The sequence below is a fragment of the Rana temporaria genome, chromosome 1 (genome assembly GCF_905171775.1).
Source record: "Rana temporaria chromosome 1, aRanTem1.1, whole genome shotgun sequence".
Lineage (NCBI taxonomy): Eukaryota > Metazoa > Chordata > Amphibia > Anura > Ranidae > Rana > Rana temporaria.
The window spans coordinates 175818839-175890927 of NC_053489.1; the positions used below are offsets into that span (position 1 = coordinate 175818839).

Sequence of the window (72089 nt, forward strand, 5' to 3'; positions counted from 1 at the left end):
AAATATAACACAGTGATTATGGGACTCAAAACCTGTAGTTACTTTAAACTTATCCAGGATCCCTCTTTGGGATCTATATATATTAAAACCTATATCAACTATATTCCAACCCACAAATCCCAGTAGTCCCAATCCCATGTATTTGAAAAAAGATATATAGTTTCATTCAGATGTGGGTGGCACAGTCCATCATATCTCATCTCCAGAGAATGTTTTTGAAGGAACCTCTTAATCATCACCCAGGGAATATCGGTAATTATCAGTACCTACATCAGAAATGCGAGGAAAAACTTGTACACGGATATTAGTTAATTATTTTTCAAGAGCGGTCACATAATTTCTCAAAGTATTAGACTGTAATTGCAACTATCATAGCTTATAACAACCTAATCTAGAGACTGTCTCAAGCAAGACTTCAAAAGGGGATAATAAATTCCCTTGGGGAATACCGTACACTATGCCTGAGGGTGGTATGGTATGGTATGTGAAAAAAAAACGTTTAAATGTGATATGTAAAATGTTCTAATGTGGTACCCAGAACCCTCATCCTTCATTTTTATCTCTAGCAGTGAATGCAAGGACTTACTCACTCTCTACCACCTCAGCTACCCCATGGAGCCATCAACATACAAGGTGAGTTGAGGCTCTGGGATCGGGGCATCCAGGACAGCAAATGAGCGGAATCTACCTCCAGGTAGGTCTGCCACTCTCTTCCTTCCATGCTTGTCCAATGAAATGGCATGACATGATACCCCCCTTGGAAAAGCGGAAGAAGAGAAGAAGGGCCGGTGGCCCGCAGAGCACAGAATCCAGTATGGGCAATGGGCAGCGGGCAGGAGAGGACACCATCTGCGTTCACAGTGCAATACTGAGCACATGGGGTAGGGGCAGGACAGGGCAAGTTGAAGCAAGGCCTCCAGCAGAGAACAGCATTTGGGCGGGGCCCATGTCTCCACCAGCCGGGGCACCGTGGGCAGAACATGAGGGAAATGAAGGGGCAAGGCCCTGGGCACTACATTACAAAAGCTAAACTGGCAACATGCCCTTTATGTATCAGGTCATGAATCACACACCATTGTCAGGATAAGTAGGCAAGGCTGGCTCAGCTAAGGTGGCAGGGAACCCAGTGAGAAAAATAGACATGTCCCCACAGATCACACAATCTAACCGATAAAACGATAAGAAACATAGGGCCAGATCCACAAAGAGCCGGCGTAACGTAAAATTTCCCATTTAAGTTACACTGCCTTAAAATTTCTACCTAAGTGCCCGATCCACAAAGCACTTACCTAGAAATTTTCGGGTGTGTAACTTAAATTCCGCCGGCGCAAGGCGTTCCTCTTCAAATGGGGGTGATTCCCATTTAAATTAGGCGCGCTCCCGCGCCGCCCGTACTGCGCATGCTCGTGACGTCATTTTCCCGACGTGCATAGCGCAAAATTACGTTACGTCGAGCTTTGTGGATCGCGCCGGGTCAATAAAGTTGCGTCGGGAAAAAAAAAAGATACGGCGGGAGAAAAAAAATTGTAAAACAAAAAAAAAACGCGTCGCTGGACAGAAGGGTCTGCTTTTACAAGGTGTAAACAGTTTACACTTTGTAAAATCAGCCCTAATTTTACACATGCAACTCAGTGGCGTCTCCAGCTTTCATATTTAGGAGGGGCACATGGGGGGACAGGGAAAAAAGTAGGGGGGCCAACTATAAAATGCAATTTTATATATATACAGTATATATATATATATATATATATATATATATATATATATAAAATCTCCTGGGGCCCTTTACTATGATCCCACAACGGGTCCTTTTACATGTTCTGTCGTGAGCTCCCTTCCTACTATACTGGGGCCCCCCAGGGTGGCAGAAAACAATAGATAAATGTCACCAGCACACCAAGAAAATATAAGGGTCCAAAGCAGTGGGAGCACTTTCAGGGTTGCAAAGGTTGTCTTGCCACCGGGGCCTGGTGTTCTGCCACTGTGGGGTTCCCCAGCTGTCCTGTCCCTGCTATTGACAGCGCTGGTCTGGCGTCTGTCTCCTTGGCAGGGGCAGCAGTCTATTAGGACCTAGTGCTGGTGACATTATGGGTGCATGCAGGGGAAGGCTGGCACTATTGGTTATAGAGAGCTGAGCCCCCAGCTGGTCACCTAGCAGCAGTAATGCTGTATAACCTTCTCTGTTGACATGCTGATCGTGATGTGATCCAGGTGATGCACCCAGTCAGATCTAATAAACACAATATTTATTAGCATCAAGAGTACAACCACATATATATATATATGTAATCAAACGTATGTTCCGCAGCCATGTGGGCTCTATGCCTGTAAAGTGTGGGCTTTGATCAATAAAATCTCTGATATTTAACACTAGGATTTGACTAAGAGCATCACCTGGATTGGATCACGATCAGCATGTCAGAGAAGCGCCACTGCTGCTAAGCAACCTGCAGGGAGCTCAACTGTCTACAACCAATAGAGATGGGCTCGGGTGTGTTTGAAATCCCACATGCCCGATCCCGCCAGGAAGCCGACACTCCACAGCGCTAATCACAGGCAGTGAGACATTTCCTGATCTGTGCAGCTTCAGACAAGGAAATGTCTCACTGCCTGTGATTAGCGCTGTGCAGTGTGGGCTTCCTGGCAGGCTCTGGCATGTGGAATTTTGAACATGCCCAGCCCATCTCTAACAACAAATTGTGCTGGCCCTCCTGTACATTAGCCCCATAAAGTAACCAGCTCTGGGTTCCAATGTCCTGCCGCCGCTGCCATGGAGACAGAGACCAGCGCTGTGAATAGCCGGGACAGGACAGTAACTCTCGTTGTTCCAGCACTGGTCCACACTGGGGAGATTCCCCCATCCACCTATAATGTGTAGGTGGGGGAATTGGATCATTTCTTTTTTTTTTTTATTCAACCTAATAGTTGAATGAAAAAAAGTGATCAATGTATGGGCTGCCTAAGAGCTAAGACCAGCCATAGACAGTTTAAATCTCAGCTGGTTCAGCAGGAACTAGCTGAGATTTGAACCATTAATGAGCAGATTCTCTTATGATTATCACCAGTGGTTACTGTATAGAATACAATTGCTGGGCAGGAGGGATATTCCCGTCAGCACTGTTTGTGTTGATGGGGGAATCATGCAAGTTTCTTTCCTGCAATCTGTGGATGTAGGAAAAAAATTTGCATTGTATATTACCTGCCTAACTGAAAGTGAAAGTGTAACAGAATGGCCCGTGACACCCAGAGACTTTTGAAGGATGGGGTTTACTCCTGTGCCAGCGTCACTATGCCCTTTTGGGCATAGGGTGACTGAGAAATGATAATTATAAATTACATGAGATGGGACATTACTGATAATTCATGTATTGCAGGATATCTTGAAATATTACAAGTTGTTAAAGTCTGACTCCGACAGGTCAATAGAGTGTTTTCATTCAATGGGGGGACAAATGCTTTTGAGGTGTTAATTGAGTCTGCTCCTAGACATTCCTTTGTGTGATGCTAATACTGTTTTGTGTCCATTGTGCTAATTAGGTCTCCTAAGACATGTTCATTGTGTATGCTAATGACACTGTTAAGATGTGGAATGTGACTTGTCAAGCTGTAGTAACTAACCCCTCTAAATGCGGAGCCAGACCGTCTGGGTAATAAGTAGTAATTAACTCATCGGAATGTTATTATCTAAAAGAATGTGTATGAAGCCCCCCCATTGTGTGATGTGTGGGTGGAGTGTGTCTTTGTCCCTGTGATTAACTGTAACATGCTTGTACTGTATATAACAAAGCTAAGTTACCATTAAAGGATTCATTCATTCATTTTGGAGCCAGTACCAGAGCTTGTTTTGTCTCGTTTATTCTGGGAAATGAAATGGGTCGTGTCTGATGTCTGTCGGACTGTCGGATAACCTGTCGTGGGGCGATGGATTTGAATATCGTAAACGGTGGTGACCATTACAGAAAGTAAATTGTGAATGTCTTGAAAGAACAGGAGAGGGGGAGGGAGACAGATGGGGGAGAGAAGGGATAGAGATAATGCAGTTCAGTGATTACAGTGTACTGCAGTCTGCAGTGCACACACATACCCACGGTCCAGGCTAGAATCTCAGGCATCATTCACACACATGCTGCTGATTTTCATATTTCCTGAACACACATCCCCTCTCTTCAGATACAGCACACCAAGATAGTGTGGGCGGGACTGAAAGGAGAAGGAGGAGGAGCTTTATTCCTCCCTGCTCGTATGTGAGGAGAGTGGGGGGGGTGGCTAGACTCGCTGGGCTGAAAAAGAGTGTCATAGACTGACACTTGGCTCAGCTTGCAGTCACCACTCTCGGAATTTACAGGCTGGTTCTCCTGTCCTAAGGACGGGAGAAATCAGTCTGTTTTTTCAGTAACTGAGATGAAGGCTTGGGCCCCCCTCCCCCACAGTGCTCATGGAGTCCTTTCTGCAACTCGCTCTTCTCCGTGCCAATGAGGATGCAGGGGAAGGAGCAGATCGGGCGGCTGTGGTTGTGTGAACGCTCGCATTATGCAGTGTCAGCGAGCAGAGGGAGGGGGGAGGAATGCCCCGCAGAGCTGACTGGGGACGCTCTCCCTCTCAGGAGAGACTGTTACTCCAGCGGCGGCCCGAAAAAAAAAAAAAAAAAAAAGCAAAAAAAAAAAAAAAATTTTTTTTTTTTTGGGGGGGCACATGGTGGGGCACAGCATAATGTTGGGGGGGTCAGGGCCCCCTCTGCCCCCCCCCCTAGAGACGCCTCTGATGCAACTTAATACTTACGGAGAAAAAACGAAGCTGAAAAGCTTTGTGGATCTCCGTAAGTGCTAATTTGCATACCGGAGGCAGCATTTCGACGCAAAATGCCCCCAGCGGCGGATGCGGTACTGCATCCTAAGATCCGGCAGTGTAAGTCCCTTACACATGTCGGATCTTCTGTCTATCTCTTGGAAACTGATTCTGTGGATCAGTTCCAAAGATAGAAACAGGGATACGACGGCGTATCAGTAGATACGCCGGCGTATCCCTTTTGAGGATCAGGCCCATAGTCCCCATTTATATATATCTAAATCAAGCTCAGCGGAAGGAAATAAGCTACAAAGGTAAGCACAGTGAGTTACTAAAAATCCTTCTCATATATTAATATTTCCGTCAGTCGCTATAAACATGTAACATGCAAAACTCACATACACATTTATCTATCAAAGAAACAGTTGTAATACAGCCGTCTGTCTTTTAAAAACTTTCTCAGAGGCTTTTTTTTTTTTTTTCCTCGTAACAGCTAACACATGTGGGGGGAGGAAGCCTGCACATAAACTCCATGCAGTCTGACTGCTTGCATTACCCATACAAAAATGCATGTTTAAAAAAAAAAATGCATGGCAGTTTATGACAATAAAACAATACACAAAATACACCGAATATACAGAATACGAATTTTTCAGCGATATGGAACACAAAGCTGATAAGGCAACTGTGACTATTTCACCCTCTTAAATCACTCTGTGCTCCTTTCGTCTGTATGGAGGTAAATATTATACACACAAGCATGCATCGCTTACATATTTGCATGTACAATATTTTGCGCACCTTCTATAAATCTGGGTGTGTATAATATTTATTTATATTTCCTTTTTTTTTCTTCCACACGCAGAGAGGCAAGGCAACTGTGAGTCTCACGGCTCACCCTCTATAAACCTTTCCGCCACCAGATAAGGGACCTGTGCCACCCCCTTACCATACAGATAATCGCTGAAACAGCCCCATTTAAAGTATCATAAAACGTAAAACGTCAAACAGAAAACATAGACATCAAACATAAAACAAAGACATCAGCCTGGCAGAAAGGGACAATGGGTTCAAAAAGACTTTGCTCAAGAACTTTCCCATCTTTAATTAGGAAAGCGCAGGACGCCTGCACGGAAGTGGACCGCAGCAACGCCTGTCTCCATCTGCACAGACGCGCTGCATCTCCCCAATAAAGCAAAGTACACACGCTGGGCGCCAAAATTGTAATAGCGGTACTCTGGCCCAATTCCAGAGAATAACCCCATGTCTGCCGGTTGACCCAAATCAATATGGTGAAATGTGCAGACAAAAAATCTACATCTCTCTCACCTTTTTCAGCGTCTCAGCCAGCACAGAGGCCCCAGATGGGACTGCACATCTCTTTTATTTCCAAATGACATCACAAAACATAAGCATTTAATTGGTTAGCTTATACATTCACTCCCACTTACCCACCCACTCACCCACCCCCTTATGATGTTTGTCCTTTGCACAGGCTCATATTTCCAAAGCACATGTAATGCATGTGTAAAATCCTTTGTTCAATGTTCATACACAGGGGTCCTCGGTCAGTTCATATAAGGATGGTTTCTTCTTACAAGTCCATATTTGGGCATGCACACACACACACCCTTCTTGTCATGTGGTATAAAAGTCCCCTCGTGTCTTTCATTCGGACTCATTTGCCATCTTACATAAAATTCCTTTGGTGAGGTGAAGAGAAGGGGGAGGCAAGGTTGAAGTGGATGACACATCTGCTTTCACTTAATCACACCCTGAAGGGTTGGTTAACTCTATAATGTCTCTTAAGGAAAATAATTTTCTAATACACTCACATACATATGTATTATACCTTATATCGATCAAGAAATAAAGGACTAAAAAAACAATATATAAGAATATAAGAAAGGCAACATTTGGCAACATTTAAGTGATTTTAACACTAAGTAACATAGAATAAAATATTCATTTTGTTTTTACTTCCACCACACACCCAAGTCTCAACTCTGCTCCTGCCACCCGTCGCCCTGGGGTGGGATAGCACCCCAGCAACGACAGAATGAGCCCACAGCACAGCCAAGCTGAAACAGAAACCCTATTTGAACATTGTAATTTGGATCAGAGTCATTAGTACTTTGATCACCCTCTAAATTTCGATAGCACCGGTACTTGGAAGTAACCAGGTGCTACATGTGCATCGGAATTGCATACAGACGATCGGAAATTTCCGACAAGAACTTTCTTGTCGTAAAAATAGAGAACCAGCTCTCAAATTTTTGCTGTCAAAAATGTTGACAGAAAAGGTCAGATGGGGCCGAAACACGGTTGGAATTTTCGACCAAAAGCTCACATCGAAATTTTCTTGTCGGAAATTCTGACCGCGTGTATGCGCCATTAGGCTTCAGTTCACACTGTGCAGGCTGATTGCGGGTGCAGTAATCACATCTGTTCCCACAACCACCTACGGCTAAATTGTGCTGCTCTTATGAGATGTGTGGGGTGCCACCCCTACACATCTCAGCCCATACTGTGTTTGCTGAAACCACAAGAAACTCACATGGTCAAAACAACCATGCTTTTCCCTGCCACTGCGTTTTTAAAAAGGTGCAGGCACCTTTTTTGAGAAAAATGCAGGCACAGCAGCCCATTTAAAATAATGGGCTACCCTGCCGGCACAAGTGTGAACCAGAGCTAAAGAAGGACTATGGTAAAAGCTAATTTGGCTGTACCTCTCCTATGGATCACAGGTGGGCAGTTTGTTCTGCACTACTATGACCCAGGTTCAGCCAACGGCGGGCTGAAGTGCGCTGTCGGCTGATATCACAGAGCTGGTACAGATTCTAGGAAGGTTAAAGTCAGGATCCATACAGATGCCTGACCAGCAGCTGGCTCAGCCTCTCAGAGTTCCACAAAGAACCTGAGCTCCCAGCCCCTCCACAGCCCAGCACTCCAGTGAGCATTGGAGGGGCAGAGTAGAGAGCGACTGGCAGTCACAGTTCTCTGCTCATAGCAAAGGGGAGAACAGAGTGATCAGTAGTGTTTGATCACTCGGGTTCTCAGTGTGGAGCCAGTGGGAGACAGATGCAGTATCAGAGTTATGCGGCATTCACCTAAATAGGTATGATTTTATTTTGAATTCCTGAATTCTTTTTTTTTAATCCAAATCCTCAACCACTTGTTGGGTATTTGTATTTTTAAAATATCAGTCTTTCATTCCCTAACACTGCACCCTCTCTCCTATCGGGCGCAACGTGAACATTTTAGTTTGCCTAACCTGCCATCACATAACAGGCAGGTGGCAGAAGGAGGGCGCGGGGCCAGATCTAGCCTGTCTGATGTTGGGGTGCAGTAACAATTGTGAGAGGGCAAAGGATGGGAGATCAGCAGGGGAGTGTGCAGAGGGTCAGCAGGGCAGAGGATACGGTTAGCAGTTTGCATGGCAGTGTATAGGCTCACACACTGTAATTTTTTTTAAAAAAAGAACATTGCTGTACGGGGCTCCAATCACATAGCTGCATCATTTATATGCAGATTCCTGTGTGAATGAATAAACCTCAAGTACCATCTTGCACCGTATTGCAGGGGTGCTGATTAGCACTCCCATAGTCCATTGACATGTATTCCGGCTTTCAATCAGTGGTATGGGCTGAAAGCCAGGGGACATGTCACAAGAGCCCCCATTGCATGTGTAGCACTACCCTCCGGAGGAGTTGCTGGTTGTTTGGGTGGCACATTTACCTTGTGGCTCTTCCGAATTCCTAGGGGTGCATGGTACATTTAGTAGAAGTAAAGGAATGTCCACAACAGGTGCTCTTTGCTGTGCTCTTTATTACCCAGCTGGGTAAAAACAATAAAACTTGTGGTGAGGAAAGTAAAGTTGAAGGAAGAAATGAGAATAGCAAATTCAGGAGTAGTGATAGGGAAACAGTCCTGCTCCCAAACGTAACACTTCTCTGCGCCACTCCTGCTTGAGTGGAATTAGTGTACCCGGACATGCCTCTCTCACTGAACTGGCAGCCGGAGTATCACTCAAACCTTTGTAGGATAAAGTCTCTGCCACAGACCCTCCTTAGAATGAACCTCAGGGAGACACCTCTGTCACAGGCCCTCTCTGACTGCAGTTATGGAAGCAAAACTCCTTAGGTGAATTACGCCTGGATCTTCTTCTTAATGTCGCCCAGGTACCGACTGACAGGTGATCAATCCTTCAGTGTCCGGCTACCTTGATCCCCGGTGGTTTGTCAAGGCCCTTTTGGATCGCTAGCCTCTCAATGGCGCTCCTCAGCGGACTCCCCACCGAACAGCAACACCACTTGGGATCCTCAAAGGTGGGAACCCAGTCACTCACTGGGTCCCCGTTGCTGCTCAGATGTTCCAGGCCAACATGGCCCCCGGAACCAGGAACACCGCGTGGCATGCACGCCCCGGCCAGGTAGGCCATAGCGCCGGGCGCCGTGATGTGGCCACCCTAAAGGTGGGTGCCACACTGGACGAAGGAGAACCCAGAACCAATGGCGTCTGCCCCATAAATACACGGACCTTGCAGCCAGAGTATCACTCGGGACCTTGAGGGAAAAGGTTTCTGCCACAGACCTTCCCTAGAACTTAGATCATGGAGACAATCCTCCTCGGTAGAATCTGTGTTAGAATCGCCTTCAGGTAGTATTTTTCACTCAGGTTACCGACTGACAGGTTGCTGACATCCAACCTCTCAGTGTCCGGTTACCTTGATCCCCAATGGATTGTCTAGGCCCTGTTGGATCGCCAGCCTCTCTTGGCTCTCCTCAGGCGGACTCCCCACCGAACAGCTATCTTGCTTGGGATCTTCTCAGAACTGGGGACCCAGTCGAATACTGGGGCCCTGCCACAGCTTTAAATATTCCAGGCCGACATGGTCCCGGAACCAGGAACACCTCGTGGCACGCGCACCCCGGCCTGGTAGGCCATCTCGCCAGGGAGCCATGATGTTTGGTCACCCTGAAGGTGGGTGCCACACCAGGAACAAGACCCCGCCTCAATGGCGTCTGCTCCAGAAGTACCCTCCCCCAGCATGCCCCGCAAGGAAAAACTCTCCTGATTGGCTGCTGGCAAGAGGCACCCTAGCCTGAACTCCACTGGCGCCACCTGTCGCTCCGGGGTGGTATGACACCCCAGCAACCACAGAATGAGCCCACAGCAAAGCCCAGCTAAAGCAGAGACCCATTTTGAACAAATCAACTGGATGAGAGCTAACTAACTCTCTCATCCCCCTTAAATTTAGAATAGCACCGGTACTGGAAAGTACACAGGTGCTACACCAGTATATAGAGGAAATAACAAATCAAGTAAAACAAGTACCATGCAACTAAAAAAATCTCACAACGTATAACGTATATGTCATAAATCATTACATAAACACGTAAAAATAAAAAATAAATATGTCCGCGGATTTAATTTTAAAAATCTGGTCACCTTATATTAAGGTGTACCTGATATCTTATGGAAGTGACATCTTACATCTTGTGCCCGTAGGTGCACTTGCTGATAGGAACTAATGAAATAATTGAGACAGTACTGACACAGGGAACATATACATACAGCCTCCAAAGCTAATAGTACTTGTGTTGATTTTTTCTGTCCATTCTTCCACATTGTTTAGATGGTAGAGCTGAACATGAAATACTTCTGCTATTTAAATATTAATTGGATTTGTGTTGGTGAGCTTGGCAAAGCAATAATGTCCGCATTATTTATTTTTTCTTTAGAAATGTAATTTTCTATACATGCTACTAGGGTTGTCCCGATACCACTTTTTTAGGACCGAGTACAAGTACCGATACTTTTTAAATGTCATGTGACAGTTTTCAAACCACAATACAGACTAAGGATATTTTCTTTAGAATTATGAAGAACTCTAACTCAAGACATTATAAAAGAATAAAAATGAGTAAAAATGAATAAAAATGTTTTATTTGCTTGTCACGCAGTAGTAAAAAACTCAAAGAATTTTCATAGAACATGTTGATAAATACAAAAAAGTATTCTATTTAGGTATCGGGAGCATTTGCGCGAGTACGAATACTCCCGCAAATACTCGGTATCGGTCCCGATACCGATACTAGTATCGGTATCTGGACAACCCTACATGCTACAGATGCGCTACTTTACAGGCGGACTAAGGGGACCCCCAGGCACTATATTTATTGTTGCACTTTAAAGCGGTTGTATAACCCGCTTGCAAATTTTTACCCACAGGTAAGCCTATAATAAAGCTTTCCTGCAGGTAAAATTAGCCTGTACGGTTTAAGAGATATTCACCTTGCATGCAGCCGCTGACATCAGCAGCGCTTTCGCTCTGAAGGTCCGGCGGATGATGCAAGGAAATTCAGAGCTCCTTTCCGGAATGGGGACTCCTGCGCACATGCGTGGGAGTGACGTTATCATGGCTCCGGCTACTCACAGCACTGGAGCCGCGAACCCAGAAGAAACGCTGAGGAAACATGTCAGCTCCCTCAGCGTTGACCAGGAGGCGGTGCGGGTTCTTCGTTCTAAGATAAGTATTTCATAATGAGCTAGTATGTGCATACTAGCTCATTATACCTTTGCCTTACAGTTTTTTTTTTCTTTTGGTTCGGGAGATCTGGTGTGAGCCAAACAGGGGGGGGGGGGGGGTGTTCAGGCCATCTTTATTCCTGACTAGTATCCCAATGGTTCTCTCCCTCACTCTGCTAATGTGCCCCCAAGTGCTGATGGAGAGGGACAGGGGAGGGGCAAACAAGGATGCTGTGCAGGCACCCGACATCCACCTTATAAGCTGATGATGCCATTGGTTGTTAGGACACGCCTGGCTGGAAGGTTGTAATAGTGCACAATGAAAACCTGTGGCTTTGTATGACTAAAAGGAAAGCTTGATACACCAACTGGCTTGTATACATTTTTTGGGCAATTTGTAGGTATTTTGCTTTTGATAATACCTGAAGACTCCCCACAGTGCCTGGGCACCCTGGTTGAAAAAGACTGGTTTAGCCAATGATTTCCTCTATATTTATTTGATCTTTGTGGTCCGTGTAATAGGAGCTGTGACAGCGATGTGTCCTTTGCCTATATATTGTGTGCTCTTTATCATTTCAGAAAGTTTGGAGGTATGAGCAGGTGAGGGGATAGGAATCAATAGGCTCCTGCAGCTTTTTGTCAGGTACTGGAAAGGTGGGAGTGGGGGTATGGCTTGGCAGGTGCCCCCTTTATGAGCAGCTAGCTAAAGGCCTCAGCAAAATAGGGGGGGGGGGGGCTGAAGGGGCACAGCCCTAAAACTGGTCGAAAAGAAAAAAAGAGACACATTTTTATAGAAGCAGACTATACTCAATTGGAAAATAGGGTGCTTACTGGGCCAATTCTGACACCTCTCTCATATATGTAAAAATCTGTGTTATTTTCCTAGAAAATTACTTAAAACCCCCAAACATTATATATATATATATTTTAGCAGAGTCCCTGGAGAATAAAATAGAGGTCATTACAATTTTTTATGTCACATGGTATTTGAGCAGCGATTTTTCAAGCACAATTTTATGAATTAAAAAGAGCAAAATGCAATATATAACCCAATGTTTTTTTGTAAAATATGAAAGATGATGTTATGCTGAGTAAATAGAAACCCACAATTTTAATGCTTTAAAATTGCGCACAATTGTGGAATGGCGCCATACTAGAGTACTTAAAAATCTCCATAGGCGATGCTTTCATATCTTCTACAGGTTACCAGTTTAGAGTTACAGAGGAGATCTAATACTAAAATGATTGCTCTCACTCTGATGTTTGCAGTGATACCTCACATGTGTAGTTTGAACACTGTTTACATATGTAGGCGTGAATTACCTGTGCGTTCACCACTGCACGCAAACATGGGTGGATGGGGGCGTTTTTTTTTTCTACCATTTTTTTTATTATTATTATTCTGTTTCATTACACTACCCCTATTAAAAATGTTTTTGATCACTTTTATTCCTATCACAAGGAATGTAAACATTCCTTGTGGATAGAAATAAGCAGTGACAATCCTCTTTATGGCGAGATTCAGAGTCAATAAGTCCCTACATCTCTCCTCTACAATGTAAAGCATTAGATCGAAAAAAACAAACAAACATTGATCTAATTCTTTAAAAAAAAAGTCACTTTTCACATTGGGCCAGAACCGGCCGTGACGTCATGACTTTGCTCTGGTCCTCCTAGACCATAGAGATGAGCGGAGGCCATCTATTCTATGCTCATCTCTGTGACCAGCAGCCACAACCACCGGTTTTTGGGCTTCCCAATCCGCATGGTAAGCCTGAAAACCACCGGGAAGCGGCAGGAGGGGGCGACCTTTCCTGTTGCTTCTAAAAATGATCCAGTGGCGAATCTGCCACTCAGACCACTTTTATCAGTTAGAGAATTTCTGGCTGAAAAAAAACAATACCGTGGTTGTGGCATATTGCTGCAGCCATGACCTTGGTATTCCACCTCTTACCGAGGATGTCTTTTGACTATGGCCCAGAAAGGAAGTGGTTGAAATGACTTTAACCGCTTCAGTAACGGACACTTTCACCCCCTTCCTGCCCAGGCCAATTTTCAGCTTTCAGCGGTCAGTCACGTGTTGAATGACAGTTGCGTGGTCATGCAACAATGTGCCCAAATTAAATTGTTATCACTTTGTTCACACAAATAGAGCTTTCGTTTGCTGGTATTTGCTGGGTTTAAAAAAAAAATTGATTAAAAAAAAAAATTTGTACAAAAAATATTTTCTTTGAATTTTTTTTACCCTTTACTGATATGCACTGATGAGGTGGCACTAATGGTCACTGATGAGGTGGCAATGATTAGGTGGCACTGATGAGGTGGCACTAATATGCCGCACTGATGAGCACTGATAGCCAGCACTGATGGGCACTGATAGGTGGCACATATGGGCAATGATAGGCAACACAGATAGGTGGCACTGATGGGCAGCACTGATGAGCAGGCACTGAAAGACAGCACTGACTGACATTACTGATGAGCACTGATTGGTGTCACTGATGGGCACTGTTGTGGCTGTACTGTAATCAGGGCCCTGATGATCAGTGCCCTGATTACCTGTACAGGTCTCCCATGCAAAAAGATGCTGCTGATCGGCTCTCCTCGTCTCACTGTCAGTGTAAGGCGAGGATAGCTAATAAACAGCACTTCCGTGTTTACATGTGACCAAGTGTGATTGGAAACAACCGATCACATGTGTAAACTAAGAGCTGCATCATCACTCTTTGCCAAGATCGGGGTTGCGCTGTGTCCTAGGAACACGGCGCGACCACGGTGAGACTGGGCTACCTCATATGTATAGTAAACAGATGGCAGGTGGGAGGTGGTTAACCACAAATTATGTAACAACACCAAAAACAGAGACAAAAAGCTCTGAGGGGCTTTTAGGCAGCAAAAAATACAAAATAAGTCAATTGGATATATAAAAAAATATATTTTATTGATACAAAATGACATAAAGTTTAAAAAAAAAGTGCAATTATAAAAATATGAGCTCTGGTATATGTACCCTTTATACTACACAGGATGTCCTAATGGCATGGATAAACATTATATGCATCGAAAAAAGTTTAAACTTGATATACTATTCAAAAACTCCAACGTGTTTCGATTTATGCTATTTCAAATGTTCCTTGGGGGATGAGGACATCTTTAATGGAGAGGTTACAGGTGACCAGAGCATACTAAAAAACACCCAAGCAGGTGGGTTTCAGAACAGTCGCCCAGCAAGGAGACACAGCAGGGCCCAAATTTAGCCTACGAGAGATCACATCTGCCGAGTGTGAGGAAAGTGAGACGGGGGCCCACACATGCACCTTTATTCAATGAAAGATTGTATGTCAGCTCTTTATGTGTTTTACAATTGGAGTTCCCTTATGTATATATAATTATGGATTCTTAGATATGGACAGTTCAAGAGTTTCATTTATATGATCAGAGTGATAAGACAGGGTAATAAAGGCAAGACGCTGTATAGCAAAAAATCCTCACACAGAATGATATGGTGTGTTGGCTCCCAACCACAAATTATGTAAGGCCTCGTACACACGACCGGATCTATCCGCTGGAATTGATCCGCGGATCAGTTCCAGTGGACAAATCCGGTCGTCTGTACGGCCTAGCGGATATTTATCCGCGGAGATTCCTCGGCCCGATCCATTTCAAGCGGATAGAAATTTTTTAGCATGCTAAGAAATTTATCCGCTTGAATCGGGTCCAGCGGATTGATCCGGTGGTCTGTACAGACTCACCGGATCAATCCGTCCGCTCCCCTCCCTCGCATGCGTCGTAATGATTCGACGCATTCGTGGAAGTACTTACCTTCCAGCGTCGCGCACGTCGCCGCGTCATCATCGCGGCGACGGCGCGACACGTCACCAGCGGATGAATTCCGCGCGGATTTTGATCCGATGGTGAGTACAAGCCATCGGATCCAAATCCGGAGGAGGAATCTCCGCTGGAAACGGTCCGGCGGACTGTTTCCAGCGGAGATCCCCTCGTGTGTACGGGGCCTTAGACTAGGCCTGGGGATGCACTGATTTCAGTTTTTTAAGACTGAATACGAGTACCAAAACCAATTACCAATACCTATATTTAGTGTCCCGTGACAGTTTGTTTTAGGGCCTGCTCACACCCTACATGCATAAATACCATACATGAAATCTGATGGGAAAATTGCACACATTTCACTTGCAGAGACATCAGTTTCACAACAGTTTTTTATGTGTGTTATTACAGCCTGTTTGCAGTGCGATTTGAAAAATAGTCCTGTGAAATTTCAGTCCGGTTCAGGTGCGATTTCCAATCTCATACATTACAATTTCCATTGGAATTGCACCTGAAATTGCACTGCAAACCAGCCCTGTATCACATCAGTGCAACTTGTCATGCGACTTGACAGTTCAATGTTGCGGCAATGGAACTGTTCAAATTGCTGCAACTCAAGTCAAAGTAACTTTGAAAAAGTTTTCTGCGCTATTTCTGTGCAATTTCAGTGGGACTCGCATTGACATCTGTTAAATTAAGTTACACAGATGTCCCCAAGCTGCATATGAATTTGCATTTTAGTCAGCTTTGAAGTCGCACTGGAGTAGCGACTTGCAAAGTCGTGCTGGTGTGAACCAGGGCTTAAGACCCCTTTCACGCGTAGGTGGTTTTCAGGCATTTTAGCTCTAGAAATAATTCCCAAAACCCTGCCTCCCATTCATTTCAGTGTGACTTGCAGGTTGCGCTTGCAGGTGGCTAGGAACAGTCCTGCAAGCAGCATCTTTGGGGCAGTGTAGGAGCGTTGTATACACCGCTTCTGCCCCTTGAAATTAATTGGCAGCGCTTCCAAAGCGCCTGAAAAGTACTTCGGAACTGCCGCAACACAGCCGCTTTTAACACCTTCTTTGGCCACTAGCGGGGTTCAAAGCGTTGCTAAATCGAGCAGCGCTTCACCTCTAACGCGCGGGCAGCCCAAGTGTGAAAGGGATCTAAGGTATCAGTCTTAGTGGAAGGGATCACCGCTCCAGGTGTATGTGTGGACTCTCCTCAAGGTGGAAGCAACAGGTGCAGGCTAAGCATATAGCACATAGCAGTTAGCTATGACTAAGCACTGTTGAGAGTGTGAAACGCGTCAGCTTTTTTATCCTGTACCCTGCTGTGGTTTGTACTTTTGTTATTTTGCAGAATAAAGGTGTTTTTATTGGAGTATCGGTCTTAGGCCCCATACACACGAGAGGATTTATCCGCAGATACGGTCCAGCGGACCGTTTCCACGGATAAATCCTCTCAAAGATATCCGTTGATTTCGATGGGATGGAGTGTACACACCATCCCATTGAAATCCGCGCGGAAATCCTCTGCCGATGACGTGTCGCGCCGTCGCCGCGATTATGACGCGGCGACGGGCGCGACGCTGTCATATAAGGAATTCCACGCATGCGTCAAATCATTACGACGCGTGCGGGGAATCCCTTTGGACGAATGGATCCGGTAAGTCTGTACAGACGAGCGGATCCATCCGTTGGAATGGATTCCAGCAGATGGATATGTTGTGCAGCACAACAAATATTCGATCTGCTGGAATCCATCCCAGAGGAGATTTCTCCGCGGAAACAGATCCGCTGGCGTGTACACACCATAGGATCTATCCGCAGAAACCCATTTGCTGGGATTTATCTGCGGATGGATTCTATCGTGTGTACGGGGCCTTAGTATCGTAGCATTTGCACAAGTACATGTACTCGTACAAACGCTTAGTATTGGCACTAATACCGGTATCAATGCAACCCAACCTAGGACATACTCTTACCAAGCCAGAATTGTGACAAACATGAAAATTCAAAAAAATCCCAAAAATGTAATTAAAGGGGTTGTAAAGGTACATATTTTATTTATATTCTATGCATTAAGGTGAAAAAAAAATCTGACAATTCTGCATTACTTAAACACTGTACTAACCCCCCCCCCCCACCTGTTTACTTACCTGAGCCCTGGAAAGTCCTGTGTCGCGAATGTGCTCGATCGTTGCCCGGGCTTCTCGGCTCTTCATTGGATAGATTGATAGCAACATAGCCATTGGCTTGCGCTGCTGTCAATCAAATCCAAAGACGCAGTGTGTTGGGGGGCGGGGCTGAGTCATACACTCAGTGGCTATGGCCGCCGACTGTATCACACCCACAAGGTAACCCCCTCGGGAGAGAGCCTCCCAGAGGGGGTTAGCTCTTGCGGGGAGGAGCCGCGATAGCCGCCGAGGGACTCCAGAAGAGGACAGTCGCGGCCAATTTGTGCAAGACGAAGTGCACAGTGGAGGTAAGTACAATTTGTTTGTTATCTTTTTTTTTTTTAAACACAAAGCTTTAGTACCACTTGTTCTTTTCCCCACTACTTTTCATTGCTGTTGTTACTTCTTTTTTATATATATATATCTATATATAAATATAGATATCTATATCTATCTATCTATCTATCTATCTATCTATCTATCTATCTATCTATCTATCTATATGTGTGTGTATGTGTTTGTAGTATAAAGAAGCAGTTTATTACTGTAGTCCAATATTCCCTCATAAGAAGCTCTTCCGCGCTCTCTATTTACACCAATTAAGTAGTGCGCGCCGCCTACACCAGCTCAGCGAACTCTTCGCGCAGGAATACTCAACGTGCGGCGTGCTATGACCAGGACGTGCTCTGATTTCAGCATTAAAAAGTCCCTATATGAGAAGAGAGATTCGTGCGCGGCCCGGCAGAGGAGGAGGTGGTGGTGTCGCCATTTTGTTGTGCGCTCGGAGCCCGTAACGGAAGCAGGGGTGAAGGCTTTGCCCGACAGCTCCGAGCCCGGCAACCCTTCTCCTTCTTCTCTGTGTCTTCTTTTTACGCTTTCATTCCTGTCCGCCGCTTTATCCCCGTCCTCTCCGCGTTCACCGTTACACTTTGGAGGTCATGGCAGATGTCGACAAACTGAACATCGACAGCATCATCCAGCGGCTGCTAGAAGGTGAGGAGGCTTCCTGGGAAGGCCTGGCTCCGCACTAGGGACGGCCCGCAGGCCTCGCTGAGGGGATACGTGTTACTGACGGGGGACGCGTGCATTCCCGCCTGGTCTATGACTGAAGCTAATGACAGGCGCACATTGCTGCCCGCCTTCATCTACATGACGGGCCGGTGCCTGGCTTGCCACTATACCCCTTCCTCATCACTGGGGCACCACCTCACATCTATACTATTCTACTTCTCATTAGATTTTCCTCTAGTCATGGTAGCCGCCTATTAACTTGGTGTTCCTTTAAACCTTTCCAGGCATTGCATGATCCTTGGCACAATTCTTATTATAAACACAAAGGTCCCATAATACCACTCACCGGACCTTACATTTGTTTTTTCACCCCGCTAACGTATTAGGACCCAAAAGTGAACATTTATTGCAGTTTGCTAATTCGTATGTGGTGGCTGCATAACGTAAGGGGGGGGGGGGGTATTTATTTATTTATTTTTTACCTTATTTTGGTTTGTCCATCAAACCTGTTTTCCAACTCGGGCTACCCTACAGATGTAGCAGTTGGAGGATTGAGACAAAACATTTTGCAATGAACAGACTATGTAAAACTCCCCCCCCCCCCCCCCCCCCAAAAGAAACTGCTTATAAAGCAGGCATTTGACTTTATTTAGCTTTTCCAAACCTGCTAGTACATCTAAAACAGCCCTAAAATGCTTCTGTCTAAAAGGTGCTCCAGAGTGATATGACTCTATACTGGAGATGTTACTGGTCAGATAAAAATACAGCCACTGCATCTAATGGTTGGTAAGCTGCAATAGATTAGTTTGGTTGTAAACCTTGTTACGCCACTTACAGGTAAGTCTGTGACTTACCTGTAGGTACTTTGAATATCTCTCAAACTTGCACAGTTTAGGGAAGATTGCCTGTATCCACTGATGTGATCGGCACATGCTTGCTGAAGAATTGGCCCGCTGGTGCCACTTCTTTGGGATCCGTCCCGCGACCGGCATGCGCACGAGTGATCTCTGACCAATCGGTGTCGGAGCCTGCGAACTCGGCAATAACTCCAGGAGACATGTCGCCAGTCACAGCAGTGTGCGGGGACCGCTGCAACAGCTTGGATATAAGGTAAGTATTTCAGAATAAGCTAGTATGCAATGCTCATGCTTTTGTCTTGCAGTGGTTTTTGGAGTTTACAGCCACGTTAACCCCTTCATGCTTAGGGATAACAACACATCTAACTGCCTAAGCACTGTTTTGCAACTTTGACATGTGTTTGTAAAACTGTACATATCATCCTAACCACTTTGTGCATCCAGGACTATACGTTTATTTTTTTTTATTTTTTTTTTATTTTATCTACTACCTAAAACACTAATGGCATTTTTAAAGAAAATTGTGTCCAAAGAAATACTGACCTTGCCACTGGCCTAGATCAATGGTCATCAACCCTGTCCTCAGGGCCCACTAACAGGCCAGGTTTGCAAGATAACTAAAATACATGACAGGTGATATCATTTGCTGCTCAGTGATTGCAGTATTCTAGTCTGCATTTCCCCAAGGTAATATATAAAACCTGGCCTGTTGGTGGGCCATGAGGACAGGGTTTATGACCACTAGCCTACATCAAACCTTAATGTAGGTATTTTACATTGCATTGTTAGTACAGCAGCTCCTCCTGAGCTGTCAGTTTTTAGTTCAACCCCACAGGCTGAACGAAAAGAAAAGCAGTGCGTACCAGGCTTTAAAGCCTGGTACATGCTATAAGTTTTATTTTTTTTCAACCCAGCAGGCTAAACAAAAACTGAAATCCCTGAGCTGTTGTGTTCTGACAGGTGGGGGGTGCCACCATCCCCCTAATCATCCTGTCAAAACTCCCGGTCAGCCATTGGCTGCAAGCACTTATCGGATGCTGGTTTTCCACTATGTCTGAGATTTGCTTCTGTTACACACAGGCAGGCCAAATGTCATCTGGTTGTGGCCTGTGTACCTGGCTTAACTATCACTTTGCTGGACAATCTGTTGAATTGAAAAATAAGACTAGCTGGCCAGATTACAAGGGGGGGGGGGGGGGGGAGGAGAATAAACAGTCGCCAAATCTAAGAATTGGTAAGCTGCAATATCATTTTTGGATTTGACACAGCTATAAGAGTATTCAGAGTCCCGGTGCTCAACCTGTGGTTTGGAAGTTGAATGTGGGTCTTTGATGCTTATTGTGTGGCCCTCGGTCTCTGCACAGTGGTCTGTATTTTTGATTCCTGACTTTGATTCCTGTTCAGTGAAAAATCTATTCCGTCTAGATTCTAGTATTTTAAATGGCTTGGTTTATTTTTAATACTACTTTCTCTGCCGTTCATTGCAAGGTTTTTTTATTTTTTTCTGCTTTTAAAAATACCAAGTGTGGTACAAGATATTAAAGCGGTGGTTCCCCTAAAAATAAAATGTTGACATCGCATTTAGCAAATAAATTACAGTTAGAATCGGGTTGTTTTATTTAAAAAATACCTCCGTACGTATCGTTTCCATTATTCGGTCCCACCGCCACTTCCGGGTACGATGCAGGCGGTGGGCGTTCCTAATTGATTGACAGGCATCCATCGCGTCACGAGATGCCGGAAAAAGCCGAACGTCGGTGCGCATGCGCCGTATAGAGCCGCACCGACGTTCGGCTTTTTTCGGCATCTCGTGACGCGATGGATGCGTCGTTCGGATGCCTGTCAATCAATTAGGAACGCCCACAGCCCGCATCGTACCCGGAAGTGGCGGTGGGACCGAATAATGGAAACGATACGTACGGAGGTATTTTTTAAATAAAACAACCCGATTCTAACTGTAATTTATTTGCTAAATGCGATGTCAACATTTTATTTTTAGGGGAACCACCGCTTTAAGCTGCATTGATTTATAAATGGGTAGTAATGGCAGTCATCGCTAGCAATCTCGTAATGTCTATTGGAGCCTGCTCCCACACTCCCCTCTAGTGCACTGGCAGTTGCTGACATCTCCTGTTGCATATATGCAGCATACTGTTGTATTATGTGTGGCCATTTGGCAGTCAGGGGCTGCACATTGCACACCCCAATATGAAGGAAGTTGATGCCCCACCTGATCAAAGTCTATTTTGTTTGGGTTTTTCTTTTTTTCTTCCTCTCTGCAGGGAAGATTTACTCTGTGCTTGACCTGGTGTCATAAACACTGCTCTGGTTGGTTCCTGACCAGCTTACCACTGCAAGGTCTGTACAACGGTGACTGCACACTGGGTAAAGCCAGCTTTTTTATATTTATGTAAAGGCATAGAGACAGATGCTTTTTTTTTTTTTTTTTTTTTTTTTTTGTCATGTTATGATTGCTGTGTCTTCACATTGATGGACTAAATGAGTTATATTGGTTCCAGTGTCCTGTCATTGTAATATTGGTGGGGGGAGACTAAACTGTTCCCACAGTTTAGCTTGAGATGTAATCTAAAATGGGAGGTTTATTTAAGGCCTAAGTCACATGAGCATTCTGGTTTGTACACCTGTGAAGGGCTATCCCACATGGGATACAAGGGTGTGTTGTCTAGGCAGCCTTTTAAAATCAATGACAGGCAGTTGGCTGAACTGTTTAAGTGTATCCTGCAGTACACATTTATGACCTGTGCAGCTGACTGTCATTTATTTGGATAGGTTGCCTCCAAAGAACATTTGCATTTTTGTGCTATGAACAAGTGCCCCCCAGATCCGATTGAAGAGATCACGTATAATTTTTGAGCTGAAAGGCTGGTTCTGCCACAGTATATGTACGTGGGGAGGGGGTGAAGCACATTTGGGATTTTATTGGCCCCAGTTCTCCATAAAGACCTGTCGTGCTGTATGGCTATCGCAAGGGATGTTTAAAGAGGAACTGCAGTCTGCTCACATAATTTGTAATGACATCTTTGCCATTCTGAAGCTTTCCTCTATCCACTTTGCATATTTTATATACTGTGATTCGTACTTGCCAAATATGCTGTTGAAATCTCTCTCCATTGAGTCTGGCTGCATCAGTTTTGACTGTGGGCAGCTGAAGCGGCTGCCTGTTCACTTCCTGGATATACAGACAGAGGTGTACCTCCGGCTCTGCAGCTCTCATTGGCCTCTTATGACTCATCCCCCCTCCCTTCTCAGCAAACTCATGCGAGAGCTGTGCATGCCATAAGTTTATTTTTATTTTTTACCAAACAGGAAGTGGGCTGTATGAGGTAATTACTGGCAGAACAAAAACTTTCTAGCCGAAGGGAACTAGGGCAGAAGATTTAATAGATGGAAAGTTGAGAAAAATGACTGAAGGTCCGCTTTAAAGCATCCCCACGTACAGTGGTTAACACATGTAGGTCATGCCCACATGTAAATGCTGTTTAAACCACGTATCGCTACAAATGTCAGCGCTAGAGTAAAAATGCTAGCACTAGACCACCTCTAATGCCACATACACACAATCGGAAATTCCGACAAGAATTGTGGATTTTTTTTTTCGACCTGAATTCTGGCTCAAACTTGTGTTGCATACAGTCACACAAATGGTGTCTGAAATTCTGAACGTCAAGAACTTGGTGATGGACAACACATACGACGAGCCAAGAAAAAAAGTTCAATAGGCACTGTGGCTCTTTTGCTTGATTGTGTCATAATTTCCGACAAGAACTTTTTTTACTGGATGCCTTAACTTCAAAACACAAAAAATGCATATAAAAGCAAAGGCCTTCAAGGCTGAGGGATCATCGGCATTCAGACTTTACAAAGAATGCAACAAGAAATGGAGGAATTGGTATATAAGCGGTAAAAAAATGGACGAAAGACTTTATTTGCCTCATAAAGAATGAGGAAGGAAATCTGGTTAGAGGATTGGGAAATGGCGAAGGTATTGAATTTATTCTTGGTCTTCACGAGGAGATTGGGGGGCCTTCAGTAACCAAAACGGCAGTGTTTATCTTCATGACACATCTCAGGAAGCACCCTCATGGAAAACTTGACATTAAGTCCCTGGGACCAGATGGCTTGCACCCAAGGGTACTTGGGGAATTCAGTCAAGTAATTTCCAGATCATTGTTTTCAACTTTTGCTGACTAGAGTACCAATCTATTAACCTACTATGAGATGAGCTGCCATCTAAAGGAAGGCTGTGTAGACGATAGGGGTGCCGAAATGCATCGCGATTCGGGTGTCCCCGATGTGGCATCGATGCATGTGACCAGGAAAATCGATTACCAGCATGATGCCTGCAGCTGCAGGCGTCAACCCGGTACCGTTTTTAGAGCAGGCGGTCTGCTGGCTTTCCACAACTGATTGGACAACTGAACCGGTTGTTATCCCGGAGGAGTGGGAGGGGACATCCTTCCACTGGGAGACCCAATCCACGAGCTGCTACTTCTGACGGCTGGAGACAGACTGGAATGAAGTGTCGGCTTCATTCCAGTCTGTAAACATGGAAGTGACGTCGCTTCCTGTTTACTCTGCTGCCAATGGCGCCAGTTTAAAAATACAGTATTCAGGATTGCCGTTTTTGGGGATCTGAATACTTTGAAGTGCAAAGGAGAGGAATTTAGGGTCTTAGACCCCAGATCCCTTTATAAAGAGTACCCGTCACCACCTATTGCTGTCACAAGGGATGTTTACATTCCTTGTGACAGCAATAAACGTGGTCAAACATTAAAAAAAAAAACTTTGTTTTTGAAGTGTCCCTGCAAACTTGCACAGCAAAGACCTGCAAGTCGGGCTCACATATGTAAACGGTGTCCAAATCACACGTGGAGTATCGCCACGATTGTTGGAGCGAGAGAAAATTCTAGATCTCTAACTCTAACCTGTTAACCTTTAATTTTTTTTAAAGCGTCGCCTATGGATATTTTTAGGTGCCATAGTTTGTTTCCATTCCACGAGTGTTCAAAGACACTCCTGTCCCATAATCCAGCGACATGACCACCTGAACCCTCCATCTTCTCCCCTGCCTGTCCACTGTGCTGGCAATGCTACTGTAGGTATCCGGCTGTGACAGCTTGCAGCTTCACAGCTGGGTGCACATATCTCACTGCACTGTCCTGCATAGCCGGGCAATCTTCTGGGACCTGTAATGTGTCCCAGAAGATTGAAGGGAGGAAGGGCCCAAGTGGAAGTGAAGCTTGTCAGTAATCGTGATGCGTCGCATCGTTGACCAGATAATCTTTACCTTGTTGAGAATTCTACATTGTGCTTGTGGGCATCATCTTTGCTGGGTGCCCACTTGAAGGAAGAATAGTCGCAGTACTAAACTGTCTCCAATTAAGACCACTTGTCTAAGGCAGGCCATAAATTATACAATTTTCTTTTCTGCAACCACAGGTTGCTGAAGGTAAAACTTCAGTCTTTGGAGCCATGTTAAATGGAAGGGGGGGGGGGGGGGGGAATTCTCAACAGGATTTTTAAAGCGGAGCCCCACCCAAAAGAAGTTGAGCTTTAAGGACTGTTGCCTCGCTCCTCTTGCACTTGACACTTTTGAGGCGTCTTTTTGTAGCAGATACCTGATTTTGAGTTGCCCGCCTCCCTCCTTCCTCACTGTGGGAACTTTGACACTTACCATATTTATCGCGGTATAACGCGCTCCCGCGTATACCGCGCACACCTAAAGTTGCCCCGAATCCTGTGGACATTTTTTATTTTTTTTGTACTTGCAGTTTTGGTGTCTTGCGCGGCGGCCTCGTCGGGTGCGGCTTTGGGTGTCGGGTCCGGCGTCCTTCTGCGGCTTTGGGTGTCCTCTTCGTCGGGTCCGGCGTCCTCCCCGCTCGTTTCCCGCGCCGAGTTTGAATACTGCGCAGACATATACAGAGCGCAGTACACTCGTGTATTGTCGGCAATGCTCGGCTACTTTCGCCCTGTACGTCCAGGACGTCAGCGCGGGAGGAGCCAAGACTGCCCAACAATACACGAGTGTACTGCGCTCGGTATATGTCGGCGCAGTATTCAAACTATACCGTGCACCCGCGATTTTGCCCTGATTTTCAGGGCAAAGAAGTGCGCGTATACGCCGATTAAATACGGTACCTGCTTTCCATTGCATGTGCAGTGTGCACCCGGCTGTGAAGCCATGAGCTGGTACAGCTGGGTGCCCATAGTAAAGATGCGGGGGGGCTGAAGACCAACCCAACTTGGGTGAGCACACTGCTGGATTGTGGGACAGTTGAGTGGCTGTTTTTTCAAGTCGCCAGCTACGCTTTAAGTTGCTGTACCCAATCTCCTCCACCACCCCTTTCACGTACAAGGTGCTATGGTTGTGCATTTTCTCTAGGGCAATGCGTTTGCCTGTCTTGCCACAGCCTCCTGATGGCTGTATTTGGGGTTTTACAGGTGGCCAGCTCCTGATGGCTGTAGAAAAGTGGCACAGGACCCAGAACAAATAAGGTCCTCTAAAGAAGCGAAACATGATTTTAGATCCTATAAGCTCTTGAAGATGACGTCCTAATTTGCCTGATTCGACCCGTTTTGTATTTATTCAGGGCTGAATTTACCTGTGAAGTATAATGTACATTGTATTGTAGTCCAGTGTGTTTGATTTTGCATAAAGTGTTTATTTTTTGCCTTTTAGTAAGAGGATCGAAGCCTGGAAAAAATGTTCAACTTCAAGAGAATGAAATTAGAGGATTATGTCTGAAGTCTCGAGAAATCTTTCTTAGCCAGCCAATTTTATTGGAACTTGAAGCACCTCTTAAGATTTGTGGTAAGAACATTTTATTATATATATATATATAAATTTTTTTTTTTTTGCACATTTACAGAATGGGTTTTTACACTTTAGTGAAGAGGTCTTGCATGGTAGATTCTTAACTGATGCTAGGAGCAGGTTGTTTTCTCCAGTCTGTTGCACTTCTGGAGAGGCATGGTGGGTTGCTATGACAGTGTATTTGGGGGCATCTTCCGCAAGTTGTGATTGTGGGGTGTAGTTTATTTGTTCTGCAGATGCAGCAACACTTTGACAGACGCTGCTGTGTGAATGTAGCCTAATGCAGGCATTGGTGTCACAAGGGTTAAACTTGGCACTGCTTCTACCTTTGCCCTGTTTTTTAAGCTGCTTTTTTTTTTTCTGAGCTAATTTTGCAATTTACAAATCATTAAACTGAATGCTATTTTATGAATTGTGCTTTGTTAAACTTTTTGCAAATTGGCATGCTGACAATATAAAGGCATTTCTAGTGTAGGTTTACTAGATATATTTAAGTGATTAAAGCGGGGGTTCACCCTATCGACGGGAAAATTTTTTTTTTTTTTTCTTTAAAATCAGGCATTGTAGCGCGAGCTACAGTATGCCTGTCCCGAATTTTTTACCCCCGTACTCACCTTGTAGTCGTCCATCGAAGATACCGGGGAATGGCGTGCCTATGGAGACGGAGGATGATTGACGGCCGGCTCTGGCGCGTCACGCTTCTCCGGAAATAGCCGAAATAGGCTTGGTCTTCACGACGCGTGCGCATAGCCTGTGCGCAGGCGCCGTGAAGAGCCGAGACCTACTCCGGCTGTCTTCGGAGAGAGTGACGTGCCAGGGCCGGCCGTCAATCATCCTCCCTCTCCATAGGCACGCCAATTCCCCGCGGGAGCCGAAATCTACGATGGACGACTACAAGGTGAGTACGGGGTTAAAAAAATCGGGACAGGCATACTGTAGCTCGCGCTACAATGCCTGTCTCGATGGTAAAATGTGTCGGGGGGGGGGGGGGGGGTGAACTACCGCTTTAAATGCATCTTCACTGATCAATTTAGGTAGGGTTGTCCCGATACCACTTTTTTAGGACTGAGTACAAGTACTAATACTTTTTTTTCAAGTACTCGCCAATACCGATACTTTTTTTTAAATGTCCCCCCATATGCAGCCATGTCCCCCCATATGCAGCCATGTCCCCCCATATGCAGCCATGTCCCCCCATATGCAGCCATGTCCCCCCATATGCAGCCATGTCCCCCCATATGCAGCCATGTCCCCCCATATGCAGCCATGTCCCCCCATATGCAGCCATGTCCCCCCATATGCAGCCATGTCCCCCCATATGCAGCCATGTCCCCCCATATGCAGCCATGTCCCCCCATATGCAGCCATGTCCCCCCATATGCAGCCATGTCCCCCCCATATCTAGCCATGTCCCCCCCATATCTAGCCATGTCCCCCCCATATCTAGCCATGTCCCCCCCATATCTAGCCATGTCCCCCCCATATCTAGCCATGTCCCCCCCATATCTAGCCATGTCCCCCCCATATCTAGCCATGTCCCCCCCATATCTAGCCATGTCCCCCCCCTATCTAGCCATGTCCCCCCCATATCTAGCCATGTCCCCCCCATATCTAGCCATGTCCCCCCCATATCTAGCCATGTCCCCCCCATATCCAGCCATGTCCCCCCCCCCCCATATGCAGCCATGTCCCCCCCCCCCATATGCAGCCATGTCTTCCCCCCCCCCCCCCCCCATATGCAGCCATGTCCCCCATATGCAGCCATGTCTCCAGCCATGTCCCCCTTACCTGCATCCCGCTGCCGCCGACTGGTTAATACGCTCGGGGAACATTACAGCTTTAATTTGAATAGCTGTAATGATTCGCGCCGCGCTGCGTATAGACACTCCCCCTTGCTCGGGATTGGACAGTTGACCCGAGCAAGGGGGTGTGTCTATACGCGGCGCGGCGGGAAACACTACAGCTATTCAAATGAAAGCTGTAATATTCCCCGCGCATATTAACCAGTCGGCGGCAGCGGGAATGCGGCGTAACGGCGGCGGGATGCGGCGGGGGGGGGGAGTATTCTATTTCGGTATCGGGGGTATTTGCGGGAGTACGAGTACTCCCGCAAATACTCTGAATCGGTCCCGATACCGATTACTAGTATCGGTATCGGGACAACCCTAAATTTAGGTGTCAAACTTCATATTCAAAACAATTTTTAGTTGCAGAATATAAATCCACTGTGCTCCAGATACCTGAGCAAATACATTTTAAAAGTAGACATGACGTTGTGCTTGAAAAACTTGAGTTGCGATGTCACCCAGCAAGTTAACACCATACATGCTGTCTGCAGAAAACTACAGGGATTGTGCACCAGATGAGTCTATTGCAATATTTAGCTTGTCGGCTTTAGTTATGTGCTTAAAGTGATATTGGTTAACATAAAAAAAGGTCATCCTTGCCTGCTCTGTGTAGTGGTTTTGCACAGTGCAGCACTAGTTGTCTTCTTGGGTCCCCACAGAGCAAGCTTCTTGCTATGGGGGCACCCAAGCAGGCTCACTCATGAGCCACTACTCTGCGTGACCATTTACATAGCTGCTGCTCAGCCCCTCTTATTGGCTCACTGGCTTTGATTGAAAACAGTGGGAGCCAATGGCTAAGTATTGGGGCAAAGTATTTTTTTCTTCATGCATAGAATGAGGTCTTAAGACTTTACAACCACTTTAACTTGTTTTTAATATTGAAAGCAAACTGCATCTTCCTGCCTTATTTTGCCGAAATCACTGAAAAACGACCCTTAGCATTTTTGGTAGTGGCTATCTTGAGTAAGGGCAGATTTATGTAGCGATTACTGGAATCCATCAGTCCTTGGCTCAATCATGCAGGTAATGGGGTGGGCCTAGCTGAGGAAACGCCTCCCCTCCTGGAATGCATCATGTTTGCCTAAGCATAAAAACCAGAAAATAACACATTTTTAAATGTGTAAATCTGATCCTTTCCTATCCATTTACTGGTGCTAGCAGCAAAAAGCCAACTGAGTCAACAGGACACAGCTGATCACAGGTCAGGGTAAAGCGCAAATCGGTGGCTCTTTACACCACGTGATCGACTATTTTGAATCACCGCTGATCACCATGTAAACGCAAGCTGGGTATCTGCATTCCTTGTACTGTCAGTGACAGGTGAGCTGATAACTGGCTTGTATAAAAGGGACATCTGCACTACTTGGGCCACTGATTATCCATGTCCTGATGTGCAGTCCCATCAGCGCAGTCAAAACATTTTCTGTTTGCATCATTTTATAACTATGAAAAACCTGTGGGTCTATGCGATTTCCAGTTGCATCCATATTTACAACTGACTGATGCTGTGTTATCCACTGAATCAAATCAACAAACTGGTTGTCCACTTTTCTTTTAAACTATTGTATTGTATGTTTTGTATTCATAAATAAAGCATTTTTGTAATTTTCTAACAAGAATTGTGCTTTCTCATCACTATCAATTTGCTAAAGTACGCACCGCAAATTATCCCCTTCCCTTTCCCATTGGAAAAAACTTTATCTATCTAATTGGGATTAGGTGCCTTATTTTTGGGTGAATCTACACATCTTGGACCATATTTCCAATGAAAAACCTGTGGTCTCTGTCCCGCAGGCAGCTCACACTGCCCTCTGCGGGTGTCAATACAATGTTAATGACACCCCTAGATTGGTTCACAGGTCGCAGTGCAAACTGTGGATTCGGACAGGAATTGTATCGCATGGGTGAAAACACCCATGCAATCAGATTCCACTGCAGGGAAAAGTTCCTGCACTTTTTTACCCTTCTCTCTGTGACACCATTGCGTTCAGCCATACAGCTGTGTGGCTGAACCCACTGCAGATATCACACGTGATCGGCACCTGCGGGGTGGGTGTGAATAACATTTGATGGCTGACATCGCTATAGTGTGAACCCGGGCTCAGGTTCTTTAGGTAATTTTTGGCTGCTGTGACCTGGCTCTGCTCTATGCATTGCATCACAGATCACATGACTTCTTCAGGAGAATGTTTTGCAACACAATCTAGTTTAGTATTGCACATAAGGTTATAGTGTAAAATAAAGTGAGGATGCTTGCTTTGTGGGAGTTTTTTTTTATTTATTGCAGAAGTACTTGTGGTTTACTATTGATTGGCTTACAAGATGTTGGCTATTTAACAGTCTGAGGTGTTTCCTAGAGTGTTAACCCAAACCAAAAAATCTGATTCTGGTCCCTTCAAGCAGATTAAAGGGCAGTGCTTGTGCTGTGTAATCTCCCCCCCCCCCCTCTAAACGCCTTCCTGAACCTGCCACTTCCTGTATTCTCTCTGTACTAACCATGAAAATCGGGGCTGCTGAGCCCTGACCACCATGGTCAAAGTGCATTCCCTCTGTCATACGCAGCTTTCCTCTGCTCTCCTCTCTATGCCCTCCTCCTTGCCTGTCGGCTCCCTCTGTCACCGCCTCGCCATTAAGAAAAACTGCCAGCACCTCTATTAGAGCCTGGCATACCACATTATGCAAGTGTTGTAAATACTTTTTTTTTTTTTTCTTCTATCTTCAGGCCAGTCTCGTGACTCGCGGCCGCTTTACAGCTCCGAGACAGGTCTTCTGCGGGAGGGCCTGAGATCTCCCTCTGACGTCGGTTGTGGAGATCACGTGGCCTCCCGCAGAAGCCATGTATTGGAGCTGTAAATTGGCCTATGATTGGCCTGAAAATGGCTCCAACTATTTGAAACATTTTTTTTAAGAATACCATAGTGTGGTATGTTGGGCTCTAATGGAGGGGCTGACAGTATTTTATACATTTTGACTTGACAAACATTAACAATTGCCATATAAACCTAGATTTATCACTTATTCTGACACTTTCTTTATCTTTGCAGGTGATATTCATGGACAATATTATGATCTGCTACGCCTCTTTGAATATGGTGGATTTCCTCCAGAAAGCAACTACTTGTTTCTTGGAGATTATGTGGATCGAGGGAAACAGTCCTTGGAAACAATTTGTTTACTTCTAGCATACAAAATAAAATATCCAGAGAATTTTTTTCTTCTTCGAGGAAATCACGAGTGTGCTAGCATTAACAGAATCTATGGCTTTTATGATGAATGTAAGTACATATATGCATGTAAAGTTGTAAACAGAGGCTGAGTTTCAGCTCCCTGCCTCTATGCAGTTTTATTTCCAACTCCAACATGCAGTCAGGGCCCAAGCGGATGGAGACAAATGAACACGAAGTCCCACACTTTTTATTTTATTTTTTTAATTGCATGAGAGAAGTAACCTTGTTTAAAGGTTTCATTTCATGCAGTTACTCCATGCTCGTCAGCAGATTCCTTCTTGACAACACGGTGGGTATCATCTCAAAGTGGGAGAGGGATGTTGGCACATTTGGGAAGGACCAGTGGGGAGAGGCTCTTTTAGCCGTTCCCCTGTGTTCTTAGTGTAGCCCAAAGGCTGTCGCAGCTGTATATATTGCTGCGTGTGCACTACACCCCTGGCTAGGCTGGTAAGTATGGGGGTACGCGGGGGTCCTTCCTGTACTAGATGCATGAGGGACCATGGTGACTTGATCCACATGTTGTGGTGGTGTCCCAAACTGCATCTTTACTGGACGAAGTCTTGGATACGATTAGCACTGTTTTTCATGTGCAGCTTATTGCACACCCTAAACTGTGCTTGCTGGGACTTGACAATCGCCCAGAGGAGGATCCCTTTAAGTTGGGCATAGCGGGAGCTCTTTTCCCAGCCAGGAAACTTATTCTGCGACCCTGAAAGTCGGAGGAACCCCCCACGGTGTGGAATGGCAGAATCGCATGGGGACACGGTTAGAAAGGTACATATATCAACAGAGGTAGTGTGAAAAAATTAGATAAAATTTGGGCTCAATGGTTGGAGATTCTGGGTCTGGCCCCGGTTGATCTGGTTATGGTCCGCCTGCTAGTGTAAGGGGCAGGTCGGCGGTGTGGGTGGGAAACATGGTACTTGGGGTGATCACTCCTCGCGGAGGTCTATCGCTTTATTATAGGTTTTTCTATACTATACCGTGGTCCGGTTGTAACGAATGTACATTTCTATTTTCGTATAAGGGTATATGTGCTATCTTCTGTACTGCTTTGCCAAAATTACACTACTGAGGTAGATGTGATGCAGGGTTGAGTGCTTTGGCCTAGCAGGTTTATTTTTACTCTCTGGATACACAAATGTATGTACTGTACTGCTAGAAGTTTATTTTGTATATCTATTCTCTAAATCAGGGGTCTCCAAACATTCTAAACAAAGGGCCGGTTTATTGTCCTTCAGACTCTTTGAGGGCCGGACTTTGGCCAGCGGGAGTGAACATTTTTCTGACATCATTGTTAGTAAACATCTGGTATTAGGGGGAAGAATAGTCCCTTATTGCTGGTATCATAGGGAGGAATAGTGCTCTATTAGTTGTGTCAGTGGGTGAAATGGTGCTCCATTGTCGGTGTCAGATGGCAGAATAGTGTCTCGTATAAGTGGGAGGTATAGTGCCCCAAGGGCCGGATAAAGGCAATCAAAGGGCCGCATCTGGCCCTCGGGCCGCAGTTTGGAGATCACTGCTCTAAATTAACATCTATTTGATTTAAAACATTTGTAAACAGAGCAAATCTGCTACTTTGAATTCTTAGTCATATAGGCACACCATTTCAAGGCATTGTATAGGATTTTAGAGCAGTTATGTGCCTGGCAAAACTGTTTTTTTTTAATTGAAATTATATTGCTTGTCGGGCATGGTTTCCCTGCAGCTCCTTGCTTGCTTTTTGTGATGTGCTGCGCGGAAAGCTGGGAATTTAGTCTGCACAGCTGCCACCCCAGCTCCCCCTTTACCACAGGAACAGCTAGAGCTGCAAGATTCTGGCTAAAATGAAAAATAAAGATCAAAATTCTCAGTGCGTCATTTAAATTGGACAAACAAATTTGGGCTTAATTGACACTAGGGGTGTAACGGATCAGAAAACTCACGGATCGGATCGATCCTCGGATCAGGAGTCACGGATCGGATCATTTTTCGGATCAGCAAAAAAAAATACTAAACTTGTTACACCCAACAGAGTTTTAGATTCAGTTATTTTCAACACAAAACTGAGCTTAAATACAGAATATGTAAATCTGACGGACTGTTTACATGTTACATTTTAAAATCTGCAGCAAACCTTACATGCGTGCTAATGTGACAGAACACCTCCGATTTTCACATTAAGTTAAATATTAATATCAGAGAAGTTCTGTCACATTAGCAAGCATGTAAGGTGCCATTAAACGCAGCTATTCACAAAAAAAACTATTTGTTTTTTTTACCAAAAAACATTTATCAGAGTACATATTGGCCTAAATATATGAGCGACACAGTACCGTATCGCAAAAAAATGCTCTGGTCAGGAAGGGGGGGGGGGGGTAAATCTTCAGAGGCTGAAGTGGTTAAACAGGGACCTGGACAATGCCATACACAGTGTGTGAAGCAAAGGAACGGTGTACTGTGACATGCTGTGTATACAGTGGGGGAAGTGTCTCAGTGTAGCACACACAGACAGTAGCGATGTACAAGCACACACTGACAGGTTAAGCCCTCTCCACCCCTCCTAAGGACTCTCATGATCCCCTCACAGCCCGGTGTGATTGTTCCAGCACAGCATTCCAAGCAGGCAGGTTAGGGAGAGGAGAAAGTGAGTGAGAGGAAGTAACAAGCTGAACACACACTGCTGGCTTCTTTTCTCACCTCTCTATACAGTGCACTTGTTCCCGATCCCTCACCTAACATTATCTTATCTGCAGAGCAGAGGCTGGCCGTTCCCCCTTCCAGACACTTACAGATTACTGTGTAATCACGGGTGAGTCGGTGACATCCATCGCTTCTGTCGGAGCAGCCAGGGGAATTCAGTCCCATGCTGTGAAGGGTCACTGGCAAGCACACGCTCTCCACTGGGCTGGAGCAAGATGGCCGCCAGCTCCGGAGCTAGGCCGAAGCCGGGGACTTTCCTACGGCCGAGGCTCCGGAGCGATCCGCGGATCGTGTGGTGTGCCGATCCGAACGGGGTGGCCCGTTCGGATCACGGATCGGTGACGATCCGTTACACCCCTAATTGACACTTTAATGAATAAGTGTATCTTTCCAAAAATTACGATTGAAAGACCGCTGTGCAAATATTGTGACTTAAAATATTGCAACAGCTGCCATTTTATTCTCTAGGGTCTCTGCAAAAGTGGGGTTCTAAGTAATTTTCTAGCAAAAAAGATTTTAAGCAACGTTTTAAAAGGTTCTTTTAACCCCTTAATGATACAGCACTGCGTAGCTTTAACTGACATATGCGCAGTCATGTGTAATCAAACAATTGATGTCCATGTTTTTATTTTTGCTGTAAATATCCCCAAAAATTGAAGTTTCTTCATCGGTATAGGCCTATTTGTATTTTTGGTTAAAATAGCAATAAGCGTGTATTTGGTTTGCGTAGAAGTTGGTGTCTGCAAAATAAGGAATAGATTTATAGCCTTTTTGTTTCCAGTGACTCGTGCATCGAACAATGTACGGGTATATGATTTTGTGCAATAGGGCCACCCTGCCACAGTATGCGGTGGGTGGTCTTTAACTGCTTAACGACCGCCGCATGTATATGTACGTCCACAGAATGGGACGTACATGTATGTCCCTGCCTTTCCGGGGGTCCGATCGGGACCCCCCCCCCGTACAACGATCCGGGATGAGGGCGCGGCTATTCGTTTCTAGCCGCCCCCTTGCGATCGCTCCCCGGAGCTGAAGAAAGGGGAGAGCCGTATGTAAACACAGCTTCACTGTGGCGGCTGCATCGATCGTGTCATCCCTTTTATAGGGAGACTCTATCGATGACGTCAGACCTACAGCCACACCCCCCTACAGTTGTAAACGCACTAGGTGAAACCTAACTCCTTCAGCGCCCCCTGTGGTTAACTCCCAAACTGCAACTGTCATTTCCACAATAAACAATGCAATTTAAATGCATTTTTTTGCTGTGAAAATGACAATGGTCCCAAAATGTGTCAAAATTGTCAAGTGTCCGCCAAAATGTCGCAGTCACGAAAAAAATTGCTGATCGCCGCTATTGGTAGTATCAAATACCACCAAAAGAAAGCTATTTGTGGGAGGGGGGGGGGATGTCAATTTTGTTTGGGAGCCACGTCGCACGACCGCGCAATTGTCTGTTAAAGCGACGCAGTGCCGAATCGCAAATCCTGGCCTGGGCATTTAGCTGCCTAAAGGTCTGGGGCTTAAGTGGTTAAAGTGGTCGTGTCCCCCTCTTGGTCATTTTCACCTACAGGTAAGCCTATAAAAAGGTAGTCGGATCCTCCTGGTAATGAACATCTATATCCTACAATGCTTGGATCTTCTAACACCTATTCTTCACAATTGGAAGATTGGGGGTGGTGACCCATAGGTGCAGAAGGCCGACTACCCCCGCCCCCCCCCCCCCCATAGATTGCAATGAACGCTGTATGCAATCCCTCAGACTCCCTATGCCTCACACTTGCTCCCACCTCACAATGCTTGCCTACGCAACACCCAAGTAGTGTCGTTTGAGATGGACAGATTTGGGGGGGGGGGGGGGGGGGGGACACGATGTACTGAAGGTCCTGAACTTACAAATTGACAGATTCAGACTACTTGGCAAGTGGCCTTGCCTTCTGTCCCACAATGTAAGGTTATCTCCGATTATAGTTAAAGCGGAGGACCACCTAAAACAAAATGTATTAAAAGCCAGCAGCTACAAATACTGCAGCTGCTGACTTTTAATACATGGACACTTGCATGTCCATGGTGCCCACGATGTTGGCAGCCGCCATTTTTCAGTGAGGGAATTGGGCCGTTATGCGGCTTCACTGCCCTGTTCCCTACTGTGCGAGTGGCGCGTCCTCACTGGTCCCCTCCTGTGTTCTGGGACCTGTTTCCCAAAACACAGAGCGCGGGGGGATGGGATTGGTTTTTGGGGCGCGTGACCGTAGGAGTCTATGCCTGGAAGTGGGTGCAAATGCCTGTATTATACAGGTATCTGCACCCCTCCCCCCTGAAAGGTGCCAAATGTGACAGCGAAGGGGGAGGGTTCCAAAAAGAAGAGGTTCACTTTTTGTGTGGACCTCCGCTTTAAGGTCATCTCTTTGCAAGGAAATAGATTTTCAGGTCCTACTTGATAAGGGGGGGGGGGGGGGAAATGGTTCTCATGGATCGGGTTGGATATCCAAGGATGTGTCAGCGTATACTTGGTGATGGACAATGGAATACCATTCCCAGTATTAACCAGGAAAGGGACCAAAAAAAGTGCCATCCTTGACTGTGCCTTGGTCAATGGTAAGGAGAAGGTGGAATACCCTCCAAGTAGACTGGGTGCCAGTGTTCTATGCACTACCAAAGGTCCACAAATCTGTAGATGACATTAATCGGAATCATTTTGGTTGGCCAGTATCTAAGGGCCTGCCATAATTGTACGGAAGATGGTGATTTTGAACAAGAAGTCAGGATTTTGAGGAATAGATTCCGTTTAAGGAGCCATAGTAAGTGGCTTGCTAAAGCATAGTAGGGCAATGAACAGTGATGGCAACTCCCTCATTTTTCAACTGGAGGGGAGGGACAATAAACCAGGCCCCACGATACTGTTTACAATACACCCAAAAATATTAGTCAATTTAGAGGCATCTGCTCAGCACAATGCTTTCTAAGGGAGGATATGTCAGTAAGTTTATTTCCAGGGATCCTCAACTAAAATACATGAGGGCTTGCTCTTTGGGTGACCTGGTACATCATATTACCTGGAAACCCTCTGGCCTCCCAAGGCAAGTGAGAATGACTTTCTGTGAGTTTTGCTTGTTTATGATTGAGGGTGACTCCTTACAGCTACCTACATGGAGACTCCTGCAATACAGGCAAGAGACAAACTTTGAGGGTGGTACAGGTGACCATTTGCTCCTGTAATTAATTTTGTGGGGGGAAAAACGGACTGAAACGGTTCCAGGAACATATCAGAATTCAATACCAGACCCTTGAGGCCTGAAATGTTGGGTGATCCCACATGACAAGGTGGTGGACTTCGACCAATTTTTCCTCCAGTGGGAAGCCTGATGGATTTGGGAGCTTGAGGCAGCCAAGGCTCCTGGCTTGAATGATTAAGCTTTGTTTTTTTGATTAAGTGTTTGTAATTTTTCTTCACTTTTTAGCTCACTGCATGTATATTTAGTACCTGTTTATTAAGGGCCCCTTTCACACAAAGTGGATCCACCCAGTGGGAGATCCCTGCTGAGCCGGTGGGTGTCAGCTGTCTCTGTTTACTACTGACCTGTCGCAGCTCTGCTGTCCTCTATGGGAGATCAAATGGATCTGCCTGTCTTTCATCTGATCCGCTGGACAGATGGCGACTGTATAACCATCTGTTTTGAGTGGTTCTGATGGCAGGCAGGTGTCGGCTGCCACATCTCCGCAGATATCTACCTGCCCATAGTCATTAGTGGTCCGCTGAGATCTGCCTGGGGAAAAACAAGCCCGCTGGGATCCACCTGTCCATGTGAAAGGGGCCTTAATCATAAATCCATTAATTAATAGTATGAGGGTTTCTTGCCACCATGTTGTTTTTTTCAAACTAGTTGGCTTTTGGGGCTTTGTCTCCCTCTTGTGGAGATTTAATATTTTCTCGTTTTCCATTACTCTAGTTTTTCAGGCAATGAGTGACATAAGCATGGCACATGTATGACCATGCGGATATCTGCCATTTAAAGCATGGCCTTTGCACAGGACTGCACTTGACTGAGCCTCTGAAGCAGCTGGCGATGACTGGTTAAACTGGTCAGGACTTGCCAGAGTCTTAGCCTTATGACTCTGTAGACCATGGGTCTTCAAACTATGGCCCTCCAGTTGTTCAGGAACTACAATTCCCGTCACGCCTAGTCATGTCAGTGTGTTACAATGCCTCATGGGATGTGTAGTTCTACAACAACCGGAGGGCCGTAGTTTGAGGATCCCTGCTGTAGACCTTGTGACTACATCCAATTGTCAGTGCTTTTGAATGCACCCTGCAATGTAATACTGATTACTGCACCATCAAGGAGTTGGCCAGGTTTCTCAATCTGATAAGTGAACTTTTCCCTCCAAGAAATTGGGAACTGTGCAATATTTACAACCTTTGGATTACAAATGGTCCCATTGCTTTTTGCAGCCATATGCTACAATGCGAGGGAGGCCATACAGGAGTGGATATGCCACTGAGTGTTTTTAGTGGCTCTACAATGTGTACACAACCATTCTGTCTGACATGTCTCCTCTAGACCATTGGAAAATGTTTCCCCCCCCTTCTTGAGTTGTCCAAACACAATCGGGACACTGTCGGCACAATTTGTTTAACCAGTTACCCTTATCCCTATTGGATATTTACTATAGCAAAATATGATTGGGCTGATTTTATTTTCAAAAATGGTTGCTCTTGTGTTATGGTGCAAAAAATAAACGGCAAAGGTGATCAAATGCCACCTAAAAGCTCTATTTGTGGGTAAAAAAAGGTGTACATTTTGTTTGGGTACAACATCGCATGACCGCACAATTGTCAAAGCGACGCAGTGCCGTATCGCAAAAATGGCCTGGTCATTGAGCAGCCAAATCCTCCGGGGCTGAAGTGGTTAACAAATTGTGCAGCTCTAGGAACAGCTGAGCCTTGGTGGTCACTTGACCCCTATCAAGTGTGTATCCAAGGATGGTACAAAAATCAAATTTGCTAAAATCATGTCAAGACCACTATAGTGAATTTTACATTAACATGCATTACAGGAAACGGGACAATATAACTAAATATCCGAATGTCATATTGCAAAATGCAGTCTTGCCTCCACAGTTAAATTTGATAAACTGCTGCACAAATCTATGACCTAAATAATTGCAACAACCGCCATTTTAGTCGCCGGTGGGTTCCAAGTATTTTAGGAAAAGTAGATTCTTGCATGCGAGATGTAAGGAGTGTAAGGAATGTAAGGCAAGCTGTTAGGAGTAGTAACAAAGCTCAGACATTGCATGTGCTTCTGGTGGGCTTCATTTTAAGGCTGGGTTTACATATGCTAGTATGCGATACATGCTAGCACATAAAATTGCCTTGCAAAGGGGGAAATGTTTGTTTACTACCACTTTTAAAGTATAGGATTAAAGTTGTACTTTATTGAAATAGCTTGTAAAGTGTACCTAAACTCCAGTGAAGACTTGGCTGTGTTTAAAGGGGTTTTCCACCCATTTTTTACGTTTATTAAAAGTCAGCAGCTACAAGAAGTTTAGCTGCTGGCTTTTAATAAACTGACACTTGCCTGCTCCAGCGACGCGCCGTCAGGGGCTCCGCGACGCGCTCCCCGGCCGGCGTCTTCATTTCTAGTGTGGGCACCCGGCAGTGACGGCTTTCGGCTTCACGGCCGGGCACCCACTGCGCATGCGCGAGCGGCGCCGTCCGAGTGGACAGGCGCTCGCCTACAGGGAGGGGCTGTGAAAAGGCTATAAAGCTAATTGCCTTTCCAGCCCCTCGGCGGAAGGAGGAAGTGGGACAGGAAGTCCCCTTCTCCTGAAGCCCCCACTCCCCCCCCCCCCCCCCCCAAAAAAAATTGCATGCCAAATGTGGCATGTAAGGGGGCGAGGAGTGGGTTAAGAGGAAGTTCCATTTTTAGGTGGAACTCCTCTTTAAGAAACATCTAGAAATATATTTGTGTATAAGCAGTGCCCTGAAATCTGACTTTTTTTTTTTTCTTTTTCTTTTTTTCTTTTTCTTGACATGCTTCTGAAATGGAGTTCACTTTCTAGTATGAGTGCCTAAACTCATGTGCCTACATGGCTGTAATCTGAAGTATGAGGGGTACTGCTGCCTGAGACTGTCTTTTATGTTTGATATTGCTGTGCTGCTTGCTGAAGAGGAACTGGCACTTCATCTGCAAGCGTTGTGTGCTTTGAACCGTTCCTTCTGTTGCTGTTGAGTAACCCTTCCAGTCATTAAAGTGTTACTAAACCCAGGACCCTGCATTCATTATATCTGGTCTCCCACTACACAGAACATTGAATTGCAATTGTTTAGTAAATATACCTTCTCATCAGCAGTCTTGTGACTTCGATCAGTGTCTGGTTAATGCTTGTAGGAGTTTTCATTCTTCTGACTGTCCTATGAGGCTACATGACCCCTGACTTTGATCACGTGCAACCCTCTAAGGAACGGTGTTGCCGTAAGGAAGTAAAGCAATCTTGGCAGAGAAATTAATGCCCCCTTCCCCAACATGGTAATGTTGCATGTAGATCACCCAAAGCTGATCTTTAACTCCAAAGTGAATAGTCCATTGCTATTGCCCACCACACACCCACCTTGCAGAGTTATTGTCTTCATTGCTGTATCTACCAATGTACATTTGTAAATTGCCTTGTTTTAAAGGTGGTTAAAACTAGCTTGCAGATTAGTGAGTTGAAAGTTTTTTTTTTTAATTTGCGAACAATTCGAACTTGTGCCCAAGCACTTGTCGTACACATCTTGGGTGTGGTTGGTTGGTTTAAACAATTATTTTTTTTTTTTTTTTTTTAGGTAAAAGAAGGTATAACATTAAATTGTGGAAAACCTTTACAGACTGCTTCAATTGCTTGCCAATAGCTGCCATAGTAGATGAGAAGATCTTCTGCTGTCATGGAGGTAAATCTTAACCAAGGGTCTGATTGTTCTGTGACCGCTAAGACCCTAATGTTTTAAGGTGTTTTTGCAGTGCCCCAGTGTGAAAGGGTAAGGCGTTTTTACAGCGCATTCATTTCAATGGAGAGGGGCTTTTTGGAGCATTTTTTCAGCGCCCAAAAGCTGCTCCAAAGATGCTGCTTGCAGGACTCGGTGTGAAGCAGTCCATTGAGATGCATGGAGAGTGTTTTAATATCGCTATTTTTAACGCTAAAACGCTGTAAAAACACTTCAGTGTGAAAGGGGTCTAAGCTATCGAGCAATGCAAGTAGACTTCTTTGATACCCAGGAAGATGCCTTTTAACTTTCACTATTTACAATTGTATAATGTTTCTGGCATGTAGCAACCGCTTTTTATTCAAGCGTTCAAGTCATTGTACAGTATTGACAGCCCCTCTGGTCTAGTGATTAGCCATGGTGCCATGTTCTACTTGTGTGGGTTTCCTCCCACACGCCAAATATATGTTGGTAGGTAAATTGGCCCTAGTATGTGGAATTTTTATGCATGTGAGATGTGAACTTTTAACTTGTAAGCTCCCAAAGCAGGAATGGATGTAAATATACAGTATGCGACGCACTGTGTAAACTGGTGGTGCTATAAAAATGGCTGATAAAAATGGCTGAAGTAAAATGTAGGGCTGTCCCGATACTAGTATTTGCACACGTGCAAATATTCCATATACCTAGTCTGTTACCTGGACACTCGGATGATTGGTGCCGTGGAGGGGGAAGTTATAATCACCGATCTCCCTGTGTGACTTTCATTAAAGCAGCTGCTTCTCATCCTCTCCCCTCTGCAGCTTTCAGCTGCTTTAATGAAAGCCACAAAGGGAGATCAGCGATTATACTTCCCCTGCTACTGCACTGATCATTTCTGAGTGTCCCCACTGTTTACAATGTCTGTTTATGAATGGAGAGGAGCCTGTTGCCTGTTTAGTGCTGCTGAGAAAGGGACTTTGTGAATATGTATCCTCGGTCCCTTTCCGTGTCTCAAAGGGAAGATGTCAGGTCTGTTTAGACCCCTGACATCTCACCAAAGCCCCCCTACCCTAACAGGGTAAAAAAGACCTTGTAATGAAAGTAAAATTGTAAATAAATTAGCAAATTGACCACTCCTTCACCAAACTTTGTTTTTAAAGGTGTGTGTGTATCCATACATTGGGTTGGCAACTACAGTATTTGTAGCTGCTGACTTAAAAAAAAAATGGTTGAAGTAAAAATGGTTGAAGTATAAATGACATGTCAGTATGTTGGGTTTTTAGTTTTAACTTTTATAGTTGGATTAAATTGTAACTAAATGTCACATGCATTGACTGAAGAACCTGTAGTGCAGAGTAGGGCTGCAACTAACGATTATTTTCATAATCGATTAGTTGGCCGATTATTTTGATTAATCGGATAATAGCCTTAAAAAATATTTAATTTTTAAAAAATTTTAGGCCAATTTGTTGGGCAGATTACAAAACACAAATTGCCGCAAAAACACATTACATGCTTTTCTGCAGCTTCTCCATTGAAGTATATTGAACCAAAAAAAAAAAATAGCACTGTTTTGTGTTAAGTCCTTGCCCTTTCCAAATACGCAGCAGCTGAAAAAAAATCATGGATGTGAACGTATCTCATAGGAAAACATGTAAATGAACTGTAGTGTGTTTTTGCAAAAAGCACCAAAAAACAAGGTGTGAACCCCCCGGCCTGAGATGTTTAGTAACATAATGGGGTTACAAAAACAAAGTACAAAGAGCAAATAATCGCTACTGTAATGCCCCGTACACACGGTCGGACCAAACCGATGAGACTGGCCCGTCGGACCGTTTTTATCGGTTCACCTCTGAAGTGGCCGTACGGCCTGATATGTGTACACACCATCAGTCCAAAATCCGATCGGGTCAGAACGCGGTGACGTCAAACACACGACGTGCTGAATAAAACGAAGTTCAATGCTTCCAAGCATGCGTCGACTTGATTCTGGGCATGCGCGGGTTTTGAACCGATGCTTTTCTGTACTAACCATCGGTTTGGTTCGATGGGGCAGCGGTCCATCGGTTCAGTTTTGAAACATGTTTAGAAATTTTGGACCGAAGGAAACCAGACCGATGGCCTATACACACGGTCGGTTTGGTCCGATGAAAATGAACTTCGGTTCATTCTCATCGGACCAAACCGACCGTGTGTACGGGGCCTAAGGGGTTCATTTTTTTACTGTGGGACAGTGAAAGTAATATTTACAGTAGCGATTTGCTTTTTTGTACAATAAAGGGCTAATTTTAGTTTTTTTAACCCCATTATGTTACTGGCCGATTAATCGATTATGAAAATTGTAATCGATTAATTTAATTAGTTGTTTTGGCCCTAGTGCAGAGAGCTGTCCAGCCCCCTCACATTTTTGCTAACCTTTCTTATTTACAGTAGTGCAAGCTGCCTGATATACATGATATATCTCCACGTACATTTCATTGCCACTGACAGAAAGTTAACAGTAATGTTTGCCTGTTGCTTTAGGAGTTTACAGAGAAAAAACAGATGTACAGTGTGTGTGTGTGTGTGTGTGTGTGTGTGTGTGTGTGTGTACACAAATATACCAGGCCCGACAGTGAATGTCTTATTCTATAGCGTTTCTGGTTGGCAACCAGACTTTTGCCAACAATTGTGTGAATGGTAGTCTGCCCACCCACAAATATATCTTCTATAAACCAGCACTAACATGTCTGTTTACTGTAGGTTTATCACCTGACCTCCAATCAATGGAACAAATCAGGAGAATCATGCGTCCTACTGATGTTCCAGACCAGGGTCTTCTCTGTGACTTGCTGTGGTCTGACCCTGACAAAGATGTTTTAGGCTGGGGTGAAAATGACCGGGGCGTATCATTTACTTTTGGGGCAGAAGTTGTGGCAAAGTTCCTTCACAAACATGATTTGGATCTAATTTGTCGAGCTCATCAGGTACAACCTTTATTTCTGTGTATGTTCAGATCATTGAATGAAAGACTTTATGTTAAGGTTGCAAATTTACCAAGGGGTTTTTCTTTTTAAGATTGCAATATTTTGTTTGTTTTTATATGTATCCAGAATAACAACGTGCGCAACTTTTACACCAATCCTTTTAATATCTGGATTCTCGGAGTAGTGTCAACGTTATCAATTGCAACAACATTCCACAACTTTCTCTCCAGTTGAGCTTTAGGAACCCTGATGCAATTTATCATTTGGGCACTGACCTGTTACTTTAGCTGTCAACTCAGATACATTTACTAAGAAATACCAGCTTAGCACTGTTAGTCTGAGATTTGGCTTTTCATTTCAGGAGTACAGTGGTTCTAAAAGTAAAATGTTTACCTTTAAATGGGTATTGAACCCAAGAAAACGAATGCAATGGAATATTTTTTTTTTTTTTCTTGGGCTTTTCTCCCGTTTTCACCTAGTGATCTGGCCACTAACGCAATGCATTAGTGAGCTATTACTCTAAAGTAATGAGCACAGACAGCAGCATTGTCATTCTGGGGAAGCAAAGTGTTGGCGCTAAATCTGCCAATACAATTTAACACTAACAAATTAAAGCCAAACTCCAGTTCACACTTCATCCCAAATAAAAACTTTTGGCTTGTTTGTTGCAGTGCTTTTTTTTTTCCACATAGAAAGTAGGTTACATGGTTTCCAATGGCATAGTTAACACCAGTGCGTTCCAAAAAGAACGTGCTGCATTTTTTCCTGCACAGAACTCGACTGTAACAAGTTAAAGTGCATCAAGGCAACGGAACATGCATCAAAACACCAGACCCAGTATAGTGGGTTAAACGAGAAGTAAAGCATTTGGTACTCAAACGTACATGCAGAAACTCGCCCTGGAAGGATCTGGAGCATGTTTTGTGGCATGAACCAGCCCTTACTGTAACAGCTTATAAAGGCTTTGCATGAGTAAAAAAACTGATCATTTTATTCACCACTCTCTAAGTGGGTTGTGTCATTCATGTAAACTAATACATTCTGCTGGAGAGTTTGATGTGAAAACGTACTGACTGGATTACCAGATAAGAATAGAACTAAAGCCTAAACTAATGCAGACATTGCATCTAAGAATTGCTTTTGTGTTGCTTTAATAAATTCTTTGCTACTTGTGTCCTGTGCCCATTCTCTTCCCTCCTGTGCTTATCTGCTGGACTTTTCTCCCATTGCTCTCAAGCGTGGAGAACAGCAGGAGCCATGGGATCCTGTTGATGTCCATCCTGGTGGGGGTAGAATGGGCATTTGCAGGTGTAGCAAAGAATTTAATAAAGCAGTAATGACGCAAGCAATTCTTGGATGCGATGGCTGCATTAGTTTAGGCTTTAGTTCTATTATCTGCTAATCCAGCTAGTAAGTTTTTCACATCAAAAACTCAATCTAGCCCCCCCCCCCCAGCAAGCGCTTGCAATGGGGTAGGAACAGACTACCATGGGGGGACCCCAGAAGAGGTCTGGGGCTGCACAGCACTGTTTAGTATAACCTTTTTGTTTCCAAGTGATTGTAAAATCGCATGGGTTTTTCACCTTAATGCATTGAGGTGAAAAACTTTTGCTGCAGCTACCCCCAAAGCCCCCCTTTCTCTTCCGTTCATGGATGGACACAGCAGCCTTTGACCTTAGGGTTATATCCGCTTCCTTCAGAAGAGTTTAGGCAGAAACAAAAGCACTTTAAGTGTTAACAACACTTTCCTCAGTGCAGCTCCTCCCAGGGGGCGTGGTTCCCCGGGTATAACCCACACCCTGCTCTAGCAGCTCTCCAGTTTTTTTTCTGCCTAACGACAGGAGAGGTCAGGCACTCTGGAGTCCCTGTACTCTGGAGATTTATTTTTTCGCTTTTTATGTTTTTGTTCCTGCATTTTTGGATACTGAGATTCTTCTATCAACTGCCGACTGTGTGACAGGCTGGGTCTTGGGTCTTGACTCTTGTAGTCCCTCCATGTTCGGCCAACGAGCGTGTGCCGGCTATCAGCTCGGCTCCACGACGGGCCCCATTGCTCCAGGGGCGGCCGGGGAACATCTTGTTCTAGGGCACACATATGACCGGCCTTTATGGCTTTGTCACAGTGTGTATGGCCGACAGCCATGCCGTTTATGCAGATGTTGGTTCTGTCTGGGATACCTCCAGCCGGTGGTCGCAGGACGGGTAAGTAGTGGTCCCTTGCTCAGGTAAGGTGGTATGGCTGTAATTTTCCCCTGGGAGTTCGACTGCGGGTTTGCCCTGCTTCCCTCTCTCCCTTATTTCCTCTCCCTCCTTTTCCTTTTGGGTACCGGCTGTGAGGGGGGGCTATCAGGGGTCTCTTTATTACAATGGGCCTGTGTTAGCGGGGGCTGTGTGTTTTCACTGAGGGTCTTTTGTGTGCTGTGGTGTACTATGTGCTGCGCTGTGTCACTCTGGGTGCATTTTAAATGTGCAACGGCCGCCATCTTGACGTGAGTCGCGCCTTGCATGGCTCGGCGGCCATTTTCCTGTGGTCCTATGGCGTTTTTGCATATACGGCGGCCATCTTTGATTTCGTTTGGCCTTGTGTGGCTGTTTTTAGCGCTCAGAAAGACCGCAAATCTCTCGGAGGGAGACAGACAGCAGCGCAGCCGGCTTCTCAGACTCCTCTCAGCTTGCGCTGCACTGGGTGGGGTGGTGAGTTTCCCTGGGGGCCCCCATACTCTGTAACGGCCTAGAGGTGACCGTGGGTGTTTTTCTGCCTTGCAGTTTGGGTGACACAGCGGTGGGGCACTATGGAGCCTGAAAGGGACTTCTTCCCCACAAATGCCTGAGTTAACCCTTGATGCCCCTCCCCCTGCCACATCTGTTGAAATGTCGGCTGTCCTGGAGGCTTTTCTCACCAGGTTAAAAGCCCCCTCCCTGAGCCTGCTTCTGGGGATGCCTCTGACACAGAACCATGCCTGGCTATTGCGTCTGGTTCTGTAGTGTCAGAGGATGCGGGCTTAACCCATGGACAGTGAGGATGACTGCCTCAGGGTCAACTGCTGACGAGGAATTTGTTGGAGCTCTTATTTCTGCGGTGCGTGAAACTCAAACTTTAGGTTTTGGCGGAGGCACCAGATGTGCCGGTCCCTTTTTGGGTTCCGCAAACCGCAGCGCGCTACAAATGTGTTTTTCCTTGTGTTCCTTATTTGGACAATTTATTGTACAAGATACACACAGAAAGTTTTTGCTGTCCCAAAGTGCTTTGCGACCCGTTATCCCTTTGAGGAGGACTTTGTAAAAAAAAGTGGGTGTCTCCTCCTTCTGTGGCCCTTCCCGTGTCCATATTGAGCAAAGCCACCACGTTACCCATGGAAGGGGCTCCTGCCTTTAAGGACCCTGCTGATAGGAGAGTGGAGGCTGTGGCCCGCTCCCTTTTCACTGTAGTGGGTTCGGTTGTGAGGCCGGTTTTGGCTGGGACTCTGACCGAAAGGGCGAAGCTCCTGCTACATGAGCTGGAGGCACAGGATGCGTCCGAGACCTGTAAGGACCTGGCTGAACAATTGGTTTAGGGTCTAAGGTTCGTCTGAGTCGGTCCTGTATACACTCCCCCTTGCTTTCCAGGGCCTCCGCCTATGCGGTAGTATTGCGCCGCCTTGTGTGGCTAAAATGCTGGTCTGTGGACCAATCCTCAAAAAAGGCCTTGGTGGATTTGCCCTTAAGGGTGAGTGGCTTTTTGGGTCATCCCTGGATGACATTAAGGATGCCACGAGTGGTAGGAGCACGTTGCTTCCACAGTCTGGGAAAGGCAAGGAGCCTCGCCGTAAGCAAGGGCCCTCCTTTACTACCCCCAAGCGGTTTTTGTGCGCCCAGCACCGTGGGGAAAATTCCGCAAGGCACCCCCTGCGGGGCAGAGGCACGCCTGGTACCGCAAGCCTGTGGACAAACCTGCTTCCTCATAAAGGTCTGCCCCGCCCGTGTCTCGGGTGGGGGGCAGGCTTCGCGGCTCAGTGGAGGTCTCTTCTTTCCGACCGTTGGGTCTGCAAAGTAGTTTCCTCGGGGGTACAAGATTGAGTTTCTCTCTTGTCCACCAAACAGATTTTTTCCTCCAACCCCCGGTTTCTTCCAGATCGCCTGAAGGATCTGTCAGGGGCTTTCCAGGATCTTCTGGTCATGGGAGTGATTGTGCCGGTTCCTTCACCGGGGTTCAGTAGGTTTACTCCAATCTGTTTCTAGTTCCCTGGAAGGACGGGGTCCGTCCGGTCCTGGACCTCGAAGCCCTCAATTGCTTTGTCAAAGCACAATGGTTCAGCATGGAGTCGATACGCTCAGTAATAGCAGCGCTCCATCGGGTTTTTTTTCCTGGCGTCCCTATCATGGACGCGTACCTGCATTTCCCCTTTTTGCGCAAAACACCAGGGTTTTCTGCGCCTTACGGTCGGGGAGGACCAGTTTCTTACCTGGACGACTTTCTTCTGGGAGCTTCCTGAAGCTTGGAATTGGTAGACGATGTGTATCACCTGTCAGTCCCTCGGAGATTTCGGTTGGCTGCTGAATATCCAGTGGTCGGTGTCTGGTTGGTCCTAAATTCCTCGGAGGCGGGAGTTTTCCTCCCTGCGGAAAAACTGCAGACTCTGCAATCTGTGGGGCAGCGGTTTGCGGCCCTAAATGGGCGTCGCTTCGCTTTTGCTTATCAGTGCTGGGTCTGATGGTGGCCTCTTCCGAGGCAGTTCCGTAGGCTCAATTCCACACGAGTGTGCAGAAGGAAATTCTGTCACTTTGGAACACGATTCCTTCGTCTCTGGTTTTCCAGATTCGGGTGAGTTGACTGACCTAGTCCTCCCTAGTGTGGTGGCTGACTTCTCCGGTACTCCGGACCGGATAATTGTTCCTGCCGGTTCTCTGGACAGTGTTTACGGCGGTCGCCAGCCTCTCTGGCTGGGGGGGTGTCTGGGGTGCCCAGTCAGCCCAGGGGCGCTGGACTCGGGAGGAGTCCCGCCTTCCATTCAATGTACTGGAGCTCCGAGCGTTCAAGTTGTGTCTCTCCATGTGGTCTATGGGTCTGCAAGGCCGACTGGTCTAGATCCAGTCCGACAATGCCACGGCTGTGGCGTACGTCGATCATCAGAGGGGCACACGACGCTTGGCTGCGGCGATGGAAGTCGCGCACATCCTCCGGTGGGCCGAAAGGTCTGTTCCAGCTGTGTCGGTGGTGCACCTTCCGTGCGTGCTGAATTGGCAAGCAGACTATGTGAGCCGCCCAAGGCTAGACTAAGGTGTAAGGTCACTACATCCGGAGGTGTTTCGGAGTCATAGGTGGGGCACTCCAGACGTGGGCCTTCTTGCGTCGCGTCTCAATCGGAAGGTGTCACGATTCGTGTCCAGGTCGAGGGACCCGTGAGCGGGCGTTTCAGTCGCACTAGTGGCACCTTGGTCGCTATCGCCTCATTTACGCCTTCCATCGTCTGAGGCTTCTTCCTCGCCTACTGCGCTGAGTGAAAGCCGAAGGGATTCCTACAATCCTGTTTGGCCGCGCCGCTCCTGGTACGCAGACCTGGTGCGTCTGGTGGCAGACGCCCCCTGGCGTCTACCCCTGAGAGAATCTTCTGTCGCAGGGTCCGGCCTACCACCCTGCTTTACAGTCTCTGACCTTAACAGCGTGGCTGTTGAGGCCCCGGTCCTTCAGTACCTGGCTATCAGGCCCGGTGGTCTCTGCCATGCTGCGTGCACGGAAGGCTGCTCCACGTAGGATTTACCATCGTACGTGGAGGGCCTACATCTCTGTGTGAGGAGATGGAGTGGTGCTTACGTGGTGTCCCGGATTCTGCTGTTTTTACAGCAGGGAGTGGTTCAGGCTTTCGCCTTGGGTACAGTTAAGAGTCAGATTCCGGCTCTGGCTGTTTACTTTCAGCGACCCGTGGCGACGCACTCCTTGGGGCGTGCGTTTGTGCGGGGGTCCGGCATGTGACCACTCTGGTACGCCATCCACTACCCCCGTGGGACTTGAATTTGTTCCTCTCGGTGCTTCAGGATGCTCCCTTTGAGGACAACCGAAAGATTCCCTTGTTGACTCTGTCACAAAAGGTGTTATTTCTGGTAGCAATTACCTTGATCAGACGGGTGTCTGTACTGGCGGGCTTGTCCTGCAAGGCTCCCTACTTGGTCATCCATGAGGATAAGGTGGTGCTGCGACCTCAGCCGTCTTTTCTCCCGAAGGTTGTTTCGGCTTTTTCACATTAATGAGGACATTCTGTTACCATCTTCATTTCCTCAGCCGTAAAACCCGGAGGAGGCCACTTTACTTTCCCTGGGTTTGGTTCAGGCCCTATGAGTCTACGCTACGGCTCCTTTCCGGAAGTCGAACTCACGGTTCATGTCGGTGGCTGGTCCTAAGAAAGGTCTGGCATTATCGTCGGCCACCATTTCTAGGTGGATCCGACAGGTTGTGCTTCAGGCCTATGCCCTGAAGGGGTGGGCGCCTTCCTTTCGGGTTACGGCGCATTCGACCAGGGCGATTGGTGTCTCTTGGGTTTTCCGGCATCAAGCCTCTGTTACACGTATGTAAGGCAACGACCTGGTCGTCAGTCCACACTTTTTCAAAGTTTTACAAGGTGGATGTGGGTGCATCTTCTGATGCCTCCTTCGGCCGCTTGGTGTTCCAGGCGGCAGTTTAAAGTTGGAGTTCCTTTGTTTAACTTCGGTTTTGTTTGGGGTGTAAGCTTGGTTGCTGTGGTGTTTTTCCCACCCCTCAAAATTTGACACTGCTTGGGGACGTCCCTAAGGTCAAAGGCTGCTGTGTCCTTCCATGAATGGAAGAGAAAATAGGATTTTTGTACTCGCCGTAAAATCCATTTCTCTGAGTTCATGGACGGACACAGCACCCACCCCTCCTTTGGTTTGTACGGCTTGTTACGAACTGGAGAGCTGCTAGAGCAGGGTGTGGGTTATACCCGGGGAACCACGCCCCCTGGGAGGAGCTGCACTGAGGAAAGTGTTAACATTTACTTCAAGTGCTTTTGTTTCTGCCTAAACTCTCCTGAAGGAAGTGGATACAACCCTAAGGTCAAAGGCTGCTGTGTCCGTGCATGAACTCAGAGAAATGGATTTTACGGTGAGTACAAAAATCCTATTTTTTTTTTTTTTTTTTTTTTTTTTTTTACCTGATCCCATCCAGTGATGCTTATGAGCCCAGTGGTACAGGCGGGGGTGAGTCACACTGCTGCATCCATTGATGGTGGGACTCGGAGCGTGCCCCTATGGTGAGCAACTCAGTGGGGGCGCCCGATGAAGGGTAGCATCCAGGAGCACCGGCAGGGCACCTCAGAGGAGGATTGGGGCTGATCTGTGCAAAACCCTTGCACAGAGCCGGTAAGAGGTTATCATTTTTTTTTTTTAAATAAAACCTTTACAACCCCTTTTGACTAAAAAAAATCCCTCAACTGTTTTGTCAATGACCAAGAACTGCTTTAAAAGTGGTGGTTCAAAAATGGTTGCAATGAGACACTAGAAACTGAGGTTTGCCTACCCCCCAATCCATATTGTCTGTCTGATCAGTTTTTATGGGTTAAAGCAGGGATATGCAATTAGCGGACCTCCAGATGTTGCAAAACTACAAATCCCATCATGCCTCTGGGTGTCATGCTCGTGGCTGTCAGAGCCTTGCTATGCCTCATGGGATTTGTAGTTCTGCAACAGCTGGAGGTCCGCTAATTTACATATCCCCGGGTTAAAGGATAATGACTGTGCTGATTTTGCCGTTTGTCTTCCCTCCTGATCTTTTTGTAATTTTTTTTTCTGTTGTAGGTGGTTGAAGATGGATATGAATTTTTTGCCAAACGGCAGTTGGTAACGCTTTTCTCAGCCCCAAACTACTGTGGAGAGTTTGACAATGCAGGAGCAATGATGAGTGTAGATGAAACATTAATGTGTTCTTTCCAGGTATGTTGTAAACCTTATTTCTGCCCATTTTTTGGGCTGCACACATGGTTGCATCGTGGGAAATTTGCTAAAACTGGAGAGTGCAAAATCTGGTGCAGCTCTGCATAGAAACCAATCGGCTTCCAAGTTTTGAAGCTTAAGTTAAATGATTAGTTGCCATGTACAGCTGCACCAGATTCCTGAGTGCTCTAGTTTTTTAGTAAATCTCCCCCATTGCGTCCATCTGAAAGATCTTTTCTACGAAGTGATCCGCTCTATAGGACGTGCTTGGAGAGGGGTTCTGGGCTTTTATATCGGGAAATTTGAAATGTTGACGAAAGTGGTCAGTTCAGTCTACAGAGCTCAATGCATTTGTAGTGAAACTGATGGATGTACAAGTAATACTTTAATGTTATGCTTGGGAGTGCATCCCTACTTTTTCTATAAAGTCCTGCCTGCAAAAAATTGACTTAACATCCAGGAGAACAGGTGTCGGATGTGTAGTGCTTCACTGCATGCCATGCTTCTTCCATTGGGCCTTATAGCTGTCTTGGTGACCTAAGGGCTGGTGGATGGAACCAGAGGATGACCAGGTATCTGACACTTTTGTGTGTGGGTCCCCCACCTTTTGCTAGAAAATTGCTCAAACCCCCAAACACTAGATCCTCTGAAAGCATAGGCCATGGGGATAGTCACTGCCAACGCTGTAGAGGTCTTCTATGGTAAAGAGCAACAAGGGCATCGGTATTCCAAGACTAGGTGGCTGCTGCACTTTTCCTTGGGGTAATTTGGTGGAAACTACGAAAACAAAGCAAAATGGAAGGTGTGCACGCCTAGTGAATTGGCAATGGCATTTTATTGAATGGAGTAAAAAATGGGTAATCGCAAAGTGCAACTCTAAAAATAAGCCATAAAGTGTGGAATAGTGTTTCGGGGATGCACCCCCTTCCTCAGAGCCAAGCTACCAGCTTGGCAGGTGACGAGTACTCTTTTGTAGTGGTGAAAGGCTAGTGATCGAAAGTCCTCGTGAGGATACGGCACCTCATCCCTGGTTTAGTTAAATAAAGGGATTAGGAGGGTAAGGGATTATCGCCATGCCAGAATAGAAACCAGACATGTTTTTTATTATCAAAAATATGAAATTTTATTTGAATTTACAAAAAAATAAAATCTAGGTCAAAAGACAATAGAACAAAACCGATCGTGGGAGCTGTATATAGAGATGACGTTTCGGATCAAGTCTACCCTACTAGTTTTGCCAGTCACTGGCTTCGTCAGGGGATTTAAGACTAGATCATCTCAATAGAAGGCTCCTTTGCTCCCCATGCGACCCGATGGGGTAACCCCTCGGAGTGGATGGTGAATCCTAACCCAAACGTGGCGGCTCAGGAAGTGATGATTAAAATCAAAAACAGGCAGAGAATATATGCAGGGACACTGGGCTGGCAGTGATCAATGTATATTGGGCGACTAAGGATGACCTGGTTGCAGGGCAGAATTCAAGTTGTAGCAGTGGCATAAAATAGCTTAGTTTGGAGATCAGAGAGTGATCCGTAGGTGAGATGAGTCAGAACGACAGTGGCCCCTTTGGAGTCGTCAAAGGGGAAGTCTATTAAATGAGCCAGTGAATGACCACTCTAAAACCAGAATTGACGAAGTCATTGCTTGTGTTCATATATCGGAGAATGTCCTGTAGCAAGCTGAGACATTGCCTTGGACCTGTTCATCTGCAGCCTTCTCTATAGCTTTCTAAAAACAGATCGAACTTGTAGGAATTTTCATCTTTGTATCGCCTGAGGCTTGTCACTTCAGTGGGAATATGTATGGGTTTTACAACCACTTGAAAATAGTTTACTTAATGTGCCATGCTGCTTCTGTGTAGTCTTGCATAATTAACACACACACATTACTTTGTGCCTTTTATTTTGGAAACATTGAAAAATGGTAGGGTCTTGAACATATGCATTTCATAGAACTCCAGTTTCAGTTTAAATTTTTTGCACAGTAGTTTGCTTCAGTGGTTAAACGATTTTTTTTTTTTTTTTTTTTACACGGAATCATTAATGTAAATTTTTTTTTTTTTTTTTTTTTTTTTTTTTCTCAGATTTTAAAACCTGCAGAGAAAAAGAAGCCCAATGCAAGCCGACCAGTAACGCCACCACGAGGCATGATTACGAAACAGGCGAAAAAATGAGGGTCTCTTGGCCTGCTTGGACTTGTATTATAGTATATAATCACTTTTTTTATTTTAAATTGTGTAACTTGTACTGGTCTGTTCCATCTAGATGTTGGCGACTTTTTTCATTTAAAGAAATGTATTTGCTACAATGCTTACTATTTTCTGTTCTTTACTTTCAATCTGAAATTCAAACTTTATTCTGTTGCTTCAATATGGTTTATTTTATGCCAGTGTTACTGTACACTCCGATCTTTATCTTCATTATTCATGTAGCTTTGTACAATTCACATTATTTGTAAATGCTTGTTTACTACTTTAGTACTTAAAGATGGCACTTGCGGGCTGGTCAGACTAGGAATGTCACAGCTATAATTTGCATCCTGTTTATACAAACCACTGTGAACTTTTTCCTGTTCTTTTTTTAAAGGGATTTTCTTTTACCATCAGGTCCACATATGTATAGCTATTAATATTAGAAAGATCCCCCTCTACTTTACCAGCATCACTGGTTTGATGTACATTTAAGTAAAGCACATTTTCTGTACTGTATTCTTTAACTGAAATTAAAGCCATTATTTTAACTGTTTTCCACTTCCTGAAACTTGCATCTGTACTGGTGTATTGCTCATGTCTTCCATAGCAATGAAGTTGGATTTGCGTCTGTAGTGTTTGCATGGTAACTGATAAAGGAATGCTTATCTGGACATGCCAATGCACTTCCTTATGGCATTACATACTTATATTTTATCCTGAGAGGCATAATTACCACTAACAAGATACCAGAATTGGGACATGCCAAAGTTGTCACTTTAAATGTTTACCAGCCTTTTTTATTTCCTAATAAAGAAACTTGTTTGAGCCATATGTACAGTATATTTATTTTACTAGCTTCTGGCCTATGATGCAAGTATGTCACTTGTCGTCCAAGGTATGGAAAGTGTATCTAAAATATTAACTAGCGATGAGACTTGTGTTTATGACCAGCTTTAATTTCTCTTGTGTCTTGCAACATATTTGGTTGTACCTACTGCTGGGTAACTAGGTTGCTTTCTAGTTAAGTCTTGTGTACCAAGTACCTATCAAAATACTGCTTTTAATTCCCCCTGTGGGTGGAGAAATGCACTTATTTTTGTGATTCCTTTTGACATTGATGTAACCTGCTAATCTCGCAAAACAAACCAATGATGGCTATTTGTACTCTCTAATAGACTACTTTTTTCAAAATGTAATCTGCAGGCAGCAAACTGTCTTCTGAAGCTGCCAAAAATTGTTTTTTTTCCCCTGACATATCTACAGTTTATGTGTATCCTAGAAAGAAGTAGTAAAGCAGGCCATAGACTGTTTCTTTCCTGCGACCACAGGTTGCAGGAAATTCTCACAATTCCCTCATTTTAGTGCCGACGGGGTAATCCCCCCCCCCCTGAGCAATTTCTGCTTCTGGCGGTGGGAAGCCATCCCCACCGGAAGATTACAGTAATTATTGCTTGTGGCTATAGCAGCTGCTAGCTATAATCAAGTGAATCCAGTAGGCTCATGCTACCCAAGTTTATCAATCGACTTGGTACATTCAGCCTGCCCACATTGTTTGAATTTCAAACAGTTCCTGCTGAACTGGCCGAGATTCAAACAGTATGGCTGACTTTAAAGATCTTGTAGCCAGACGATGGCTCCTCCTATTTACAAGAATTAAGGGCAACCAGCATGCGAGCAATCTTTTTGGAAGGAGTTTGAAACAGAAAAAAGCAAGATATATTTCAGGATTGTAAAATAAAACTTGGCATTTTTTGGAACTTTGTAGAAACAGACTGAAATGTAGAGAATGCATCTTGTCAATTCATATGTACAGTGCTCAGCATAAATGAGTACACTCCCCAAGATTTGTAAGAACATTTTCTTTCAGAATCAACATTTTCCATGGGACACATGCTACAAAATACTCCCACAGATGCAGGCCATTGATTGCAGCCAAGATTTTTAAATTTGCACGCACGTTTTTCCTGACTCATTCATTCAAGACGGCTGCAAAAATTAATACACCCCAATGAAAAGCTTGAGAGCAAAGCTACATTTTAGACCTAATCATAAGGAGAAGAATTGGCTGCTAAATGACGAGGACATTTTTTGTGATTCGGCACTGTCGCTTTAACTGACAATTGCGCGGTCATGTGACGTGGTACCCAGACAAAATTTATGCCCCTCATAGAGCTTTCTTTTGGTGGTATTTAATCACCTCTGTCGGTTTTTTTGTGTTATATAAAAAAAAGGCAACAATGTTTGAAAAGCAATATCTTACCTTTTGCTATAAATATCCCCAAAAAATATATATACACTTCTTTTTTTTTTTTTTTTTTTCTCAGTTTAACCCGATATTGCAATTTTTACCAAAAAGAATACATAAGCCTATATTGACTTGCGCAAAAGTTGTAGCATCTACAAAATAGGGGATAGCTTTATGGCATTTTTTTCTAGTAATTTTTTTTTTTATATATTGTGACTGCGATATTGTTGCTGACGCTATTTTGGGACCATGTAATTTATACAGCAATCGGTGCTATAAAAATGCACCGATTTACTGTGTAAATGACACTGGCAGGGAAGAAATTAAGTGTTCATAGGGAGTGATTCTAACTGAGGGGGCTGGGCTACCAGTGTCAAAACATTGATCACTGCTCCCGATTACAGGGAGCAGTAGATCAGTGTCCTGTCACTAGGCAGTTGTTTAAAAAGGCATCACCCTGTCCTGCCTCTCCGTGACACAATCGAGGCACACAGTCAGTCGGGGAGCTGTAAGTTATTGATGGTATGAGTACAGATGTACTGTTTATTGAAAGAAGATGCTACCATCACTCTGTGCCCTTTTCCAACATGACAATGATCCAAGACACACATCAAAGTCCACTGTTGACTTTCTGAACAGGGGTGAAAGTGATTCAGTGGCCAAGTAGGTCTCCTGATCGGAACCAAATCGAACATCTATGGGGAATTCTGAAGAGACAAGTTAAGGATCACTCTCCATCCAGGCTCTAAAAGAGGTTGTTTTTGAAGAATGGAAAAAGATAGATGTTGCAATATATGCCTAGAAGACTTGGTGCTATCCTTGGATTATGGAGGACATACAAAATACTAGATGTAGTAGTTTTTGTTGTGGGGTGTATTCATTTTTGCATCAACTAATTTGAGTTGGAGAGGGGTGGGTTTAGGACTAGGGGGGGAATAAATGGAAGAAAGAAGGGTAGCATCTTGGGGGCGGGATCTCCTTGTCGTAATGACAGCTATAACTAATAATGTTCAATTAACCACTTCCAAACCGCCGTACGTCTTTATACGGCCTAAATTTAAAGATGTATATCTCGGTAATGGCAGCAGCTGCTGCCACAACCGAGGTATCCATCTTTAGTGTCAGCGGTTCTGATAACGGCGGTCTCCGCGAGATCGCAGTTACCGGCGGCGGAGAGGGCCCCCCTCTCCCGCGCCCTCCGCCGCTTACCGGAGCCGTCGGTAGCGGCGGAGGAGATCGGGTGCGTTCGGCTGCTGACGAGACTGAAGGAAAAATCTCCTTCGCCCGTCCCCATTGCTCTGCTGGGCAGAAGTGACGTCAAAACGTCAGTCCCGCCCAGCCTCTTTGAAACTTTTTTTTTTTTTGTCATTTGAAAAAATTAGATCTCATATTTAAGAGGACCTGTCATGCTTTTTTCTATTACAAGGGATGTTTACATTCCTTGTAATAGGAATAAAAGTGATAATTTTTTTTTTCCAGTGTAAAAAATAAATTAAGTTTTTTTTAAAGCGCCCTGCGAACGCATACGCGAGTAGCGCCCGCTTATGAAAACGTTGTTCAAACGACAAGTGAGGTATCGCCGCGATCGTTAGAGCGAGAGCAATAATTATAGCCCTAGACCTACTCTGTAACTCAAAAAATGCAACCTATAGAATTTTTTAAACGTCGCCTATCGATTTTTAAGGGTAAAAAGTTTGACGCCATGCCGGGCGCAATTTGCAAGCGTGACATGTTGGGTACCATTTTACTCGGCGTAACATTATCTTTCCCAATATATAAAAAAATTGGGCCAAATTTATTGCTGTCTTATTTTTTAATTCAAAAAAGTGATTTTTTTTTTTCCCAAAAAAAGTGCGCTTGTAGGACCGCTGCGCAAATATGGTGTGACAAAAAGTATTACAATGATCGCCATTTTATTCTCTAGGGTGTTAGAAAAAAATAAATATATAATGTTTGTGGGTTTTTCTAGCAAAAAAAACTTTTAGTCTTGTAAACACCAAATCTGAAAAACACCCAAAGTAGAGAAGTGGTTAATGAGTGACTTCTTTTTTTGGTATATAAAAGAAAAGAAACAGAATATAATATAAGAAAAAGGGGAAAGACAAACCAAAAAAAGAAAAAACGGATAAAACACAAGTGATGCAAAGCCACAGAGACGCGATGGGCGGAGTAACCGTGTCTCGCTGTTCTTTGTTTTATTTGGTTGTCTGATGTGGATTTAAAAAAACTAATTTGAGTAAAACTGACATTTTTGTAATCCAAGTTATGTTATTGACCTTATTTTTAGGGTTGTCCCGATACCACTTTTTTAGGACTGAGTACAAGTACCGATACTTTTTTTCATGTACTCGCCGATACCGATACTTTTTAAAAATGTGTCCCCATATTCCAGCCATGTCCCCCCCATATTCCAGCCATGCTAACACCCCAACGTATAATCTATGAGGCATAATGAGTCTTTTGAACGGTTCATTTTTTTCCTGAAGTTTTTGGAAAATGTGGTAAAAAAAATGAAAATGCATTTTTTTTACACAAAGTTGTCCATTGATAAGATATTTCCAACACATAGCATGTACATGGCAAAAATGACACCCCAAAATACATTCTGCTACTCCTGAGTAGAACGATACCCCATGTGTGAAACGTTTTCACTGCCTGGCCACATACAAAGGCCAAACATGCAGAGGGAGCGCCATCAGGGGTTTTAGAAGCATAAATTGCACATCTAACTAGTTGACTACCTATTACACATTTGAAGGCCCTGGAACACCAGGACAATGGAATTACCCACAAAATGACCCCATTTTGAAAAGCTAACACCCCAACGTATAATCTATGAGTCTTTTGAACGGTTCATTTTTTTCCAGAAGTTTTTGGAACATGTGGGAAAAAAAATGAAAACGCATTTTGTTTACACAAAGTTGTCCGTTTCTAAGATATTTCCAACACATAGCATTTAGATAGCAAAAATGACACCCCAAAATACATTCTGCTACTCCTTTCTGAGTACAACGATACCACATGTGTGAGACTTCTACACAGCCTGACCACATACAGAGATTCAACATGCAAGGAACACTGTCAGGTGTTCCAGAGACACATAGCATGCACATACCAAGAATTACACCCCAAAATACATTATGCTGAGCAAAGCGTAAGCAAAAGATTACCTGTGGTAATAGTAGCGCAGTTCTACACAGCAGGATAGCACTGGTCCAGGCAGCAGGCAGGGACTTGGTCAGCAAAGTCCAGGCAGGCATACTATCTCGTCAGGGTTAGTGCAGGTGGTCAGTTCATGCAACAGGCAGAGGCATGATGGCATAGGTCCTACAGGCAGCAGGCGGAAAGTAGGGCCTCGTTCAGGACAGAATGGGGACAGGGGTAGAGGCTTCTCCCACCCAAATATCTTTGAGACCCTAATCTAGGATGAGAAAACAAAAAAAATGTTTTCTTCATCCAGAAAAACTTTTCTGGAGCCCCTCACATATGTGAGACCCTTGTGTTTAATCCCACTAGTCCAGTAGCAGGGTACAAGATTAGTCCATGAGGCAGGCAAAAACATGGTCAAACAGTCCGAGGTCAGTTCCAGAACAGGCAGAGGCATTGCAGAATCGCTAGGCAGAAGAATGGTCGAAAAAACAGTCCAGGGTCAGTTCCAGATCAGGCAGAGGTATTACAGAATCGTTAGGCAGAATTGTGGTAAAAAAACAAGCCGGGGTCAGTTCCAGATCAGGCAGAGGTATTACAAAATCGTTAGGCAGAATCGTGGTCAAAAAACAAGCCGGGGTCAGTTACAGAGCAGGCAGTGACATAAGGGGTGTGAAGGCAGGAATGGAGGATTAATAATTTAGTTTGGTATGGTAACGACGAAAACAGTCAGTTACACAGAGGCCTGGTTTGGAAGGACAATCAGCACAATGGTAAGATGTGTCTCGTCTGACTCCTTCACTGGCGCATACCTTACATCGTTTTTGACGTCGTCGGCCTGTTTCTGTGGGAGGGATTTTATCGGGAAAATGACGCTCGGCGAGACGACTTAATACATCAGATCGGATGGTTTGGGGTGCATCGTTCGGGAAAATAAGGGCAGTGATAATGTCCTCTTGGTAGCCAAGGAAGCGTTTGGGGTTTTGGGTGGAGTTGCTGTAAATTACATAAGAATTGTATATGGCCAATTGAAAAAAATAAATGGCAACTTTTTTGTACCAATGGTACGTCCGCCTTGTGGCAAGATAGGGTTCAAGCATCTGTTCATTGAAGTCGAGACCCCCCCCATAAACAAATTATAGTCCTGGATGCAAGTGGGCTTTCAGATGGTGGTGCCACGCCTTCTGCAGGTTTCAACAATGGTGTCATTGTGGATGGTAGATAACATATAGACATCCCTTCTGTCCTTCCACTTCACCGCCAGAACCAAATTGTTTCTCAGACTTGCTGATTCTCCTCTTTTCAGCTTTTTATTCACCAGGCTTTGAGGAAAGCCTTTCCTGTTATTTCTAATGGTGCCACATGCTGGCGTCTGCTTCCGGTGCAGGTTGTGGAACAGGGGAAGCGAGGTGTAAAAGTTGTCCACGTACAAGTGGTATTCTTTTTCTAATAGGGGGTTAATGAGTTCCCAAACAATTTTGCCACTTGATCCCAAGTAGTCTGGGCAATTAGGGGGATTCAGCTGGGTGTCCTTGCCTTCGTACACTCTGAAGGCATAGAGGTATCCTGTGACTCGGTCACACAATTTGTAGACCTTCACACCATAGCGGGCTCTTTTGCTGGGTATGAATTGCTTTAATTGAAGCCTGCCAGTAAATTTAACAAGGGACTCATCCACACAGATGTGTTGGTCCGGGGTATACAATTGGGGGAACTTCTCAGAAAAATAATTCAGTAAGGGCCGGATTTTGAAAAGCCTGTCATGATCTGGGTGATTTCTGGGGTGGCACTGGGTATTGTCGTTGAAATGTAGGAATCTCATGATGGCGAAGTATCGGGATCTGGGCATTACGCTGGAGAAGATGGGCATGTGGTAAATGGGGTTTTTGGACCAAAAGGAACGGGAAGTGTTTTTTGGGTTGAGTCCCATACACAATGTGAGGCCTAAAAAAGTTTTCAACTCCTCCACCGTAAGGTCTCTCCACTGGAAGGGACGGGCATGGTATGACGTGGGATTGTTTGCAATAAATTGCTGTGCAAATAGGTTGCACTGGGCCACAATTCCGGATAGCATGTCCTCTGTGAACATGAGGTTGAAATAATCAATTGGGGTAAAATTCTCCGTGTCCACCTGGATTCCTGGCTGGGTCGTGAAAGGGGGAATGTTGGCTTCTCCTGAAGTAGGAGGAAGCCACAAGGGGTTCTGAAGGGCATAGGGAAGGCTGACATGTGTCCTTGAAGTTTGTTGCCGAGGCACTGCGGTGCTGGCGGATGGCACGGCGGTGCTGGCGGATGGCACGGCGGTGCTGGTGGATGGCACTGCCTCCTTACTAGAACGCCTTTGTTTAGCCGGCCGGCTATCTTCCTCCTCTGAGTCACTCAGTGTTCCGCTACTGAAGGCTGGCTCATAATTAATGTCAAACTCAGTATTGGAATTGGAAAGGGACTCTGAAAGAGAGAGCTCCACGTTGCTCTCGTCGGATGCAGAAAGGATTTGGTATGCCTCCTCGGCGGAATAGGACCTTTTGGACATGGTTGCTGGTGCAACTACACAGGTGTGTGCTAAGCCTTCACTGATGGGCACTGATTGGCGGAGCAGATAGGCACTGATGAGGCGGCACAGATGTGCATTGATGATGCTGCACAGATGGGCACTGATTGGCACAGGTGGGGACTGAGGCTGCACAGGTGGGCACTGATTGGCGGCACAGGTGGGCACTGATTGGCGGCACAGGTGGCCACTGATTGGCGGCACAGGTGGGCACTGATTGGCGGCACAGGGATGGCACTGATGAGGTGGCACAGGGATGGCACTGTACTTTGCAATACTGGCACAGGGATGGTACTGTATGGGCACTGTACGGTACACTGTATGGGCACTGTACAAACGTTTGCAACACTGTAACACTCACTGACAGATTGTTCTCTCTCCTCACACGCGCTGTCTGTGTGAGGAGGGAGAGGCGGCAATGAGAGATGATCTCATATGTTTACATTTGAGATCATCTCTCATTGGCCGCACAGATCGCATAGCAAATGGCCGTTTGCGGCGATCTGTACGGCCAACACAGAATTTCCCCGCTGCGCGCTCGGGAGCGCGCACGGGGAACGAGCAAAGGGGAGGACGTCAATTGACGTCCTCCTGGATTTTCAGGTCCGCGCTGAAGCCGTCATTCGGCTATAGCGCGGGCCTGAAGTGGTTAATATCAAAGATGTTTATATTAACTGACTGAAGCTTAAAAACACCACATACAGTATTTTAGAACATTTCGTATTTATTTGAACCCAATTCAATAGATTGCAGCGGCGCAGCCTGCCATAGATCATATGAATGATATGCACATAAAAAATAAATAAATATTTAAACTAAAATTCAAGTGCAAAATTAAGACACACAAATGTAAACGTGGGTAAAAAGAAACAAAGGAAATTCTGGCCTTTAATTAGTGCAATTATCTGTATAATAGTGTTAAAAGAAACAAAGGAAAAACCTGACCATTAGTGCAAATCTCTGTAACTGTATATTAAGCCTATTAGTGCACAATAAACTGAAGTTTTGTTACTGTACTGAATAGTTAAGAGTTGGAGAACACTATCCAACTCTTAACTATTCAATCAGTACATTAACAAAACTTCTGTTTATTGTGCACTAGTAGGCTGAATATACAGTTACAGATTTGCACTAATGGCCAGATTTTTCATTTGTTTCTTTTTAAACAATTATACAGATACAGATAATTAATTGCATTAATTAAAGGCCAGATTTTCCTTAGTTTCTTATACTAATAAGAAACAAAGGAAACTCTCGACTTTAATTAGTGCAATTATCTGTATCTGTATAATACTGCAGTGCACAATAAACAGAACACTATCCAACTCTCCATATAGATTAACATGTTGTTTGTTGTCTGAAAACAAACAATACATTAATCTGTACTGAAATACTCCTCTCAGTCATCATCTAACAACTAAACCAGTGGTTGTAACGTAGGAGGAGAAGCTTTTCAAATTTTTGGTCTGACAGTCTGTTCCTCTTTGGAGAGAAGACAAGCTTGCCCAGGCTGAACAGTCTCTCAACAGGTGCACTAGATGGAGTAGCAGCATTATAACGTAGCGAAATTTTCATGATCAGAGAAAATCCTACACAGAGAGTCAACATTTTGTGCTGAGGATCTTATATAGTCTGCCACCTGGTTTTCTGCTAAAGAGGTTGTTTCCTCCTCATCCTCCTCAAAGGAAAATAAATCGTTCTCTTTGGCTGAATCTGTGTGATGTTGTTGTGTAGATGTGCTGTTACCTTGTTGTGGTTCTTCAAGGACAATTCTTCGGCACTCTGCCAGCAAACTTGCCTTAGCCTTATCCTTTAACTCCTGTGACCGCAGCCAGCGAAGCTTGAATTTTGGAAGAGTTACAGCAGCAAGTATAGCCTCTTCATTTCCCAGGACATCAGCAAATCTGGTTTTGATAGCCTGAAATTATAATCATAATTAGTAGCAGTTGTATTTAGTATTATGAGTACTACAGCAATGTTCACTTAATAAATAATAAAATATGACATTCAAGTTCTTACTGTGACTATGGCGTCAGGAAGGTCCGTCAGTATTTGCAGGCCACTTTGAAGGGCTTCTGTCTTCAACATTAATGTCTCAATTGTTGGTAGGAGTGTACCATGAAAACAATTCTCTTCTCCCTGAAGTATATCCAAGGCAACTGTAAGGGGCTTCATCGCAATACAGTACTCCTTTAAAAACTGTTGTTCCCTTTCCGTTTTTGCTGGCAGTCCTAATTTGGAGGAAATGGTATTAAGGTCTACCATGGATATATCACAGATTCGAGCCAGGGCATCATAGAAGGAATTCCATCGTGTTGTACAAGGTACAAGCAGCTTTTTTGACACCAAATCATCAACTGTTTCAGTAGCCAAAGCTGATCGACTAGTCTTGTTCCATAGGGCAGTACATTTGACAGTAGCACTTCTATAAACAGCCTTTGTTGCACATTTTGACAGCAGCCACTTGTCAACATCTGTGCATGAAATCAGGTTCAGTGTGTGTGATGCACATCTCTTGTGGGGGGGGGGGGGGGGCAAAGTGATCACATTACCATCAATATCATCACCTGTTACATGTAGAGCATCATTAAAGTGGAGTTCCACCCATAAATATAACATTACATCAGTAGTTTAAAAAAAATGTCATTAGTCCTTTAAGAAATTTTTTTTTTTTAGATGCCTTCAAAGTGTTGTTGCTAGGCAGAATAGTTAATCTTCCCACTTCCTGCACCTAGGTGCTTAAGCTTCCTAACCTACACCGCACAGACTCCTGGGAATGTAGTGGGTGTAACTTTCCAGGAGTCTGTGCACTCCCCAGTCTTGAAGAATCATGTGACTTGGACAGTACAGGTGCTGAAACCTGATCTGAAACCTAATACACTGCTTGTGCAGCACTGAGCATGTGCGAGATCTGCAAGGCTGAAATCCAGGAAGTCATACAGTCTGGCTTCATGATGCCCACACTTAAGATGGCCCCAGTCAATTTCTATTTTATAAAGTGTCTAAATGTTGTAACAACCTAACAAAACGGACCTTAGTTTACAGACTAACTTTACTAGAATACATTAAGCTTGTGTATTACAGGGGTATTTATATTTAAAAAGTGAAATTGTGGCCGGAACTCCGCTTTAATGTCTGTAAAGGTCACCTCATCTTCGTCTTCCTCAGAATCACTTTCCTCAAGTGGCTGGTACCTCTTAAATGCTTTTACAAAATTTGAGCCATTATCAGTCACTGTTGCTGTGATTTTGTGTGTTATCCCATATGTTGAATGTATATTGTCAAGCTCAACTGCTATGGCGTCATGACTATGATGGCCCTTAAACCGTCTGCAGGCAAGAGCTGCTTTCTCTCTTTCCAGGTTATTTGGATTGATCCAATGTGCTGTCACACCCAGGTAACTTTTATTGTGGCAAGTCCAGATGTCTGCTGTAGTTGCAATGTACTGTAATTCCTCAAATGTTTTTTTGAACTCAATCATCATTTTTTCGTATTCACTGTCCAAGAATTTAGCAAAAGTGTTTCGGCATTGGGGCAACCCCCTTTCCTCCTCCTCGTAGTGGTATTTTAGAAATGATAGCTCTGAATGACTCAGACACCACAGTGGACAGGGGGAGCATGTTTTCAACAACATACCTTGCAATTAATGTATTCAGCTCGGGCTTGGTCACCTGATGCTGACCAGAAAAATCAAGCGTTCCTTGTTTTAGGGGAGACGGTCCAGCTACTCCGCTAGCTACATTCGGGGTTGGGTTAGCAGCAGCAGCAACAAGTGTCACGTTAGCATGTGTTGATGTGAAGTTCTTCAAAAGATTGGAGTTGCTTGAGGCAGATGTAGATAAACTATTTTTTCCTGAGCATAGCGTGCATGTTACATAAACATTCTTGCCTTTAATGTCAATCAAGGAGAAGTAGTCACGGTACTTCCAGTTTGAGAATGCTAACTTTGATCTTCCCCAGCTCGTCGCCATTGTCGCTGACGGCTGGTGGTGTGGCACTGCACTGGTGGGGGTACTGGCAGTGTGGTACGGTGGTACCTGAACGTGATCTGAGTCTGACTCCTTGATTCCTCTCTTGTATTTTTTTTTTTGGGGGGGGGGGGCACCTAAATAAAAGCAAAAAAAAAAGAAAATGGGCATGTCTTCTTTAAAATACATGGCAAATATGCTATAGAATTTAAGGTTAATCATCATATGCCTTTTTTTCTTTGGGTGACTTTTCTACTGCAGGGCATGTTTTTTTAAAATCTATACCAAACCTAGAAATCTAGAAAGGATTTTAAAGGTGGACCACATTCATAAAAAATAAAAAAAGATATTGAGTACAGTGCTAGTACTATGAGGCTCAGGCTCATGCCTGTATTGTGCTAAATAATGTTTGCTGCTAATTTTAATGCAAGCCTTTGGTAGAAGTTGCAGAATATAATACAAGACAAAACCGCAATATTTTAAGCACTGTGCAACAGCTGGGATCCTATCTTTTCCTATCAATGCAAGTATTCTGCAAGTTCTAACAAAGGCTTGCATCAAAATTAGCAGCAAACATTAGTAAAAGAAAGGCATGAGCCTCATAGCACTGTACTCAATATCTTTATTTTTTTTGTATGTGGTCCTCCACTGGTCCACCTTAAAATCCTTTCTAGATTTCCAGGTTTGGTTTGTATGGTATTATATCAGGAGGAGGAGGACAGTCAGACTCAGCCAGGGGCCACAGTCGGTCGGTCGGTGCTGCTGGCTTGCACAGGGCAGGGGCAGGGCCACGGTGAGTCGGTGGCTGCCTGGAAGATGTTGGAACCCTATAATTCATGAAAGATACACAGGGTAATATTGGTGAATTATATCACCTAAAAAATATTACATTGCCTAATTGTAAAGCTTAAAATACTCCAATTATCTGTATATAAATATATGCCAGGCTTATAGACAGATAATTGGAGTCCTTAAGCTTTACAATCAGCAGCAGCCAGTCACACTGTCAGCTCAGCCAGTGGCACAAAGTTCATATTTCGCCACACCAGGCCTAAGGCCTGGTGTGGCGAAATATGAACTCTGTTGGCCTGAGCGCTGCCGCTGTGCCCCCCCCCCCCCCCAGTTCCAATCGGCTCCTCACCTGGGCTGGGACCTGGTCTGGATGCGCAAGGGGCAGTCGCCACCCGCCAGTCGGTCGGTTGGTGGCGGTCCGGACGGTGCACTGCACCTCACCTCCTGTCTGCTGGCTTGCGCAGGGCAGGGCCACAGTCTTGCTGCCTGGTGGTTGGTTCACTCTGGCTTGTCTGCTGGGCTGGCCTTGGTCCGGTCCGTGGTGGAGCGGAGCCTCCGCAGGGGACGGGTCACTCAGTCACGGCTCGGCTGTGATTGTCGGCGACTCGGCGGGCAGTCAGACTCAGACAGTGACAGACTGACAGCAGTGACACACACTGACACGGTCACCGTCCGTCACACTCGACTCGTGTCACGGTCTGAGAGACTGCAGGCGGGCGGGACTCGGGAGACTCCAGGGGCGCGTGCATGCGCCAAGCCACTGCAGTGTGATTGGGTGGGTGACTGTCTGTCACTCATCATCACATCACATGCATTGATGTCAAAATAATGATTGGTCGCCGGCGGGCATGTGACTCAGTGTGGGTGGCGCTGGCAGTGCCAGCGCCACCCACACTGAGAGTCACATCTGCCCGCCGGCGACCAATCATTAACTTTGACATCAATGCATGTGATGATGATGAGTGGACTGCCCCCACCCGCCCCGCGCGCTCACGCTAAAAGTAACGTGGCAAATGTAATGGCAACGGCGCTCCCGCTGGGGTAAAAGTAATCAGGTAGATTACTAGTTACCTGCTGTAGGCCAATCGTTACGTAACGGCGTTTATTTCAACGCCGTTACTTACAACACTGGTCACAATGAACTGTGAATCACCCCCCAATATTATGATAAACATCCAGGAATGTGCATGTGTTCAGGCTAGTGCAAGAGATATGTAAATAACCTGTCACTCGAAGCAAGGGGGCGGTAAGAACTTTTTATTTAGACAGGTTTTTTTTTCTGGAAGTCTGTTGTATTTCAATGAACAATAAAAGAGGATTGCTCAGAGCTGGATTAACTCGGTGTGGCAAGACTGGGCACAGATGATAGGAAATCTTATACTCTACATTGTGACATCAAAAAATGATTTTTTTTTTGGGGGGGTTTGCATCCACTTTAAATGCCTGGCTGGAAGGGAGCATGCCCTCTTCTATGACACTGCAGTGAGAGGAGAGCCTCCACTGCAGCCTTTTTATTGGACAGCTTGGGCCAATGGTACTTTACCATTGGTCCAAGGCTCCATTGAGCTCAGTGCCTCTGACAAGAAGTGAGAGGCACTGTGAGCTCATCATCTGTCTGCTGCAAACAGACTGTGCCAGTCTGTGTGCACACCTATGCTTTCAGCATTGATGGTGCCTTTCCAGATGTGCAAGCTGCCCATTCTATACGCAATGATCCACCCCAATACCATCAGAAATGCAGGCTTTTGAACTGAGTGCTGATCAGTGTTGTTCATCTTCCTTTAAAAAAGTAACTAGTTACAATTACAAGTTACTTGCCCAAAAAAGTAATTGAGTTAGTGACTCAGTTACTTCATTGGCAAAGTAACTAGTTACCCGGCAAAGTAACTGAGATTTTTTTTTTTTAGATTCTACTATAGGGGGTGCACCTTTTCTTCTATAGGGGGTACACCTATTCTTCTAAAGGGGGTACACCTATTCTTCTAAAGGGGGTACACCTATTCTTCTAAAGGGGGTACACCTATTCTTCTATAGGTAAACTCACAGATGGCAGCAGAATATCTCTGATCCTTTGTATTCTAAGACTACTACATGCCATGTATTGAATTTACAGCTAGTACACTTTACTTGCTGCTGCAGATCTGACAACTGGAGGTTCACTTATTCTTCAGTAAATAAGTTCATACATAATATCTCTGATCCATTGCTTTCTAAGACTACTACATACCATGCATGCAGTCAACCAGTGCATCTTGCTTGTTGCTGCAGATCTGACAACTGGAGGTTCACTTATTTACGTAGTTTGGGGATGGAGCGAAGCTGCTCTACTGTAGTGCCATTTTTCTTCTTTCCTTCCATTGTGTGGGGATGCTTGGAGAGAAGGCAAAGTAGAGGCAGGTGCTGCATCTTTGTGCCCAGTGTGTCGGCAGGACACAGGAATCAAAAACACATCCGAACTGGTGCTCTCACTCACAGGGCCGCTGTTAGGAATTTTGGGGCTCTTGCCCCCTGAGGGGGGAAAAGAGGTAGGTGAGAAAGGATGTGAGGAGGAGGAGGTAAGGGGATGAGGAGGCAGGAGAGAGAGGAGGGTGAGAAAGAGGTTGGGGTGTGAGAGGGGGAGGAGGGGATTGGGGTGTGAGAGGGGGAGGAGGGGATTGGGGTGTGAGAGAGGAAGGTGGTAAGAGAGGGGGTGGCTTACAGGGGGTGTAGCTGACAGAGGTGGGGAGTAGCTGACTGAGAGGGAGTAGCTGACAGAGGGGGATAGCAGACGACAAAGGGGGAGGGGAGTAGACGACAGAGGGGGGTGATTAACCAACAGAGGGGAGGGAGTAGCCGACAGAGGGGGGGGTAGCTTACAGGGGGGTGGCTGACAATGAGAGGGTAGCTGACAGATGGGGAAGTGGCTTACAGAGGGGGGAGGGGATTGGGGTTTGAGAGAGAGAGAGGGAGGGGATTGGGGTGAGAGAGGGGAGGGGTGGGAGAGAGAAAGGTGGTAAGAGAGGGGTGGCTTACAGGGGGAGTAGCTGACAGAGAGGGAGTAGCCAACAGAGGAGGGGTGGCTTACAGAGGAGGGGTGGCTTACAGGGGGGGGTGGATTACAGAGGAGGGGTGAATTACAGAGGAGGGGTGGTTTACAGGGGGTGGATTACAGAGGAGGGGTGGTTTACAGGGGGGTGGATTACAGAGGAGGGGTGGATTACAGAGGAGGGGTGGCTTACAGGGGGGGTGGATTACAGAGGAGGGGTGGTTTACAGGGGGGTGGATTACAGATGAGGGGTGGTTTACAGGGGGGTGGATTACAGAGGAGGGGTGGTTTACAGGGGGGTGGATTACAGAGGAGGGTGGATTACAGAGGAGGGGTGGTGGATTACAGAGGAGGGGTGGTTTACAGGGGGGGTGGATTACAGAGGAGGGGTGGTTTACAGGGGGGGGTGGATTACAGAGGAGGGGTGGCTTACAGGGGGGTGGATTACAGAGGAGGGGTGGCTTACAGAGAAAGGGGTGGTTTACAGGGGGGTGGATTACAGAGAAAGGGGTGGTTTACAGGGGGGGGTGGATTACAGAGAAAGGGGTGGTTTACAGGCGGGGTGGATTACAGAGAAAGGGGTGGTTTACAGGTGGGTGGATTACAGAGAAAGGGGTGGTTTACAGGGGGGGTAGATTACAGAGAAAGGGGTGGCTGGACTGGCTGACAATGAGGGGGTAGCTGACATAGACCGGCAGGCTGACAGAGGGGGGTGAGAGGGAAGATGAGAAAGATACCTCAGTGAGAACTCGAGGAGACAGCTAAGCACACGCCAGGCAAGGAGGCGGGACTCCGGGTGGCCGCGATCACCTACAATCTGGCCCCGCCTCCACATGTGACCGGGCCAATCACAGACCCTCGCGTCCGCCCGCACGTGACCTATTCAGCCAATCACAGGCTGAATAGGTACGCCTGCTGCCCACCGCTGAGCTCGGCACACAGGCAGTAATAGAGTGAGGACCAGTGGCGGCTGGTGCTCTATTTTTTTGGGGGGGCGCAAACAAAACCCCAGTCAACCCCCCCCCGCCACTCGCAGACAATGGGACCTGCAGACAGACAGAGAGACAGATAGATAGATAGACAGACAGATAATAAAACAAATAGATAGATAGATAGATAGATATAGATAGACAGACAGATAATAAAACAAATAGATAGATAGATAGATAGATAGATAGATAGATAGATAGATAGATAGATAGATATAGATAGATAGATAGATAGATAGATATAGATAGATAATTAGATAGATAAATAGATAATTAGGCAGATAGCTATAGATAGATAGATAGAGGGAGGGGGAGGGAGCGAGAGATAGAGCTATATATAATTAGATAGATAATTAGATAGACAGACAGACAGATAGATAGATAGAGAGACATAGCTAGATAGAGCTATAGATAAATAGATAATTAAACAGATAGATAGATGGAGGGAGGGGGAGAGAGATAGAGCTATAGATAATTAGATAGATAGATAATTAGACATACAGATAGATAATTAGATAGATAATTAGACAGACATATAGATATAGATAATTAGATAGATCGATAGATAGATAGATAGATAGATAATCAGACAGACAGATATAGATAGATAATTAGATAGAGAGCGATAGATAGATAGATAGATAGATAGATAGATAGATAGATAGATAGATAGACAGACAATTAAACAGATAGAGAGAGACAGAGAAAGAGAGAGAGAGAGAGAGGGAGAGCGATAGATAGATAGATAGATAGATAGATAGATAGATAGATAGATAGATAGATAGAGCTGTAGATAGATAAAGAGATAGAGCTGTAGATAGATAATTAAACAGACAGATATATAGATATAGATAGATAATTAGATGGATATAGATAGATAGATAGATAGATAGATAGATAGATAGATAATCAGACAGACAGCTAGCTATAGATAATTAGATAGACAGACAAATAGATAGATAGATAGATAGAGACATAGAGATATAGATAGATAGATAGATAGATAGATAGATAGATAGATAGATAGAGACATAGAGCTATAGATAGATAGATAGATAGATAGATAGATAGATAGATAGATAGATAGATAGATAATTAGACAGATAGATATAGATAGATAATTAGATAGATAAATAGATAATTAGGCAGATAGCTATAGATAGATAGATAGATAGATAGATAGATAATTAAACAGACAGATAGATATAGATAGACAGACAGATAATTAGATAGATAAATAGATAGATAATTAGACAGAGGTAGCTAATAGATAGATAGAGACATAGATAGATAGAGAGAGAGAGAGAGAGAGAGAGATAGATCTATAGAGAGAGAGAGATAGATCTATAGAGAGAGAGAGAGAGATAGATCTATAGAGAGAGAGAGATAGATCTATAGAGAGAGAGAGATAGATAGAGCTATAGATAGATAGATAGAGACATAGATAGATAGAGACATAGAGCTATAGATAGAGAGATAGATAGATAGAGAGAGATAGATAGATCTATAGATCGAGAGATAGATAGATAGAGCTATAGATAGAGCTATAGATAGATAGATAGATAGATCTATAGAAAGAGAGATA

At 45.1% G+C, this 72089-nt stretch overlaps 1 protein-coding gene across 1 annotated transcript; it reads left to right on the top strand.

Annotated features, from left to right (window-relative positions):
• The first annotated feature begins 18158 nt into the window (after positions 1 to 18158).
• Positions 18159 to 54618, top strand: PPP1CC (protein phosphatase 1 catalytic subunit gamma). The gene is made up of 7 exons (XM_040346521.1): positions 18159 to 18298; positions 25874 to 26005; positions 30900 to 31130; positions 40591 to 40695; positions 43453 to 43676; positions 51462 to 51596; positions 53680 to 54618. Exons 1-7 carry the CDS (start codon positions 18244 to 18246, stop codon positions 53767 to 53769), a joined length of 972 nt encoding a protein of 323 aa, XP_040202455.1. The 5' UTR covers positions 18159 to 18243; the 3' UTR covers positions 53770 to 54618.
• The last annotated feature ends 17471 nt before the right edge of the window (positions 54619 to 72089 follow it).

What these genes read in the sequence shown, in the direction of transcription:
- PPP1CC (XM_040346521.1), top strand. Translation starts at nt 18,244, where the DNA reads ATGGCAGATGTCGACAAACTGAACATCGACAGCATCATCCAGCGGCTG. An exon ending in CTATGGCTTTTATGATGAAT is followed by an intron (nt 31,131 to 40,590) that starts GTAAGTACATAT and finishes TTTTTTTTTTAG; the next exon opens with GTAAAAGAAGGTATAACATT. An exon ending in CATTAATGTGTTCTTTCCAG is followed by an intron (nt 51,597 to 53,679) that starts GTATGTTGTAAA and finishes TTTTTTTCTCAG; the next exon opens with ATTTTAAAACCTGCAGAGAA.